The sequence below is a fragment of the Helianthus annuus genome, chromosome 12, assembly GCF_002127325.2.
Source record: "Helianthus annuus cultivar XRQ/B chromosome 12, HanXRQr2.0-SUNRISE, whole genome shotgun sequence".
NCBI lineage: Eukaryota > Viridiplantae > Streptophyta > Magnoliopsida > Asterales > Asteraceae > Helianthus > Helianthus annuus.
Window position 1 is genome coordinate 146,414,596 of NC_035444.2, and position 72,089 is coordinate 146,486,684.

Below are 72,089 nucleotides of genomic sequence, written 5' to 3' on the forward strand. Positions count from 1 at the left end.
GTACTGTACCAGGTATATTCGGTACCGGTACCCATTTTTCGGGATTTCGGTAACGGTATTTTCGGTACCGGTTGGTACCGAGCTCATCAAATCCTGTAGCAACGTACCAATGCAAGTAATTGCACATTTTAGATTACTTTTTATACACGGAGTAAGTAAACTGTATTTCGTTTGAATGAGCTTTTATATACACAACAGCTTATTTTGCTTTATTTTTTGTCTTTTTACGTAATGAATGAATTGTAGCATGTAAAATTAACTTGGATATTTCGATTATTGATGAGCAAATCGTATCAAATCCTGTAATCAAACCGGTATCGTATCGGTGCCAAATTTACTATACCAAATCATTTTCGGTACCAATTTGATACCCACCTTTTGGCTTTTTCAGAATTATTACTTTCGGTTCGACAACGGTCTAGCACTATACCTATATTTATTGATTTTTACCTTCAAATACCATACTGTATTGTACTGAGCATTTTCGGTGTCGGTACCTAATTTCGATGATTTTCCGGATCGGCACTTTCGGTGCCGTTACAGGTACCGAGCTCATCCATATTTTAACGTGTTAGCACCGTAATATCTGAACTGAAAACAACCGAATTTCCAACGTGTAGGACATGTGGGTCCTATTATTATATATTAGGTTATTTAAAATCGCTTTTTAGGACGGATTGGCTATCCTTTTCACGACATTTTTATTTATGTTTTGATAATCGGTATCTGCTTGCCGTTATTGACACGCTTTTGCAGTCATTGGGTCCCCGCCGCAACGCGCGGGCGAAAATTTAACTAGTTACATAAAAATTAGAATAGTAAGAAAATAATGTGTTTGGAAATCTCAACGGGTATTTTTTAAGAAACTAACGATTATACCCGATAGCCACGGGCAGTGGCGGACTCACCTTAAGCGGTGGGTGGGCGGCCGCACCCCTTGAAAAAAAATTAGTGGTATTTTTCGCGAAAAATCCCGACCGCACCCTTTGGAAATTTTCGTCCGCACCCCTTGAAAAATTCCAACCGCGCCCCTTGGAAAATTCCGACCGCACCCCTTGGAAATTTTCGTCCGCACCCCTTAGGAATTTACATAAAAAAAATTGTTAAAACTGATTGAAATCTGATCAAATTATGTAAACAACTTAGCCCAGTAACCCTTTAATAAAACTTAAATTCAATCCATCAAGCCCAATAACTAAATACCCGTTCAAGCCCAATCCAACTACTAGTTTTGTTAAACAAAATCAGTCCACATAATAAAAAAAAACCCAAATCGCTGCCACTTACCAGCGACTCCTGCCCTCCCTCTGCCTCACTTCAGCGCCCATCGACAGCATAATTCCGGCCGGTGACTATAAAATTCCAGCTGCAAACTGGTTAATTCAGGTTCCCCTGACAGGTACATGTTTTGTTTGTTTGTTTGTTTTTTTTTTTTTTTTTTTTTTTTTTTTTGATGTTTATGTGATTTTGTTCAAGAGTCATGAGATAATAGGATTTTAGGATGGGTTAAAATTCAAAATTTTAAATTGAAAATTAAGGAACATGGGCTATGGTTGAACACTTGAAGATCCTTGTTTATTTTGTATGTGATAGGATTAGGAAGGAACAATGAATATGGAAGTTCTGTCGCGATTTCTCAAGAGGAAAGGGGTTGAACCACTTTTTTTCGCCGGATTCTTCTAATTAAAGACCAATGTATGTTTTAGATAAGTTTTTTTGTTCTTTTATTTAATGATTAAGGGAAATAGAAGTATGGATGGTTTGAACTTTGATGCTTTTTTGTTTGTTAATGTGATAGAAAGTTAGGAACTAGGGTTTGATTGTTTGAAAATTGAAATGGACCCGACCCGATCTGATTCGACCCCCTATGAAACTTCGTTTGTTTGTGTTTACTTGTTTTACATGCTCCGACCTGATCCGACCCGCTATGAACCGATTTTTTGTATAGTTAGGCGTCTAAAATCTTTAAAAAAATTTCGCACCCCAAAAAAAAAATCCTGGGTCTGTCACTGGCCACAGGTATGTCCAATGCCCGACATATACCCAATGGGTATTGGACCAGGTATAAGACATGATTGTACAATCGCATATAGTACTGAGATTACAATACCCTCTCCATTTCCATTCCTAATTGCAAGTTAATCACTATAATTAAATTACTATTACAATATCATTTGTGTGTGTTTTAAATCTACATCATATTTTGATAGTTTTCCTAAATAAGTAAAATTATATTATTATTATTTTGGATAAAACAAATTTGTATGTATTATATTAAGATAGTTGACTTAGTCTACAAGCAAATTATTATGGATATAAAACAAATTTGTATGTATTATATTAAGATAGTTGACTTAGTCTACAAGCAATAATTCAATATGTATTACATAGCAAAAACGGTATGTATCGTATGGCATTTTCATTTTTTTATAGGGAAAATTACCAAAGTGGCCGTTTGACCAAGCCATTTTCCAAAATAGCCATTTGACCGGGCATAATGCACCCTTCCATCAAAGTGAACTCCCATATTTATGCACCTTCAATCCAACCACCAGCTAGCCGACACGTGTCCCTGAAGCCTGAACCGGCTTTATGCCGCGTCGCCTGGCAGCCGAGCCGCTTCCCCCCAAGCCAAGCCGCTTCACCGCCTGCCCACAAGTACAAGCCATGCCGCCTAATTTACAAGCCAAGCCGCGTAAAGTACAAGCCGAGCCGCGACAGTTGCATTTTTTAAAAAATATCAAAATATATAAAAAAAACATCAACAAAATATCAAAAAACATCAAAAAATATAAAAAAAAAATCCAAAAATATCAAAATACTCTTTCTCTCCATATATTTAATAACTCGGTTGAATATTGTGAATAATGGAATTCATTTTTTATCTCTTTTCTCTTTATTTTTTATCAATTATTAATTTAATAATTTAATATTTTATTAAATTAAATAAACTAATATTTTAATAAATTATTTTCCGCCGCTATGTTAGATCCTTTGATTTGAAACTTTTATTATTATTAATTTGCATGTATCATTATGTTTTTTTAATTAATTTTTTTAACAATTACTTAAAAAAAATGCACAAGAAACTAAGAAATATCGTTTACGCGGCATAAATACAGCGAAGCGGCTTGGGGGTAGCGGTGTACCGGCATATTTGTAGGTGAACCGGCATATTGGCAGGTGTACCGGCTTGGGCATAGCGGTAGCGGCATAATGGGCATAGCGGTAGCGGCATATTGGCAGGTGTTCTGCGAAGCGGCTTGGCTTGGGGGGGAAGCGGCTCGGCTGCCAGGCGACGCGGCATAAAGCCGGTTCAGGCTTCAGGGACACGTGTCGGCTAGCTGGTGGTTGGATTGAAGGTGCATAAATATGGGAGTTCACTTTGATAGGAGGGTGCATTATGCCCGGTCAAATAGCTATTTTGGAAAATGGCTTGGTCAAACGGCCACTTTGGTAATTTTCCCTTTTTTATAAGTAGAATTTATAGCATTCATCATTTAAAGAAATCAAAGTGCATGGTAAATATTATTTGTTTACATATGTAGGTGTATCATCATGAATCAAAGACTTTGTTCCTTGTGATGTGACTTTTGAAAAGTTACGAAAATAATATCAAAAGTCCAAACCAAGATTACTATGCCATCGATTATTCATCGGTTAAGTATCTTCTCACACGTTTTTTCCTTCTTCTTTTTTTTTTTTTTTTACAATTCCAATCTATAAAACTCATAAAGGCATGCATATTAATAAAGTCAAATTTGATATAAGTGTAATTAGGAGAGCGAATTTATATTACAACATAAAAGCACGGCATTATCTTACAATACAAAAACCAACTTGGGTTACATCCCTTTTTCGAAACATCACGTCGACTTAGTATATAGACACTTATTTACTTGCGTTGGTTGGTATGGCACGTTGTAATCATAAATAACATCTTTTCCACCACTTTGACCGACATGTCTTTTCTGTTGATCAGTTCTGTATAAACATAATGGAAATAATACCTGATACAGCAAACAGGCCAGCGGAGAATCCAGACAGAGAAACAACCATGGAGTTCGACATGATTGTCAGGATGATCTGGTTCCCCTTTAGATGTAAGTTATTGATGGTAGTACCAAGTTCATTAGGGTTGAAGAACTCGTAGTAATGGAGAGAGAGGAGAGGACGATTTTAGTGTTGATGATATAAGAGTCTAACCCTAATCCCTCTATAGTAATCTCCTTAGGCCATGGGGTGTACTCTAACATCTAGAGTGTTAACAATGACATGGCATGTTAACTAACATTACAAACCACTCCCTCATTGTGTTAAAGTGCATTAAATGAGTTATGTGTTAACATGTTAACCCAATGTTAAGAAATTAAATTAATTATTATTTTCTTTTTAGACAAAAACCCAATGTTAAAGTGCATTAAATGAGTTATGTGTTAACATGTTAAACCATTTCCTTAGAGTGAGACAAAGTGAAATGAGAAAAAAAAGTTGATGTATCACTTAGGTGGAGTTAAGTTAGGTTAAAGTATACCCAAAGGCCATATACACCCAAGGGAAACTCAATTAGTTAATAAGGGTAATTTGATCCATCAACTATTACCAACAAATTATATTATATGTTTTAATATATTTTTATCCATATTATATAAATGATAATGATGGCTACTAGATTAAATACATATAAATAAATATTTAATATTACATTCTCCCACTTAGCCGAATAATCATTTATCATGAGCATTAGATAAATCTGATCAGAAGTTAATACTCATTTTAGCTTTAAACCGAGAACCGTAGCAGAGAAATACAGCCGTTGAGTCATTATGCAACTCAGGACCCCCATTAGTCATACTACAACCTCAATTTAAAACCTAACAGTTATGATCAAAATACGCAAGTAAGCCCTTTGACGTTTGATTTGTATTTATATTTGTCTATATGTCATTATACCAGGAGAACATATGTTAGAGACATACAAAACCAAGCTGATGGAAAATTAATAGTTAATCATTCATAGTACGATATGCAGTTGTACATAGTCATCAATAAACCCATCATTATTATAAGCGCTTACATAATAGTTATGGGTGATAGACTTTTAGTTATAGGATTCTTAAGCCTATCATGAATGCATTCGATACAAAGATTTAGTTTCCTCAATTCGTTCATAAACGAATAGTTAATTTCCTATCGAAATTTAATGCAGCACCTCTTGAACTGTTACTGTTCAAGGAGACATGGTAGTTGACTTTTTTTTCATCCAAATGTCTCACAACCATCTCGGCGTCGTAGTCCCCTATAAACAAATTAATTTGCTTCTTGTAGTTCTTAAATTCAACTTTACTTGCACCAATGTCTTCAAAACTGTCAAAACAAGTCTTCATAACATTAAACGCCTTAACTGGACCCAAATTCAACTTAGACGTGCTGTGTATAACATGCTTCTGGAGCTGAGTGAGGTGTCGTTCAGTTGGAAGAAAATGCTTATCAGGATGTTCAACAAGATCATGGTTGTGCTCCTCGACAAACTTATAGACCTTCCATGATCCAGCCTAAAAAATTACACATAGCAGTGCACCACAATCAGACCTCTTTGAAAAGTTGGATCGCACTAAACGCTCCTTTTGATTGGGGTCCAACGTATCAACCTTCTTGTCCTTATATACCCCTGCTCTCATACACATGTGATACTTAATATGTAATACACCTTTGGCGTTTATCTTTTCAGTCCCTTTCCTGACTGAAAAACCACAAGCCTTAGCATACGTAACATACATTGAATAACAATCATCGAGGCTTGTGAATATCATGTCCATTCTAGGCTTTATTTCTTCACTAACGTCAGGAATGATAAATGGTAAACCAGTTTTGGGGCAGAACCTTTCACTCGAGGAAGTAACTTTGTTTGAGAAAACACACTGAGGAACAAAATTTCAGAAAATAAAAAGTAGAAATTGTCTCGTAATAACATTATAGATGAAAACGCCATTAATTGAATAATAAACAAGACATAATAAACACATAATTTGAAAACGCCATAATAAAAACGCCAAAATACACACACCATAACTTTATTGATTAACAAATATAATGAATTAACAATACTAATGCAACGTGATAATGAAAACGCCATGAGATGAATAATTAAAAACAGTTAACAACATGAATAATTAACAAATGTAACATGATAATGAAAACGCCATAGTTAACAAAACTGATGTTTACACAAATTAACAAATAGTAATAACTGATGTTTACAAATACTACTAGATAATATTCAAAACTAATCAGGTGTAAAACATCAATGATCGTAAAAACATAAGAAATACACTAGATCCCAAACGGCAATTAAAATTAATAATGAAAACTCCAATTATCAGTTCTTACTAATTGTTTAACTACCAACTAAAACGCGAATAAATTGGATACATGAACAGCGCCATTGAAAGCATACAACACATTATGAAATATTAATTTGAAAAAAAAAATAATGAAACAAGCATAAAAGAACAAAACACCATATCTGTTATATATGTGTTGCATGATTTGCTGAAACAAAAATATGAAACGTCATCGAATATTACTTTGTAGAACAGAATCCATATTAGCCGCCATAGATCTGAGAAAGCTTGGAAAGGAGGTAACAGCTAATAGGAAATCTTTGGAGTTTTAATTTGAAACATATTTATAACACGAATAAGGAGGGAGCGTACAAAAGGACAATCACACCCCTGCATATCATTTAGCGCCCCCTGCCATGTGTTGGGCCAGGATCCGTTCTCACCGTTTTCACACTTTAGGCCGTTTTTTTCTGATCCCGTGCCTATATTATATATATAATATTATAAAACTTGGTTATTATTTATAGGTATACAGATATAGTTGAAAATCTATGGTATATTTAGGGGTTAGTAGGATGCTACCAAACTTACTTTGTATTTGTTTGAATTTGGTTTTAGCTTGCAATGTATTAGGTTGAACATGTTTTACACTATTGAATTTTGAAAGTTATGTATTAATTTTTCTTTTCAAATCCTGGCCTAACCAAGTCGGGCCAAACCAGCTCGGTTAAAAACTAAGCTGGGCTCGAGTTGAGATTTTCAACTCAGTCTATAAGCAAGCCAAGCCCGAACTTACCCTGGCTCGGCACAGTTGGCTCGTGAATAAGGCTACATATAATGTCCTATGGAAAATTTTGTATATGCTTATTAAAACAAATGCAAGTAAATAAAAGTTCTTTTTAAAAGAAAAAAAAAATCGTTCACAATAGATAAGTGGGTAATGGGTTAGTAAAACGGCATTGGGCTATAACAACTTACTAAGAGTAGGCCCAATAGAATATATATTGGTTTGGTACTTTGGTGACATGTTGCAATGTGGTGAATCAATCTTTGGGTTTATTTACACAGAGCCATGGGCCAATGTCTTACAATTCTGATGTTTACAACAAATTTAGAATTAGGCTTTTCAAATTATAATGTTAATCTTTCAACATTTTTGTATAAGAATTATTTAAAAACTTTGTGATTAGTTTCTGGTCGTATATCTTATATTATTAATCATGGTTGTAAAACAAGGTCTCTAAGGCCGGGTACTCCTCGAGTAGTCGCTACAAGGTAGGCTGCCGAGACGACTTTCTTCAACTCCGACTAATTACTCGAAATCGATCAAATGCGGTCAACGTTGGCCAACATCGGATCTATTAGGTCAACTCAGGCCGAGTTTGACTTAAAATAAAATAAAACATAATTTCTATGCCTATCATATTAAAGAATGAATATCAATTTCACGTATTTTGTTATAAATATTAGTAAATTTATGTTATTTGACATATATTTAATTTCCGAAAACTAATTTCTTTATAATTTGGCATCTCCGAGTACTCTCCGCCTAGGCCGAGTAATCTCAACTCCCCGGTCGACCGACTAGGGAGCGCCTAGCGAATTTTACAACCATGTTATTAATATAGTGTAAAGATCAAATACAAATGAAATACTCTTCGGGGCCGACACTGACACTGAGAGACGAAAGCAAGGGGAGCGAATGTCTTAAAATGAGAAGTAAAGAAAGATTTTTTTTTCTTTTTTGATTTTTTTCCCATCTACTTAAACATGATGTTTAGTTGCAAAATGTTGAAAAAAAATTATGTGTTTACTCTAGTAGAGTAATTATAATTATTCTACTAGTGTATATGGACATTTTGTGATTAAAATACGTGTTTGACTAGATGGGAAAAAATTCAAAAAAAATCCCTCATTCACTTTTCACGTTTAGTATGTTAAGCCCATTTGTACAATAGCCTAACCATATTTTTTTAGGATCAAATACATAGTCTCCTAGATAATGAAGTCGCAAAATTGGTATCAAACATACTCCGGTTGAACCCATGCAAACGGCATTGAAACCGTCTCATCAAACTCTACAATATGAGATTTTAGGTTTTCAGCTTGTAGGTTTTAAAATTTTTGTTTAGATCATTTTCTTTTTTTTTTATTTAGCATTGTGTCTTTTCTATATTTGCGTCACTGTGTTTCCTCGACGTTGTGTTATATTTTGTTTGACATTGTATCATATTTTACAATCCATTGTGCTTTTACACTCTTCTCAGTCTTAGAAGACTTTATAGGATAACTACACTCAAAGATTAAAATAGTAATAAAAAATTAACAAGCGGCTTAAATTTTGTATCAAACAGAAAACAGAAATCATAACCAAATAGTTCACGAGTTAGCATGGGTCGATTTAATTCGGTTATTGTCTAAAATCGGATCATAACCAAATACTTCGGTTACCATAAAATCATAATCAACTGGTTTCGGTCTCGATTGTTCAGTTAGTTCTGTTAACTCAACTTTGAGAATGATGCCATTTTTTTGTCAATTTTTCAACCCATAAAATCACTGGTTTGATGCAATTTTTTTTTTAATTTTTCAACCCATAAAATAACTAGTTTGTCGTGCTACTTATTTTTGTCCATTATTAGATCGTCTGTAGTGGGCGTGTTTTTTTTCCAAAAAAAAGCCCCCAAACGCGCCCTAAAACGCCAATGCCCCACCCCCTTGGGCGTGTTTCGGCGTTATTTTCCAAAAAATCCCTCAAAGCGTGTTTTGAATCACGCCAAATTTGCACATTTTTTGAGTTTTGACCGTTGTAAAACGGTAACAAACATTAAATATTTTTTTTAATTCCCATTTAAATCTATATATACCCCACCTTTCATCCAACTTTTTATAAAAAAATCCCACTTTCTATCTACTTTTCTCTATACTTCTTCCAAGTTTTATAAACTTATTTACCATGCATCCATTCCGACCCTCGTTTGGTGTTCCGTCAAGACCCGGGAACCCAAATACCACCCAATCGCAACAAAACTTTAACTTTCATGACATGGACCCGAATGTGTTTTCGTACGCGACTTACTTGAGCGGCTCTAATCCCTTCATTCCAACCACTTACGGCTTTGCCCCACCGGGCGCTTCGCAACCATCCCAAGAACAAGCCGAACCCGAGGTGGATACCGTGCCGGAGACACAACCCGAACCCGATTGCGAGACATCCAAACGCGGTAGGTCACATAAAAAAAGGACGCGAACGCTCCTCGTCGTAAGCATAGTTACGTTGTTTGGACGAAGGACGAGGAATACGCGTGGGTCAATGTTTCGGAGAACACCGAAGTGGGTAAGTGTTATAAAACTACGGAGGACCGCTCAAATTTGCCAAAATTGGAGCAAACTATTAAATTTTAATCATGGTTATCATTTTAAATTAGAAAAATTTACTGTTGTAAACTTTGCAAACCCCAAGTGAATTTGATTTGAAGTTTCTAAAATGATTGGTATATCATTTCGGTCCGGTTAATTTGATGTTTAACCATACCATTAGGTTCCTGTTGGGTTCAACTTCTCGGTGATAGTTTGGTTATTCGGTTTTCACACTCACCCCTGATATTAACATGCAAACACCATCTAACATTTGCTTAATTGCTTACATTTAAATTTTCAATCTTACATTTGCATGCATAACCACCTTAACATAATCATTGAATTTCTTTTCATTGTATCAACTTCAGTCTGTAGTTCCAACATCATTACATACCATTGGTTGTTCTTCTACCAGCCTGGATCACCAAACAAACAAAAACTTCACTTACAACCTACAATCATCACTTTTTACCTATGTTGTAAACAATATTTAACATTATAAGTAACAAACTTTAACTCCTGCTTACTCGACTGATCCTCGGATAACGTCTCCTTTCCCATTTGACGGAGATATCACGCCAAATATAACAAAACCGCCCAATATAACAATCATGACACCCAAAATATTCACCAAGATTGCTTCTGCGGAATAGTGTGAGATTATGTTATGGGTTTGAAGAAATGTTACTTTCTCTAAAACACCAGTGATGCAAGAAGCCAAAGAAAGCGCGTATATGTAAACTCCAAACAAGACGTGCCATTGCATAAGTGAAGCTCGGTTTTTTGCTGAACCACCCGGGTACCAAAATGTTGCAAATCCCGCCCCCCACTACAGTTTAAAAGATTATGCGGAATTATCAAGTATCATTAAAAGATGAAGAACCGAATCATGAGAGCAAACAAGAACCTGAATTGCAAACAGAAATAAGCAGGCTAACCCGAGCCATGAGTGGAGGCTGTAAAAATTATCAATCCCTCTATCGTTGTGAAACTTCCAAGCAGCCCATAAACCGATTGCTCCCAATACTAATGCCGAGAACTGGAGGGTGAGATGAAGCAGCTTTTTAAAACCTTTTGTTCCTGATACAGTCTTGTATGCCAGCATTGCTGCATCCATGATCCACCCGAAACTACGGATTAGCAGTTTTATTTATAAAAGCGTGAGGCGCTCTAAAGTGTTTAGGTTCCAAATGGCAAGACACTCTATCACGTACGCCAGGCGTTGCTTTATACAACCAAATAAGTTATGTTTACAACTAGAGGAAGTGTCTCTCATATGTTAACATATCAACCTTTTTATCAAGCAAAGCTTTCATAATTTCTTTAATCCCTTTGGTTTTTACATATCGGTCTCCTACAAACCCTAACTTTGACCAACTTTGACCCTGTTAATAATAATTATTACGATTTAGTTGCGTTTAGCCCACGGGACCAAGATATTGAGGGCTCCCCTCCTTTCTAATTTTAGCATTCAGTTAAATATTAATTCCAGTCTCTTTTACAGACCAATTTTGACCCAGAGTACATGAAGCGCTGCCACAGGGCGTTGATGCGCTTTCCTGATCGCCTCGCGCATCAGTCACACTTTTTTAAACCAAGATTTGCCCAAAAACATCACCAGAGAGACATAACAGCATCTTTTGACATTATTATATGTAAATAACTGATGCAGAAATGAAATGAAATCAGTTATATATTCAGTCAGTTTACCTTCACCATTTAGCAGTAGAAGACCAAATACCATCAAAACAGGATGAACCTGCAGAAACACACATCATTATCAAACATTAATACTTACAAACTTCAGTAAACATAAACTATAATCTAATTAACATAACATATTCTAGGTTTAACAATAACTCCACTAATAATAAACTAAACACCTGCTGCATAACTTATTACCATAACACAAATCCAATTATAATAACAATAATAAATAAATAAACGGTTAATCTAGGTTAACCTAATCCATATAACCAACTACTAGATTGAAATTATTGTAAATGAACATGCTAAGAACATATTAATTCAACAGAACAGTAAAGAGAAAATGAAATTGAAGAATTACATTGAAGAGTAGACTTTTGTTTTGGGAGAATAGAGCTAATCCTCCTCTGTAATGAACGTTCCAGATGAGAACGAAGATCGCCACTAATAGTCCTAAGCTCCGGACGCATAAGAATATAGGGATTTTGACCGCCGGAACCATCATCTTCCGGCTAGATGAACAAACTCCGGCGAGATTACGGAGGTTTTGTATGGTTAGGGTTACGGTGGGTTATCGGAGTTAATTGATCGGAGATCGGAAGGGTGGATCGCTTTTAATGAAATGATTTATTTCTAATTTTTTTCTTTACTTTCACTTCCCTTTAAAAAAATCTCAAAAAGTTTTTATTTAAGAAAAAAGTAAATTACAAAAATCGTCTATATATCTCACTTATTACAAACTGTGTCCTTTGTCTTCAATAATTACAGAAAACGTACTCGATATTTGCAAACTCTTGCAAGTTATGTCCTTTAGCCCTAACTCAGTTAATTTTTATGGTTAATCTGACCAAATGGACTCCACATGAGAGAATTTTTGTGGTTAAATACAAGGTTGGAGAACTCGCTAGTCGCTAGCCGGTCGGTGAGGTAGGGACTAGCGACTACTCGGGATTACTCGGGATTAATCGGGATTAATCGGATCGGACTTTTTATGTATAATTTTAAGTTTTTATACATATATACATATATTTTTATACGTAATTTTTTTAAGTGGACAAGTTTTGACCGGAATCTGGGAGGTTTTGGCCGGAATATGTGTTTTTTTTTCGGTTTTTTCTGATTTTTTCCGATTTTTTCTGATTTTTTCCGTTTTTTTTGTTTTTCCCGATTTTTTCCGATTTTTCCCGACCGACTAGTCGCGATTAGGGCCGACTAGGGCCGATTAGGGCCAACTAGGCCGACTAGCGATTTTTTTACTGATTAGCTGAAAATTACTCAGTTGATGGGCGACTAGCGACTAGTCAGCGATTAATCGCCGACTAGTCGCGATTTTTGCAACCATGGTTAAATATGACTAAATGGACCCACATGAGAGTAAAATGACCAAAATACCATCATGTGGGGTCCATTTGGTCAGATTTAACCACAAAAAAATAACTGAGTTAGGGCTAAAGAACATAACTTGCAAGAGTTTGCAAACATCGAGTACGTTTTCACGTTTTCTGTAATTATTGAAGACAAAGGACACAGTTTGCAATAAGTGACATACATAAAGGATGATTTTTGTAATTTACTCTATGAAAAATCACAAAACTAACCATTAACTCAACCAAAAAGCAAAACTAACTGTTTGAGGTGTTTGAGCTTAGACGCTAAATGAAAACTTGTCACACCCCGATTTTCACACGTTTCACCGGTGGGCCCGGTGGGGGATTACCGTGACGTAGTTGGCAACAATATAGTCAAACAACACAATATTTAAATGCACAACGGAAGCAAAAGATAGATATATTTCAACTGAATGTTAATGTAATATCATGTATCACAAATAGTTGAAATAATCCACAGGGGATCAAAATAAAATAGGAATAATGTTCAACAGCTTGACGTCCAAGCTTGCGAGACTTATTGTGGACGCTAGGAGGAAGCCAGCCTAGTTCGTTTAGTACCTTCAGTTAACCTTTTTGGGAAAATACGTCAGTTTACACTGGTAAATACATTCAACCGACACTTTTGTAAAAGGTTTAATAAAATTGATTTGAATGCACGTGGCACAAACTTTTATAACTTGGGATAATTATCTTAATATAATACTTGTAAACGAATTGCATGTTTCTTTGCGTTCAGTAGCCCGTTCCGTAGACCGGGTTAAAGACTAATAGACACACCACATGTATAATACCCACAAAGTTAATTCTTAAGTGAGATACCATTTTTCATATGCAGCTGTCAGGTGTACGCCTACACCCCGTGCTTAGGTCGTGGCCATCTCGTAAGATGATGCCAGGGATATCCGGGACATGGTCATTAACCCCCAAAAGTCTTTAAGCAAACAAATCAAATTTTTAACAGGGTCATCTTGACAATACTTAACCACTAATCGATTAAGGTCAAATGCCCGACCAAGCGGTATTCTATATACCGTACCCCAAGCCCGTATAGGGAAATAAGTTAAAAGTATTTACCTTTGCAAGTATAATTCACAAACAGCTAATGCAAGTAGCTTTTACCGGGTCTCCTATTTTGGAACGAAGGTTTATAATAACCTATTAGAATCCAAACGGGTCTTTGATTAAGCTTTAACTTAGACCGGTTAGTTTTAACGAAAGATACGGTTCGAACGCACGATTAAGCGAAGACCGGAATAAAATGTGATTTAGATCCCACAAGTTTGAAGACTTGTTTAATATGGGTAATCCAATCACATTCTGGATTTTGAGATAAAAACGACAAGGTTTGACCCGTTTCGGCTAATTTATGTAAACTAGTTACATAAACCGTACCGAACGCGTAAATAGCGTAACGGGTAACCGTAAGAGTCTTACACAGGTTTCCTAAGTCAATATGCTCTAAAGAGGTTGTGATATCAGTAGGATACCTTCCATTATGCCCATAACGAGTTTAATCTCAATATACGCCCCGTAGGGGTATTTTGGTCATTTTAAAGATTATAAAAGAGATTTCCGGGTTATACAGGAAATCTGAGTTTTCTGACCAGGTTATAAAGTTCAAAATACTTTATTTATTATATGAAATTAGTAGAAATTGGATTCGGGTCAAAATACCATGTAGAACTCATTTTAGGTCCGGAAAGGGTATATTCGGTATTTACCGAATCAACGCCATAACCGCAGGTTATGAGCAGGTTAAAAATAATTAAAAATCTTTAAAAATCCCAAAATATTATTTAACATCAGTGTGTTAAGGTTTGGTGTCGAAATTTGGGTTTAGATAGGCTTTATGCTAATTGCGCTGTTTAATTACAAAAGTTTTCTTAATTGCGCTATTTAGCATAACTCCTATTCTAGACCTCGGATTGACATGAAATTTTAGGGACATGTTTAGAAATCAGTAACTAAGGTTACTGTCCTTTCACATATCCTAAATTCTCGTTTTAAGATCAAAAGGGCATTATGGTTAACTTTTAAGCATATAACGGAAATGTGCAAACGACTCGGACAAACAACGAACCAGCCACAGAGGGTTATACCATCATGTAACCTGGTCCTAAGAGAGTCCTAAGGCATATCTAAATCATACAAAAACGGGTCAGAACTGAAGTCAAAGCAAAAGTCAAAGTTTTGCGACTTTCGGTTCCGAACCGGGTCAAAACAGTAAATGGTGGATCAAACAATCTTAGACCAGTTATAATACTTATTATAAAGTTATATGAGTGATAAAACAGGTTACATGCCATCTACATTGTTAATTATGCGTTAAATCGAAAATTAGCAGTCTGTTGACTTTTTCTAAGCAACTTTGACCCGACATTTGGACTAGTTAGAGTGGGAATCAGAGGGTGCCCTTTTATGGGTTTAATGCCCACATAATTACCAACATATAACTATCTTTGATTCGACTAATCACTGGACCATTTGTGATTAATCGTTAAATCAATCGTTAATTACGACGGATTGACTTTTAAGCTAAAACTAAGCAAAAACTTAACTAAGAAGGGTTAAGGGACACTTACAGAAGTCCTATGCACGACCAGAGATGCTTAGTGAAGACACTTGAGCTCCAGAAATGATCAGAAGTGTTGAATGAAGGTGTGGTTACAATGGTTGTATCTCATGGCCTTTTATAGTAACTTAGACACCTTAGATCATTGCCACACAAGTCTATAATGGATCCCAGATCATCAACACTTGTCCCTAGAGCCTAGGGGTCGTTTAGGGGGCGCCCATGCTGCTTAATAATGGCTCTAAGTCGGTTAAAACACCAAACAGTGCTTCTGTCCGCATTTTCTGTCTCTGGCCATCTCACGCGGCCTGCGTCAAAGGTCCTTCAATCTTTACGTGGCCCGCCTGAATCTCTCTGACAGAACTGTTGGTGCACTACATCTGTTGAATACCAGTAAATCGAGAGGGGGAGTCTGAAGATAGAGAGAGAGAAAAGCCCAGAGACTGATCAAGACTGAAGATGTGAAGACACAACATAGTCGTGACTCAATGAACGACTCCATCAACGTCTGAGGGGGAGTCTGTTGGTGCACTCATCTGTTGATTTCGTCTTGGATCATGTTATACATTGTGTTGTATAGATTAGGGCGCATTTTACGAGAAAACTAGAAAGTATATGTGTTTTAGAGAGTAGGTCCGCTTATGTGTCATGTCCGTATATGGGAACTTATCAGGTTAGGTTCGCTTATTCTTACATATCCGTATGTGGGAACCTACCAACACTATAAATACCACATGAGCGGATCTCATTTGTAACTTGGTCAAATTCCATACCGAAGTGTTGCCGGTGTGAAGATCGAGCTGTAATCATTGTCAAATAAATAAAACAGTAGATTAAGTGAAGAACAAGCTATTTCTATCTACGTTTCTTGTTATTCCGCACCTGAAACATAGAAGAACGACTCATTCGGGTCGAATCACGATCCTACAAGTGGTATCAGAGCTTGGGAGGAGGTTTTCTACAGAGAATAGCTGGAATTCATCATCATTTCTTACTTCTACATCTTCTTTCTTCATCAGAACGAGATTTAACGGTCGGAATCCGCTCAAAATTTTACAGGTTGTAGGTAATTGTTCATAGATAAACCCTTGAAAGTTTGAGTTTGAAATTCGGACTAAAAATGGGTGAAATCATCTTCGGACTTAGGTCCGCTTTTTCGAACATGTAGTAGGTTCGCTCCAAATTGTAGTAGGTTCGCTCCAAATTGTATCAGGTTCGCTCCAAATTGTAGTAGGTCCGCTCCAAATTGCATCACAGGTCCGCTTCAAAGTCTGGTCCGCTCCAAAGACACGTTATCAATAGGTTCGCTTATAAGATCAATCAAGTCCGCTTTTAAGAACATTGAAGTTCGCTTATTTGTCTAAACATCAAGTCCGCTTATAAGAACATTCTGGTCCGCTCATCTGATCAACATGATTCGCTTTTAGTGACAAAGCTCATTAGGTCCGCTTATCTATCATCACTGTGGTTTCGCTTCAACGGTTCATTAATATCATCTTGATACTAAATTTGTCTGACACATTAAAATCAAATAAAATCAAATTGTCGGCCACCACTAAAGATTGAACGTGAATTTGTCTGACCGTGCATGTGATTTTTATACATTTAAGAACAATCAAAAGTCGGCCTAATCATTGCTTCTAGATCATAATATTTGCGGCCCAATTATAAATTTTAGAAGAAAGTCATTGAGTGTTGACCTGTTCACGTGATCAAGATTATTCGGCCCAATCAAGGATTATTTTAAAAAAAAGTTGTTGGCCACAATCAAGTGTGGGCCCAATTAAAATTAGTGCAATTGACATATTAGCGGTCCAATAAGAATATTAGTGTATAAATTGTAGGCCCAATCAGTTGTCAGATTGGTGGGGTGCATATAAGTTTGTCAGCTCAACAGGATTTGTGTGTTCAATGTATGTTTTCTTAGCGGCCCAATAAAAAATATTAAATCAATGTCGGTATTAGTGGACTTTTTGGTCCAATCAGATTTGCATGTGAAATAAATATTATCGATATGTCATATCATTTGTCGTTTTAGTGGAATTTTTGGTTCAATCAAATTTGCATGTAAATTGGTCTGTTACATTCATCGGACAAAGGAAACATTGTGTCTTGTGTCTAATTGCATGTGATAAGATTTGAAGTATTAAGCCCAAGACACTTGAAACATCTCTTGTTTCTACGGCCCAATATGATTTAAGTGGATCAAATTAAATCTGAACTAAACAAGTTGCTATTTGTGTTGATATATAAAAGTGTCGGCCTAAAAAGATTGGGCTTATTGTTCATTTGTTTGAAAGGTCAATTAGTAATTACATATATCAGTTGAGATTATTGTTGTGAAGATTGTTTGAAGTGTGAATTCAGGTCGGGTGAGTTTTCAGTTCATTTAAAGAGTCATCAATTCGCTTGAAAGTTAGTTCCAGTTCGTACAGTTTGGAGTTCAAAATTGTTAAAAGTCCATCAGGTCGTTTGAAAGTCCATCAGTTCGTACGTAGTAAGTCTGGTCGTTTGAATTTGATGCGGGTCATAGCAGTCCGCACAGTGTGTCAAACTTCAATCCGCACAGAATATTCATCAGTTCAAGTGATTCAGTTCGCACGGAGTATCAGTTTGATTCAGTTGGTTTGATAAGTTTTTTTTTAAACTGATTGTGTTTTGTTTATTTGTGTACATCAGGTGATACATGTGTGAAACATGGATACCGAGTTCTACAACGCATTTGCAACACCGTCTACTCCAGCTGCGATTGCTCAGGCCATGAATTTAGAGAACGAGACGGGAACCACCCAGAAACCCCCGAAATTGATGAGTATCGAAGAATACTACGGGTGGAAAGATCGATTCGAGAACTGGGTTCAGGCAAACCATATTAGATCATGGGAATGCATCTTGAAGAAATATGTGTTGCCTCGAACAGATCTACAAGTTCTTAAAGAGTTATCTGAGTTCACGGATCAGGAAAGGGTTATGTACAAAGCGGAGAAAATGATGATCAGTCTGCTGTAACAAGCAATCAAAGAAGATATATTCATTCTGCTACAGCACGACAAAACTGCAAAGTCAATTTGGGATGCTCTTAAAGTCAAATTTGAAGGAAGCGAGAACATGATAAAGAGCAAGAAAGCGTTGCTTAAGAAAGAATTTGATCTTTTCATTTGTCTACCGGGTGAAGATACAAAGAAGTTGATCGAGAGATATTGTCACTTAGTGCGATCGATGTCGATGTTAAGTATTACAAAAGATCGTGAAGAGTGGGTGGACAAGCTAGCCGGTGCACTACCACAGAAAGAGTGGGGAACATATCTGATGATTCTGAAAAACACGGGTGTTTATGATGGGTTAACGATTTCTCAGTTTATCGAAAAGATCGAAAGTCAGGATCTGGAACAGCAGAAGATCGCTAGGATGAATAGTCCGAGTGGTCAACAGGATGTGAAGATGTACTATAAAGGTAGTATTCCAGTTCCTGAAGCTGAGAGAAGTCCAAAAATTCAAATTGCATTCAGTGCTGGAGATTCATCAGAAAAGGCTGATCAGGGTTCTGGCAAAAGCAGCAGTGGATTCTCATCATTTCCTAGTGTTAATCCTAAAGAGTCAAATTCAAGTTTTCAGTCACAAAGCACAAAAATGGGAAATGGATATGTGATTCAGTGTAACATCGCGCTAAATCTTCCAGAAGGCCAAAGCTTTTCAGAAGACACTGCTAAAGACCACATGGCTCTACTTGGTTCTGTATTGTTATCTTATGAGGGTCTAATAGCTGGTCGGATCGGAAATCCAATGCTCACCAAAGAGGACTACGACCAAATAGACGCCGAAGAGATGGAATTAATGGATATCAAATGATGTCTTGCAAGTGTTCTTCGACGTGCTGAAAAGTTCAAGACAATTACCGGGAGAAATGACTTTCTTGATGCTCATGTATCTACTTTAGGTTTTGATAAATCTAAAGTTACTTGTTTTCGATGCAGGGAGAAAGGCCGTTTCAAACGAGAATGCAAGAACAGAGAAGCTAATGGTGCTCAGAATCCGTTTGGAAAAGACGATTACTACAAGAAAGCCATTTATCAGCAAGTTGGTCAATCACAAGACTCACAGACGGCTCATGGTAGAAAGATTGAAGATTCTAAGAGAGCGTGTTTGGTGAACTTCAACTGGAGCAACTACATATCTCCTGATAGCAAAGCCTGTTTAGTTGATCAAGATGATGAACAACTACCTGAAGGTTTCAGTTAGAATATGTTCGTTGATGAAAAGGGAGAGTATAAAGCCTTCATTGCCAAGATTGTCAGAGAGCCAGACATGTTTGCTACCTGGATGAAGTCTATTGGAGTGAATGTGAAGAGTGAGGATGAAAAGTCCGTTACATCTGATGAAAATTCAGAAAGTGCTGATGAGAGTTTACAGAGTTCAGATGAAAGTGTACAAAATGACGTTAGTTCAGAAAAAGAAGTTGTTTTTGATCAAACACCATCAGATTCTGGATTATCAGATGCTGATTCTGAAAAATCTGTACAGTTTGATCAGTCACCAGTTGATAGTAGCAGTGATGATGAGGAAGAAAAACATATCAATATTGCAAAATCTCATCTTTCTCCTGAAAGTTTTCAATTCTATTTTGCAGAACGCTTGGAAAAACTGAAGGAGAAAAGAGCTGCTAAAGAACAACAAAAGTAATCTGAAGATGATGTTCAAAATGTTGAAAGTATTGCTGAGAAGATTACTGAAGTTGAGAAAGTAATTGAAGCTGAGAAAGTGAAAGAAGAAGAAAAGATGATTGAAGTTGTGAAAACAATCGAGGTTGAGAAGATTGTTGAAGTTGTCAAGCCTTGCACAAAGTGTTTGGAAGCTTGCAAGGAATGTGCAGCAAAATATGATATAATAGCTAAGTACGAGAAGAAGAATGAGCAGTTACTGTTCAACCTCAACTATGTGAAAGAATCTTATGATGTCTTGAATAAAACAGTAACTGGTCTCCAAAAGACAAACTCAAAGAGAGAACAAGCACTTACAATGATGAATGCTGTGATGATGACAAAGCAGAAAGCCATCAACTTCTACATCGAAGAAAGTGCTAAATGGAAGCAAGAGTTGGAAACAGAAAATATTGAGAATGAGAGGATTAGACGTATACTACAAAGTAATTCTAGTTCTGATTATCTCATTGATCGTATTTACCCAACTGTTGCAGGAATGGAAGCTTTTCAAGACGAGAAGCAAAAGAAGAAGAAAGATTGTGGTAAGAAACCGACTGTTAGCTATAACAAGTGTCCGCCTCCAATTTGGGAAGGGTATTCTCCTAGAAAACCAAACGAGGAGCAACTTGAGAAAGCAGTCAATATAAAGCTAAAAACCGACACAACTGACGTTTTACCAGATAACATTGATGTCACGTTTACCTCGTCCGATACCGATCATGAGTCTGAGTTAATTAAAAAGGTGGTCGATCAGGTGTTGGATACTGATGAGGAGTCCGAGTCAAAATCTGAGTCTGGAGGGTCAAATTCGTCAGTCAACGGTCAAAATTCGTCGGTCAAACGGTTTTACAGTAAAGAATTTTTATTATCGAAAGCAAATTTGGATGATGAAACATTTGAAGTTGTATACACTTTAAATGATTCTGACAAATTATATTACAACAAAAAGTTTCCAATAAGAAGTGTTCGCTTTGACATGATCAAAAAGGTTTTCAAAATGACAGAAATAAATATTTCTGAAATAAAAGATTTAAATCTTACTGAAAAACTTAAAAAGTACACTTCAAGAGTTCAACAACGTCTAAACAAGAAAAAGGGTTACAATTCTGGTTTAGGTTTTCAAAAGAAACCTAACCAAAATCGTAGCTACAAAAAGAAAGGATTAGGCTTTGTTCCACCAGAAAACTATAAAAATGATAAAAATTCTAAAACAAAAACAGAATTTGTGTCAGGTGGAAGCTCAGAAGATGAACAGAAGAAACCATTCTGGAGACAGTCAAATCAAGAGTTTCTTGCTGAAATAAAGAAGAATGGAACTGAAGTGTTTTATCAAAGAGAGACTCGAACCTGTTACAAGTGCAATGAAGCTGGTCACATTGCATGGAACTGTTCGACAAATGCAAAAACAAAACAGGGAGTTTCTCAGAAATTAAAAGACAAAGTTGTAGATGTTGAACCACCAACCAATAGACTTAAAATTTTTGAAAATTCAAAATATGAGGTTGGTGAGTGTTCGAAGAAGAATTTTTACAAGAAGAAAGAAAAAGACAACCAAGTATGGGTTGTTAAAAAGAATGATGAAAATGTCGGCGATGAATCTGGTTCCACAAAGCCAGAAAAGCCACAGGTTGAGGAGAAAATTTCAGTGAATGATGATGAATTTCCATCACTGAAATTTGAAGAAGTTAAAAAGAAAATTGGAAAAGTTGATATTTCAAAACAGTTTTACACTGAGAAAAAAGAATTTGATGTCGAGAAAACATTTAATGGAAGTGTAAAGAAAATTTTTGGGAAAATGTTGAATGGGAAAGCAAAGGGGGTTAAAGATTTTTATGCGACTAAAAAGGCAACATACAACCCCACTGCGCAAGAGTTGAAAGCCATCAAGTCTGAAAAGACTTGGATGGAAGTTTGTTTCCCATAGAAGTCTTAGGACTATGCCGGAGATTCCAAGTTTATATCGTGGATCAGGAATCGGCATCATTCTAGTTTTTGAAAAGTTTGTTTGAAAAATTTTGAATAGTGTTTGAATTTTACAGGTTGAAGGACTATGCCGGAGCTTCCAGGTTGGTAATTGAGAAGCAGGAATCAGCATCTTTCTGACTAATTTGACAAGTGGTAAAGAGGTTTCTGTAGATGTCTCATTCCTACAGGAAAACCTACAAGTGGTATTATTTGGTTTACTTACAAGTGGTATTTCTTGGTTATACTTTGAAGAGATTATGTTTACAAGTGATACAGAGGTTTCTGAACTGCAAATAGTAAATCAGGGACATTAAGTTGTACTTGATTTACTATACATATGAGATTGATAAACAAGATGATGAACCGTATCCCCATGCTTCACAAGTGGTAAAATTAAAAAGTGGTAAAAACAAACTCATTTTCCGGAAAAATCATTTCGATTAAAACAAACTTAAGTGTTTTGAGATCTAAATGAGAAAATGGTTTGTTGATAGGGGGAGTTCAGATTGTTTATGCCGAGTGAATGGCGATTTGATGTGATTCGATGTGATTCGATGTCAGTTGTCAAGTTTCTGTATAGTTTGTTTTACTTTTTAGTTTTCAAGTGAGTCAAGAGTCTAGTAGTTTTCAAATTTCCTTTGTAATGTTTTTGCATTTTCGAGGGAGTAGGGAGATTTCAGAAAATCCAAAAACATTTGAAAATTTGAAAAAGCCAAAAACATGATAAAATTCGAAAATGAGTTTCGTTGTGAAAAGAGGAAATGATAGTACATCAGTAGGCTGTCACAACATGCTAAAGAAATGTAAAGATAAAATGTGATAAACAATCTCACTACGGATAATGTCAGTAGGTTTTTACACATTTAATAGATTGTGACGAGATATAAATCTAAAAATTTCAAACTTGCTTGTTCTGTGGGTTAACACAAACTTGGATATATAGGTAACCCCTGAAATCTTGTTTGAAAGATCCCTTATTATGAGATACTAGGTCTTTATGCTCAGTGATATCTGGGGTATTATCCCGGGACTTCTGCTGTATGGAAGTACTGACCTAGTCCCCGGATAATGCTTTCCGCAAAAGCTTGTAACATAGCTTCGCCCTCAGCATGCTGATGAAACAATAAAATTGATAGTCGCTGCTGTTGAAATAAAAAGATCCTCTAAAGGGGACACACCAAAAGTCGAAGCCGTCATCTCTCTGCGTATACGGAAGTATCGACCTGAGCTCTCACGGCCCTCGCATCTAACCCCTATACAGATATCAGCTGTGGTATACTCACCTGTAAGACTGAATATTGGGATCTGGATACGGGAGTATATTCAAGTAGTGAGACACACGAATAAGTCAGTATCTAAGACATTAACATCGTATCTCGGATCAATTGAACTTTGTGTGAGAATTTCAGTGGACCGATATACTGACAATCTAGGTGAATTGTTTTAAATTGAAAATGTAATCAAGCTTAACGGTGTTAGTGACTTGTCTCATAAACTGATATGATCCTCTTACACGAACTCACAAAAATATGTTTGTAAATATTTCATTTCTACATTCTCGTGTTTTTACAAATGGTGTCAGTTACTTTCTTTTAGAAAATCCAAAAAGATTTTGTGTGTGTTTTAGCATAAACTTTTGAAAAAGTCAAAAAGATTTTCGACAACTGATGTAGGAAAGCTGATTTTCAAAATTCCGAGTGCTAAACATGATGACATTGTTGTGAGGGGAAGTATGCTTTAAATGTCAAATTTTTTTTAATCAACAAGTGGTTCATCATAGAGAAAGTAATTTGAGGGAGAGTTGTAGTTGGTGAACTTATTTCTGAGGAAGAGTTAGTGTTGATGTTTTCAAATTGATATTTTTAGAAAATTTATTTCTGGGTTAAGAATGTGCAGGAATAGCCAGGTTTCGATCTTGGATCTGAAGATAGAGTGCCAGGTCTCGATTCCTGAAGAACTCTGATTGAAGAAAGCCAAGTTTCGATCCTGGAAATTGATCTTGATACTGTGAAGGCCAGATAACGATCCTGAAGATGTTACTGAAGAACAAAGGAATACCAGTAAATCGAGAGGGGGAGACTGAAGATAGAGAGAGAGAAAAGCCCAGAGACTGATTAAGACTGAAGATGTGAAGACACAACATAGTCGTGACTCAATGAACGAATCCATCAACATCTAAGGGGGAGTCTGTTGGTGCAGTACATCTGTTTATTTCGTCTTGGATCATGTTATACATTGTGTTGTATAGATCAGGGCGCCTTTTACGAGAAAACTGGAGAGTATATGTGTTTTAGAGAGTAGGTCCGCTTATGTGTCATGTCCGTATATGGGAACCTATCAGGTTAGGTCCGCTTATACGTACATGTCCGTATATGGGAACCTATCAGGTTAGGTCCGCTTATTCGTACATGTCCGTATGTGGGAACCTACCAACACTATAAATACCACATGAGCGGATATCATTTGTAACTTGGTCAAATTCCATACCGAAGTGCTGCCGGTGTGAAGATCGAGCTGTAATCATTGTCAAATCAATAAAACAGTAGATTAAGTGAAGAACAAGCTATTTCTATCTACGTTTCTTGTTATTCTGCACCTGAAACATAGAAGAACGCCTCTGAACGACTCATTCGGGTCGAATCACGATCCTACAAGAACCAAATCTTTCTACTGTCCACGCGGCCCGCATAAGCTCAATGCAACTCTTACGCGGCCCGCCTGAGACCTGCTGTAAGATTTTTCAAATCTTTTTACATTATTGCAGCTGGCTCTTGGCGTTTCGAAGGGGTAACTTTGCACTTTGGGCCTTTTTTATTTACGTATAAGGGCCTCGTGACTTTTACCCAACTTATAAATCCTCGGTTAGTTTATTACTACCCGAAAAGTCATAACTTTCAATGTTGACGCTTTTAACCTCTCATGTACGAATTCGATCATAAATTTCTCATTTTATAACGGATCTTGATGAAATTTATATCGTGCATTCTAGTGAGCATATTTTACCGTCACAAAGCCTCGGGTTTGTTAAGGGTTACTCAGAGGTACAACTTAAACATGTTGACACATTTAACCCCTGTAGCTTGTAATCTCTCACTTTCTTCCACATTTCATTCCGTATGATCCATGATTCATTCGTTTGAAGATACGAGCATCATGTAGGGTTACTATAAAGTATATTTATCCCTTGTTGACATTTTGAACCCTTGAATTCACATACTTTCTATGTTTGTCAACTTTAGTCCCTCTGTAGTATTTATTACCACGTGCAAACTTATGACACGTGTCATTACTTTATAGGACGCAAATTTTCGAGGTGTTACATTCTCACCCCCTTAGAAGAAATCTCGACCTCGAGATTTACTGAAACAAATGAGGGTACTTTTCTTTCATCGTGGACTCTACCTCCCACGTGTACTCGGGACCTTTACGGGCATCCCATTTTACCTTTACAATCGGTATATACTTCCTTCGAAGCTTCTTAACCTGTCGATCCTCGATCGACACAGGTTTTTCAACAAACTTCAAGCTTTCATCGATGTGTACATCTGTATGCGGTATAACTAGCGATTCATCAGCGAAACACTTCTTTAGATTGCAGATGTGGAAAACATTATGAATACTACTGAGCTCTTCCGGTAAGTTTAATTTATAGGCAACCGATCCGACACGTTCGATTATCTCGAAGGGTCCAATGTATCTCGGGCTTAACTTGCCTTTCTTTCCGAATCGCATCACTCCCTTCCAGGGTGATACTTTAAGCAATACCTTGTCACCTACTTCGAAGTTAAAAGGTTTACGCTTCAAATCTGCATAGCTTTTCTGCCTATCTCGGGCAGCTTTCAAATGGTCACGAATTTGGACAATCTTGTCCGTCGTTTCAAATATTATTTCAGGTCCTGTCATCTGGACATCTCCAACTTCCGCCCAACAAACGGGCGTTCTACACTTTCTACCATACAAGGCTTCGAAAGGAGCAGCTTTAATGCTCGTATGGTAGCTATTGTTATATGAGAACTCGACTAATGGTAGGTGGTTATCCCAACTGCCACCTAAGTCAATCACACATGCACGAAGCATGTCTTCCAAAGTTTGGATTGTACGCTCACTCTGTCCCTCCGTTTGAGGGTGGTAAGCCGTACTGAAGTTTAAGCGCGTGCCCAAAGATTGTTGGAAACTTTTCCAAAAATGTGACGTGTATCTGGTATCTCTGTCAGAGATAATAGACACAGGCACACCATGTAGAGATACAATCTTATCTACGTACAATTGGGCTAACATGTCAGAGCTATAAGTCTCCTTAATGGGTAGGAAATGTGCTGACTTAGTCAACCTATCAACTATCACCCATATCGTATCATTTCCTTTCCTTGTCTTCGGCAACTTGGTGATGAAATCCATCGTCACCATTTCCCACTTCCACTCGGGAAGTTCAGGCTGTTGCAGCAAACCTGACGGCTTTTAATGTTCAGCTTTGACTTGCGCACAAGTCAAACATTTAGCTACATAGGTAGCTATGGACTTCTTCAAGCCTATCCACCAAAAGTTTGCTTTCAAATCCTGGTACATCTTGTCATCTCCAGGATGAACGGAGTATTTGGAACTGTGGGCTTCCTGGAGGATAACATCTCGTAGTCCCCCATAAACTGGAACCCATATTCGTCCATTTAACCTCAGAATTCCGTCCTTTCCACAGGATAACTGTTCTTCAGTCACTCCTAGCTTTTCATTAGGATAGTTAGCTTCCAGCACAGCTTCCTTCTGTGCAGCTAACAACCTTTCATTTAAGCTATTCTTTATCTCAATGCTCTTGGCATTGATTCTAATAGGCTTTACTCTTTCCTTCCGACTCAAGGCATCGGCGACTACATTCGCCTTGCCAGGATGGTATCTTATCTCACAATCATAATCATTCAAAGTCTCCATCCATCGTCGTTGCCTCATATTCAAATCCTTTTGGTTGAACAGGTGCTGGAGGCTCTTGTGATCAGAATAGATCACACACTTGATGCCATATAAATAGTGCCTCTAGAGCTTCAATGCAAATACAACGGCACCCAACTCCAAGTCATGCGTGGTGTAATTCTTTTCATGCACCTTTAACTGACGTGAAGCATAGGCAATAACCTTGCCTTTCTGCATAAGCACACAACCCATCCCGATGTGTGATGCATCACAGTATACTATAAACTCTTCTATTCCGTCCGGCAATGTCAACACAGGTGCATTGCTTAGCTTCTGCTTAAGGATATCGAAGGAGTCTTGTTGCTTAGGACCCCAGTTAAACTTGACATTCTTTCTAGTTAAAGAAGTTAGGGGTGCAACAATCCTTGAAAAATTCTCAATAAAGCGTCTGTAATAACCTGCTAATCCTAAGAAGCTGCGAATTTCTGTGGGCGTCTTCGGCTCTTGCCAATTCATGACAGCTTCCACCTTGGCGGGATCCACTTGAATACCACGCTCACTAACCATATGTCCAAGGAATTGGACTTCTCGAAGCCAGAATTCACATTTAGAGAATTTGGCGTAAAGCTTCTCTTGTTGAAGTAGTGAGAGAATACATCGAAGATGCTTTCCATGATCAGCTTGGTTCTTCGAATAGATGAGAATGTCGTCTATGAATACAATGACAAATTTGTCCAAGTATGGCTTGCAGACACGGTTCATGAGATCCATGAATGCTGCTGGTGCATTAGTGAGCCCGAAAGGCATCACTAGGAACTCGTAATGACCATAATGAGTCCTAAATGCAGTCTTGTGTACGTCTTTATCTCTAACCTTCAGTTGGTGATAACCTGATCTCAGATCAATCTTAGAGAAGTAGCTTGCCCCTGGAAGTTGGTCGAACAGATCGTTGATCCTGGGTAATGGATATCTATTCTTGATAGTGACCTTGTTAAGCTCACGGTAGTCGATGCACAGACGCATCTATCCATCCTTCTTCTTGACAAATAAGATTGGTGCTCCCCAAGGAGACGAACTAGGTCTAATAAAACCTTTGGCTAGCAATTCATCCAGTTGTGTTCTCAATTCCTTCATCTCTGTTGGTGCCAATCTGTAGGGAGCTCTAGCAACAGGTGCTGCCCCTGGAATAATGTCAATCCTGAACTCCACTTGCCTATCTGGGGGTAAACCAGGTAGTTCCTCCGGAAAGACTTCAGGGTATTCCGAAATAACAGGGATATCTTCGATCTTGGGTTTCGGCTCATCGATAGTTACTTGTGCTATATAGATGACACAACCCTTTTTCAAACATCTAGAAGCCTTGAGCATAGTCACTTGCTCAGGCAGTCCATACTGGGTGTCTCCCTGAATGGTAAGTGGTTCACCAGATGGAGTCTTGATCACCACTTGCTTCTTATTACAGATAATCTGGGCCTGGTTATGAGATAACCAGTCCATACCCAAAACTATGTCAAAACCGGCTAACTTCAAAGGAAGTAGGGTCAGGGGAAAAGCGTGGTTCCTAATGGATATGGAACATCCCTCTAAAATGGTTGAGGCGGTTTCTAAGGTGCCATCAGCTAGTTCCACCTCATACCTCACACTTAAAGTCTTAACAGGTAAATTCAACAATTTGCAAAACTTATTGTCTACAAAAGATTTATCAGCTCCTGAATTAAATAGTACTCTTGCATAGACATCATTTACAAGGAAGGTACCTGTGATCACATTGTCGTCCTGCACAGCTTCCTTTGCATCCATTCTGAAGACTCTCGCATTGGTCTTCTTCCCTTCGTCAGCTTTCTTTGCATTCTTTGGGCAATTCGTCTTAATGTGCCCCTTCTCATTGCAACTGTAACACATTGCGTTCTTCAGCTTCTTGCATTCCAGGGTCTTATGTTCCGTGGATTTGCAAATCCCACAACGTATCGACTGAGATTGGGATTTGGAGTCAAGTCTGCATTTCCCAAAATGGTATTTCTGGCAAGTCTTACACTTGGGCTTATCCCCAGACTGATGCCCATCTTTCCTTGAACCAGATCCTTTCTTGTGGTCATTGCTTCCACGGTGCTTCTTATTCGATTGACGCGAGTTGTCATCATCATCATGTTTTCTCTTCTCGGCATCCTTGTTCCTCAGCGATCTCAGCCTGACCGCATCTAGCGTGAGGGATAAGGATATATCAGCTACTAACCTGAATGTAGCTGGCCGAGAGGCTTTCACACTAGCCTTGATCTCCGGAGTCAAGCCCCCTATGAAACGAGCTATTATTTTAGGTTCTGGGGTCACCAGATAAGGAACCAACCTTGACATCGTGTTAAAGCTCGTAAGGTAAGCTTGGCAATCCAAGTTCTTCATAGTTAATGATAGAAAATCCGACTCGATCTTTTCTACCTCATGCTGAGGGCAGTAGTTCTCTCGAATGAGGGCAACAAATTGTTCCCATGACATACTATACAGTGGAACTTTCCCAATAGCCTGAATCAATGATCTCCACCAGGCCAAGGCCTTACCCTTGAATGATTGCGACACAAACTTCACTACATCCTTTTCAGCGCACCCGCTGATATCAACCACCGTGTCCATCTCATCCAACCAGGTCATGCAGTCTATCGCTCCTTTTCCCCCGTAAAATCCTGGGGCTTGCATGAAACAAAGTATTTGTAGGAGCAACCCTTATCACGGGGTCCTTGGTTCAGCACAACTTTTTGAGACGGGACGCTATTATGGTTCGAAGAGCGACGATCATCATCTTTCTTCGGTTCTTCCTTCTTGGAGGGTGGTGGCTTGCTATGTGCCTCGGAATGAGTCTTGGGCTTAGAATGTGGTGCGGATAGCGTCCTACTTCGAGACCCGCTATATTCCTCATACTGCCGTTCTAAGGCCGTTGTAACAGCGTTGTCTACTAACGCTTTCAGTTCAGCACCCGTTATATTAATTCGGGCGTTATCATTCTCATTCTCCTTTGGATGATTATTAATTTCGTCCGAGTCAGCCATTTGTATCTTGAACTGCTACATAAAATAATGGAAATAATTTATTTGGGAGTTTATTGTGGAATTGCCCTTTCTGGCAATTCATTAACCATGGTAAACATAGACCATATTTGGTTAATTTGTTACTCACATTTATGTATAACTTATCCTAATTACAAACAATATTGTTAGTGGCACAAAAGCCTAGTCACAGGGACATTTTAATTTATAAGCCAGGATTTCAGAGAATCAAGGCATAAAGGTTTGAACATAGTTCTTTACCCTTTTCTGACAGGGAGTCATAGACTACAACTGTCTTATGTCTTATATGACAATGAGTATGGCCTGTAAGCACTACATCACTAATGGATGCTTGATATGTGATCATCATAATCGATGATTTAAACCCATGATTTATAAATCATTAAATTAGGTTTGGAATCCCTTGAATGATCCTTGTGTAAAAATGACACGTGTGATTTTAATGAATCACGTCTGCCAGGAGTGTTAACATGTTACAGAGGTTAACAGGGATTTGAATCTTTTAATCAGGTCTTACCATCTTGGCCGGGTCTTATAATGACACGAAGGCTAGGTTATACCGTTAAGATTCTTTATTTAATAATTGGTAGGCAGATTAATTTAAAAGGAATGATTTTTGATTTATTTACTTCATATATTTATGCATATAATGACAAAATGAAATTTATAAACTTAACATTCCAATACATATAAAAAGGTTACACACTGCCCTAAACGGGACTTTTTAAAAGACGAAATACCTACGCAGAGGTTACACAGAAAACAAGTCCACGCAGGGACCAAATACTAGGATAGATGTCCACACAGGGACTGAAAGATAAGTCCACGCAGGGACTGAAAGGCAAGCCCACGCAGGGACTAAACACACAATAAATGTCCACGCAGGGACTAAAACAAGTCCACGCAGGGACTAAATACTAAGACAAATGTCCACGCAGGGACTTGATTGAAATAGGAATTACAATAGTACATATAGAGACTAATGATCTCGCTTCTTCTTTCCTTTTAACAGGTTTGCTAGGCCTTTGAGGAATCCACGATTGTTCTTACGTTCTTGCTCAAAGTCTCGTTCCACCCTGTTTAAACGGTGGAGGATTTCTTCCTGCTCCGGTGGGGAAAAACGTGGCTGCTGCAACGGCTGCTGAACCGGAGGTCTAGCAGGTGCTGGATACCCATGAGCTGAGTATCCCATTCCCCAAGGATTTCCATAAGGTCCTTCTGGATGGAGGGCGTTGTAATTGGCCGCTACCAAGTATGGGTCGGCGTCAGCATAATTATAGTGGGTGTGAGTCGGCAGCTCAAACGGGTTATATGTTGTGGAACCGGCGTATGTAGGTATCGGGTTATCATAACCGAATGGTGGCGGAGGTGGTGCAACTGGTGCAGAATTCACCTCTGCAGGTGGATTAGAAGGTCCACCCCTTTGTGGGTCTTCAGACAGTGGCGGAAAATGACTTCCACTTGAGTGGCGCGGGGTGCTAAAGTGAAAATCCCCTCATCGTGTGGACATCCGCGCGCCTGTTCTCCTACGCCTTAGTGGATCCGGAGGTGCTTGATGAACTGGTGGCGGTGGAGGCGGTGGTGTAACTGCCACGAAACGTGAATCCTCGGAGGGATCCTGCTGCTGCTGTTGTTGTTGCTCATGAGGCGATAAATGGTGAGAGGGTGTAAAGTACCACTCACACTGGTTGAACCTCGCCTGATAACTGTCTGGACCCTGATAGGGTGTTCCGTGGAAGGATGACCCATCAGAGATCTCGAAAGGGTTGAACCGGCCCTGAAAGACAGGAGTAGGGTCGCCAAAAGAGTGGTGCGAAAGGGATCGCTGGAGAGGTATATATGAAGGCTGAGGGTTATCGGGCTCGTTTTCTGAGTTCGGCCCAAAAGAGTGATGGTATGAAGGTGTCGAACTGTGTGAGGTAGACCGTCTAGCGGGCTCAAAGAGGTTCCTCCTGTTCCTCTGAGGTTCGGCACTCCTTGTGCTGGAAGGAGCTCGCATGTGTGAAGGTCCGGCCTCGTGATCATTGTGGGTAGTGATTGGCCCTTTGCCTCTTCCTCCTCTTCTGATTGTTGGTGGCATATTTCCTGCTTTCACAATTTTAAATAAATAACAAACAATAAAGGACAAACTAAAGCAACAATTCGGGATCGTCCTATGTTCTTGTCTAGACTCGATTACGTGCAATTGTGTCATTGAGATTAAACACAAAAGGCTAGTGTTTAATTCACTCAACGTTGGCTCTGATACCAACCTGTCACACCCCGATTTTCACACGTTTCACCGGTGGGCCCGGTGGAGGATTACCGTGACGTAGTTAGCAACAATACAGTCAAACAACACAATATTTAAATGCACAGCGGAAGCAAAAGATAGATATATTTCAACTTAATGTTAATGTAATATCATGTATCACAAATAGTTGAAATAATCCACAGGGGATCAAAATAAAATAGGAATAATGTTCAACAGCTTGACGTCCAAGCTTGTGAGACTTATTGTGGACGTTAGGAGGAAGCCAGCCTAGTTCGTTTAGTACCTGCAGTTAACCTTTTTGGGAAAATACGTCAGTTTACACTGGTAAATACATTCAACCGACACTTTTGTAAAAGGTTTAATAAAATTGATTTGAATGCACGTGGCACAAACTTTTATAATTTGGGATAATTATTTTAATATAATACTAGTAAACGAATTACATGTTTCTTTGCGTTCAGTAGCCCGTTCCGTAGACCGGGTTAAAGACTAATAGACACACCACAGGTATAATACCCACAAGGTTAATCCTTAAGTGAGATACCATTTTTCCTATGCAGCTGTCAGGTGTACGCCTACACCCCGTGCTTAGGTCGTGGCCATCTCGTAAGATGATGCCAGAGATATCGGGGACATGGTCATTAACCCCCCAAAGGCTTTAAGCAAACAAATCAAATTTTTAACGGGTCATCTTTACAATACTTAACCACTAATCGATTAAGGTCAAATGCCCGACCAAGCGGTATTCTATATACCGTACCCCAAGCCCGTATAGGGAAATAAGTTAAAAGTATTTACCTTTGCAAGTATAATTCACAAACAGCTAATGCAAGTAGCTTTTACCGGGTCTCCTATTCTGGAACGAAGGTTTATAATAACCTATTAGAATCCTAACGGGTCTTTGATTAAGCTTTAACTTAGACCGGTTAGTTTTAACGAAAGATACGGTTCGAACGCACGATTAAGCGAAGACCGGAATAAAATGTGATTTAGATCCGACAAGTTTGAAGACTTTTTTAATATGGGTAATCCAATCACATTCTGGATTTTGAGATAAAAACGACAAGGTTTGACCCGTTTCGGCTAATTTATGTAACCTAGTTACATAAACCGTACCGAACGCGTAAATAGCGTAACGGGTAACCGTAAGAGTCTTACACAGGTTTCCTAAGTCAATATGCTCTAAAGAGGTTGTGATGTCAGTAGGATACCTTCCATTATGTCCATAACGAGTTTAATCTCAATATACGCCCCGTAGGGGTATTTTGGTCATTTTAAAGATTATAAAAGAGATTTCCGGGTTATACAGGAAATCTGAGTTTTCTGACCAGGTTATAAAGTTCAAAATACTTTATTTATTATATGGAATTAGTAGAAATTGGATTCGGGTCAAAATACCATGTAGAACTCATTTTAGGTCCGGAAAGGGTATATTCGGTATTTACCGAATCAACGCCATAACCGCAGGTTATGAGCAGGTTAAAAATAATTAAAAATCTTTAAAAATCCCAAAATATTATTTTACATCAGTGTGTAAAAGGTTTGGTGTCGAAATTTGGGTTTAGATATGCTTTATGCTAATTGCACTGTTTAATTACAAAAGTTTTCTTAATTGCACTATTTAGCATAACTCCTATTCTAGACCTCGGATTGACATGAAATTTTAGGGACATGTTTAGAAATCAGTAACTAAGGTTACTGTCCTTTCACATATCCAAAATTCTCGTTTTAAGATCAAAAGGGCATTATGGTCAACTTTTAAGCATATAACGGAAATGTGCAAACGACTCGGACAAACAACGAACCAGCCACAGAGGGTTATACCATCATGTAACCTGGTCCTAAGAGAGTCCTAAGGCATATCTAAATCATACCAAAACGGGTTAGAACTGAAGTCAAAGCAAAAGTCAAAGTTTTGCGACTTTCGGTTCCGAACCGGGTCAAAACAGTAAATGGTCGGATCAAACAAGCTTAGACCAGTTATAATACTTATTATCAAGTTATATGAGTGATAAAACAGGTTACATGCCATCTACATTGTTAATTATGCGTTAAATCGAAAATTAGCATTCTGTTGACTTTTTCTAAGCAACTTTGACCCGACATTTGGACTAGTTAGAGTGGGAATCAGAGGGTGCCCTTTTATGGGTTTAATGCCCACATAATTACCAACATATAACTATCTTTGATTCGACTAATCACTGGACCATTTGTGATTAATCGTCAAGTCAATCGTTAATTACGACGGATTGACTTTTAAGCTAAAACTAAGCAAAAACTTAACTAAGAAGGGTTAAGCACACTTACTGAAGTCCTATGCACGACCATAGATGCTTAGTGAAGACACTTGAGCTCCAGAAATGATCAGAAGTGTTGAATGAAGGTGTGGTTACAATGGTTGCATCTCATGGCCTTTTATAGTAACTTAGACACCTTAGATCATTGCCACACAAGTCTATAATGGATCCCAGATCATCAACACTTGTCCCTAGAGCCTAGGGGTCGTTTAGGGGGCACCCATGCTGCTTAATAATGGCTCTAAGTCGGTTAAAACACCAAACAGTGCTTCTGTCCGCATTTTCTGTATCTGGCCATCTCACGGGCCCGCGTCAAAGGTCCTTCAACCTTTACGCGGCCCGCCTGAATCTCTCTGACAGAACCAAATCTTTCTACTTTCCACGCGGCCCGCATAAGCTCAATGCAACTCTTACGCGGCCCGCCTGAGACCTGCTGTAAGATTTTTCAAATCTTTTTACATTATTGCAGCTGGCTCTTGGCGTTTCGAAGGGGTAACTTTGAACTTTGGGCCTTTCTTATTTACGTATAAGGGCCTCGTGACTTTTACACAACTTATAAATCCTCGGTTAGTTTATTACTTCCCGAAAAGTCATAACTTTCAATGTTGACGCTTTTAACCCCTCATGTACGAATTCGATCATAACTTTCTCATTTTATAACGGATCTTGATGAAATTTATATCGTGCATTCTAGTGAGCATATTTTACCGTTACAAAGCCTCGGGTTTGTTAAGGGTCACTCAGAGGTACAACTTAAACATGTTGACACATTTAACCCCTGTAGCTTGTAATCTCTCACTTTCTTCCATATTTCGTTCCGTGTGATTCATGATTCATTCGTTTGAAGGTACGAGCATCATGTAGGGTTACTGTAAAGTATATTTATCCCTTGTTGACATTTTGAACCCTTGAATTCACATACTTTCTACGTTTGTCAACTTTAGTCACTCTGTAGTATTTATTACCACGTGCAAACTTATGACACGTGTCATTACTTTATAGGACGCAAATTTTCGAGGTGTTACAAAACCCGTCGTACTTGTAGCGTCTAAGCTTAGACGCTACACTTTTAAACCAAAGAACCAACTAAATTGCAATACGTGTCATGAAAGTTGGAGGTATCGCCCAAAGAGTACCGGAGGCTTCTAAACCTAGACATTTTCCCTGAAAAAATGTTACATTCGCCTCTAAATTGGAGAAGAGTCTAGGCCTAGACTTTTTCTTTTTTCTTTTTTTTTTCTTTTCCATCACGATTTTAAATGAGCATAATATTTTTATATGATAGTATGTTTTAAAAAAAATATACAAATTAAAGATTATAAAATTGTCTTTAATTCGGTGTAAACTTTTTTTATTATATAATTATAGATATAGATTAAAAAGATTAATAATTAATTTCATATTAAATTCATTTGGTTAATAATCTATACTATATAATAAAAGAAATCAATTTTGGGACACTTGTCATCATATTAGGCCATATCTTATGGATAATTACTATTTAGTTTAATTAATCTCTTCTAATTAATTATAGATAACCCTCCTATTAAATATTATTTAGTTTAATCTCTTATAGATGATTATTATTTAGTTTAATTTTAATTTAATCTCTTCTAGAAAAAAATTCATAATAACGAAACATATTTTTTAATAAATTATCTAACCATAAATTTTAAAATTCGTTTGACGAAAAGGGAACACACTCAAATATCTTATTTATTTATTATGGGGATTTTAATTATTGTCTATTAGTCTATTTTAAGAAATTTATACATAGTTAGGTTCAATATTTGTTGTCATATTATTATTATTAAATTAAATATATAACTTGATTGTTCGTACTTAGGTCTTAATTTGTTTGTCATATTATTATATCTAAATATATAACTTGATTGTTATTACTAACCACCTATAGTGTTCGTTTATTTTTGAAAAATTAGAGATTAAATTCAAAATTTTGATAAATCACAGGGATCATCCATATACTTTACTCAACATATTATTTTCATAATTTATTACTATCTAACTTTAAATATATATATATATATATATATATATATATATATATAACAAAATGTTGCAATACGTCGCTAAAATCAAGCTAAAAATCTAATAATTATGTAAATATTTTTTGGATTCAAATTATTTTCGGTAATGTGCGAATTATAATTGTAACTTTTTATTTCTCATTAATATAATGTAATACGTAAATACAATAATAAGTATTATATAATATAATATATTTATTTTTGTATCATTTTCAAAGATTACATGTTTCTTTGATGAATTTTATAATAGTAACATACATCATCTTTATATTAACTCATTTATGTCAATTTGGTATATATAAACGTCTCTATGTTTGGTTTGCATTTACAAGAAATATTTATTATATAGTTTAGATTGTTCAACCCGTGTAACACACGGGGAACTAACCTAGTATAATATAATAACTACCTTTAATTAAAAAAAATTAAGTATACATAATTAAATAAGTGAGAAAGGGACAAAACAAAAAAAATAGTTTCAATGGTTAATACGTGTCCCCCTAATTTCATTTATTATGTTGTATAATGGATAGACATAGATATAGTATTATACATCTAGATTATCAAATTGTTGATAATTATAATTATAATGTTAAATTAATCGATTATATAATAATGAAGATAAGTATAGAATTTAAATTAAATTATGATTTTATAAGATAACTATCGAGTTTGAATTCAAAACACTAACTTGTCTCCTAAGGTATTGAGGTTATAAATAAAGGTTTAGATAGGTTAAAAGTTGCACCAAACTTACAACCCTCCTCCCTCTTTCTCTCCTATGTCGTTGGCACTAGGGGTGTTTAAAACCGGATATATTAAAATTCGGATATTCGAAATTTTCGGATACTAGATTTTACTATCCGAATCCGTATCCGAAATTTCGGATACGGACTCCGATACTGAATCGGATATACGAAAATCCAACTTTTTATTTAATTTTTATTTTTTTATTATTTTTTCATATTCGGAAACGGATATTTTGGATAGTTTCGAATATCCGAATATAAGTTTTCGGATATTTTTTTGGATATTTCGGATATTTTCGGATACTTCGGATACTTCGGATATTTTCGGATATTCAGATATCTGAAAAAAAAATGAAAATTAAATTTTTGGATATTTTGGATATCCGAAAATTTTGAAAATCACTCCGAATCCGAACTGAAAAAATCGGATATTTCGGATATCGGATATTTCGGATCGGATTTTCGGATATGGATAGTTTTGAACACCCCTAGTTGGCACCCTTCAACGTCGTCGGCACCAACACCAACCACCGCGTGCCATCGCACACGATTACCGTAGGCCGAAGCAGATGGTTTTGGGTTGCCACAAGCAAGACTAAACCGAAAGATGTTTAGGTTTTCTGGTTGTTTGTGTTAACAGATCTAGGCATCTAGCGAGCGGCTCGTTGAACTCAAGGTGTTACCGACTTGGTTAGTTGTTTCTTCGAAAACGTATGTTTCGATGAACACCTTATGGATGGTTTTATTCCTTCTATTTGGTTTTGCATCTAAAGTCCCTGTGAGCAATCCAAAGTCTAGTTTGGATTGGTTTGTATACATGCTTCCGCTAAATCAAAATATAAAACACGTGTTATAAATGTCAATATAGTATAATAGAGGGTGAAGATTTGTAACAAAATAATATAAAAATAAGGATAAAGGACAAAAACAGAAATAAAATAAATATTATAAAAGTATAAACGGTTCAACTTAAATAAATTAAAAAAAACTAAAAATTAAATTAATTAAATAAATAACAAAAGGGAAAAAAACAACAAAAGTACAACAGTAACACTATGTCACAACTATAATAAATCATACAGATAATTACCACATCAAATACTTAGTTATTTCATTATATTAGCTCTGAAAAACTAATAATCATGAATTGTTGAACTTAAAACTTAAAAGCAACCTACTTGCCATCATATAACAACGAATACTAGAAAAATCCTTATTATTACAACTAAACATATCATGTCATAACTGTAACATCCGATAACAGATAAACTTATTCGTTATATTTGCATTTTATCGGTCTTTAGATAAGACCCATAAAACGAAAATATACGAATTACATAAACCAAACAAACAAACAAACAAAATCTTCATATATACGCGAGTTAGCCCTTTTCCTATACATATAAACTGCGCCAAAAAGAATCCAATCTTGTCCAGTCAACTAACTGGTTACTTTGTTGAACTCTGATCTCTGGCAAGTGTTAGCTCTCTCCTCCCTTATGTACCTAGTGAATAACAAAAACCGCAATGTTAATGTTATAACAAATATGTGATGTTACAGGCGATCATGACACGTCGAATGGTGGACTCACTTGCAATAAGGTATAGTACAGTCAAGCTTTGTACAGGTGTTTATGTGTTTCTCTAATACCCACCATGCTCCTTGACAATTTTGGCAACCGTTATGCTTCCTCGTAGTGCATATAGAAACATGTTGGAGAAGGATTTTGATCGTTCGACAATCCGGGTTGCAGCCCTCAACGCTTTTACATAGAGACGCATGATTTAAAGCATCTAGCGCCCTGGTTACCTGCCCATCACAGACAATACCGTTTAGCATAGTTATTTTTAATTTTTTATATGAAAAATTTACCGTTTCTTACCGTCTCTTGATTTTGATCCTGAGGTTGTTCTTCTGTTCTGGTTACGGGGGTAACGTCTGTTGGAGGGTGAATTAAGTTACCGGTATGACAGGTGTCACCTTTTGGTTGGACAACAAGATTGTGATTATAATGATATAGGATCATCATAGTGGAATATTTGGCATGCCCGAGTGTATCGAATTGGTATAGAGAATTCTGGCACTTGTTCAAAAAATCATCGCGCGTCTCGAACAATTTATTCACAAGAACGTCATCTTTATCCTTGGTATCAACGGGTATATAGCTCAGCACATCCTGGATAACAAAAATGATTAAAAAATCGGAAATATATGATAACATAGGCGTTGTTGTTGTTGTATGATGGAACGCACCTCAGAGAGTGGTTTATCTTTACAAGAACCGCATTTGTGCATTCTACTTGGGGAAACACATCTGCAATGAAGGGTTTGTGAGAATGAATGAATAATTTAGGATGCGAAAAAACAAAAATGAATATCGTTTCACCTTGGACATAACTGAATCTTGTTGCATTGGTTGCAACACCATCTACTTCCGGATAATATTACTTGGTTGCAAGATGTGCACGTGTGTTGTAACCGGACAATCATATAGTTTTCCTTGTCGTGCATAATTATTTCGCCGAGCTTTAACATCAAACTCAAGTTAAAACAAAAGAAATATTATATAAAATAATAATAAAGAAATTAGAAAGACCTTGTTCATCACTAAAGCATCCTTTGTGAGGCTTTCGTCTCCGTTGACCATCGAGATTCGCTTAGCACGTGACTTAACACACAATTTTCCTCCGGAGCTTTCTTCATCGTCAAGTTTCTTGCTAATATTTATGGCAGCATCCGACCAACAATCACCATCAAAATACGGCAAACGCGCTGCGCTTACGTTAACGTTTGACGTAGCGAAAAATTCATTGTATAAATTCGTCTGGTCAACCACAATTCCGTCTTTCACAGCTTTCCTGATCATTAACTTGTACCTTCATAAAACATAATAAAACCATCAAACAAATGGTTTTCTCAAACGCCGAAAAATAATAATGTTACATACCACTGCCGTAGCTTCGTTTTCTCCGGTGTCTTCTGAGTCTTCGGATGACAATAAAAAATATAATCTTCGCCTTTTATAACCGGACATGACCATATATAACAAGACGCAAAACCTCGTTTCTTGCAATGCTCGAGGTATCCAATCTGAATATCGCAAAACATAAGTCGTTATTGCAGAGGATGATAATTATTATTAAACGGATTAAAAGCAAAGGGAAAATACCAGTATTTCATGATAAACGAAGGTGCGCAGAGGCTCTCCGCTTGCGGTTTTTCTTTCGGGCTGAAAGTACTTGACGGAATCAATGTACGAGATATAAACGCATCGGTTGTTAGGCCCGTTACACTCTGATCCAAACTCTTGAACGTACATTCCGAAGAGGCATACATCAACACCTCCTATTTTCTGGAACAATAGAATTAACTATTTGCAAAAAAAAAAAAAAAAAAAAAAAAAAAAAAAAAAACGTTAGATGTCTAGTTTAAAATACTTAATATATCTCTAAATTAACACATTAAGTATAAAATTGCACTTACTTTCGATCTGTATTCAATTTTTTCTGGATAATCTTGTCCGTTAAATATATCTCTAAATTGCTTCTTCACTTCCAACTCTTTGTCCACAGATACCACTACTCGAACAACAAGACCTTCTGCTACAGGTACCTATCGCGATCAAAAAAATAAAATATCAGTAACGATAATTTTCATAAATATAAAAAAAAAAACACAGAAGAAACAGTTTACTTACTTCTTCCGACGCGATTCCAAGAACCTTTGCGGTTTCTTCTCGCTCTTGCTTCATTCGGGTAAAAAGTCGTTGCTCGATGTGATCACTGAGATCAGTGAGCAGTAATTCTTTTGCTCCCAAGACAGTTTTCAGTAACGAGATTCTTGTTCCGTTTTCTGTTTCTTTTAAGCAACATTTTGGACAAACGTATTCGGCTTTCCCTTCTAAATCTGTTTCGTTGTTGTATAGGCCGCAAATCCTATGTTGCCATTGTTGACATGTGTCACATTGTACCCACTGCAATAAACCAATAGTCAACAGTCAAGTAAGGTTGTAAAATAAATAAATAAATAAACTTATTTATTTATTATTTACCGAGTCCTCTATTTCCTCATCGTTCATTGCCATGTGAAGTACAGTTTTCGAAACAGAACCTCCTCCACGCGTTATAACAGATGACCCACGAGATCCTTTAAAGCATCCGATACAAATGCAGTGCTGTGTTTTGGTGTTCTCGTCGGTTGACCGATAGTATTTAACGTTTTGCTTGATCCGCACGTCACACGATGAGCAATACACGGGTGTGGGGGCCAGCAAAAGCTTATTCTTCGAGCATAACTGGCATAAGTTTTGACTTTCTGAAGGTTCTGTGCCTCCTGATACGTCCTGCATAATAAAACATATATATATGTTAGAATTCTCATATGTGATGAAATGGTTTATAATTTATCTAATGTATAATGTAAGAACCTTTTGCGGTTGGATAAAACTTGACAAATGTTCTTTGATTTGAGCAGCAGTCAACGAATCGGTCAACGAGGCACTGAGTTTCTTAACATTCCCGGATCCCAACCCTGACCCGTTATCTTCAAAAGATGTAATCGGTGTGCTTGTCTTCTCGGATTCCAAAACACACGGTTCAATAGATCGCATAGACTCCAAAACGGACTCGTAATCATCTAAAGCTGAGTTAAGCCTACATATTACTTTTTCTTCACGCAGGACCTCGTTAACGTTTGGGCCCAACGCATCTTCACTGTCGGGCTTGGCATCCTTTGTAGAAGCAGAAGATTTAATAAAGCTAGTGTACACATCCATAAGAGTACCGGAGGATTCATTACGGGCCGGTTGAGTTAACACAGGCCCAATTTCCATGAAATCCGGCCCATCTTCACTACTATTGGGCCATTCTTCCAAAGGTGGCAAGTCAACAGGCATATAACTGGAAGCTAGAACATCGAATAGAGTACCACTGTCAACCCAAGATTCATAATTATTTCGCGATCTAGATTCGATAAGATCATTCCCGGGGCCCGCGAAATCAAATTTTCTTTTTCTAGACGGCATGCCGAAAGTAACCGGACCTGGACCACAGATATTGCAATTGAAACCGATACAGTTGTGACTCGAACTTTCTACAGCAACAAGCGGTTGACCCTCCCACGGATTACAATGTGGAATCTGAAACCCGTTTGATTGATTCATCACCGGAAAACGTTGGGGGACCGACGTATAACCTTGCGGTTGCAGGAATGTCCCGCAACTTGACGTATGTGGGTTGTTGTATTGGGTACCCAAAAGGTGAGTAGCCTCTGGATTGTTCTGGAAATTTGGCTGCACACCATTTGCTGATATCGGAAAGCCCGTATTACATAAAACACTGCCAGGTGTCACCGTTCTACTTCTACCATCAAAAGCTTGGGCAGCAGGCATCCCGTAATTAAACATGCTTGTGCTAGCAGCATTCTTGATTGGAGATCCTGTAGAAACCGATAATGTATTTTGTTAAAATGCGTACAAACAACCGAATTTACATCCAACTTCGCGTAACATACCTCCAAAACATTGGGGATTCGACATGTTGATAGACGCAGTGTGTCCGATATTCATTGATGAATCAGAGTTTTGGAACCTTGAAGACGGAATGGGAACAACTCCACCGAATAGCATTTGATTATGATTTACATCCATTGTCCCCTCGTGATTTAACTTTACAACACCATATCCCTATAAAATTTCAACAAATGTATGTAGGGGTAAGTGGCGTGTTCATTTCAAAATCAACACATAAATCACTTGTACGTACGTAGTACATTGATGATTTAATGAGTTAGTGAAGTAAACCTTATGTATTACATTACACTTAAAACAAAACATACAACTATTTATCATAGTTCTCAACATAATATCGGTTCTAAAAACAACATCCCTATATACATATACACATATATATATATATAGAGAGAGAGAGATGTGTTCATTTCAGAACAAAAAAAAAAAAAAATCGTTGAGAAATACGAGAACCGCATAATGTACTCGTATGTTTTGCTTTAAGTGTGATACAGAAGCCGGTTACATAACTCCCTCCCTACAATCTCATTAAATCATCAATAAATTTATGTGTTACTCGCAAGTCTCAACATAAATTTGGTTATGAAATAAACGTGTCTCTACACACACGCACATATATATACACGTGTGTGTATATATGTATACGTTATTTCAAAGTGTTTCAAGTCAAAATTTATACAAAAGATAAGGCGATCATTCTCACCATCCGATTCTCAATCGAATTCGAGAACTGGTTGTTCGGGTCCTTCAAAAAATTTGAAAGACCAATCCACGTATCCTTCTCGTTCGTGTCCGTACAATTACCGATACTACAAAAAAAATCACAACGAGTTCATCAAAACCTAAGAAAACCCACAAAAAACAAAGACGAAACAAGATAAAAGAACTAACAAGTTAGAGAAAAAGCCATCGGCATTATTGTTGACGATGAAATCCGGTTGTTTCCGAAGATAATTGACGGGAACTGATCCGTAGATCATGTTGCGTGATCAAGAAGATCAAGAAGGGAGAGGGGGTTTTGGGAACAACATGAGAAACCCTAGATTGTGAGTTGAAGAAACAAAGGAAAGTATAGTATAGAGCTCAGGCTTAGCCCCCAAGGCGAACGGTCGGGTCGTTTTGCGATTTTATAGGTTTTGATTTCTTTGTAGGGGCCACAACTCTAACAAACACCATTGAATTTTTATGACTTTGGTTCAAATAATAAGGTTAAGTACAAATAAAAACTTATGATATAATAACCTATAAAAAAACTTATGATAAAATAACAAGTATTAAGTTGGTGATAAGGCATTATTTCTAAAATATTCGTGGATGATCATCTAGTAACAATAATATTGGGTATTGTACTTTTAACTAGAACTAGTGATTTGTACTCGGACTCCAAAGCGTGGCATGCTGATTTTTAACAAAATTTTAATCGTAACATAGACGTGATAGTATCTAAAACTAAATTATTAAAAATTTAAACACAAAAAACATATTGGTACGATATGAAACTTGATATAGCAAGTGAAAGAGAAAAAAAACAAAGTCATGATGTGTCCAAAAAGATATCTAAACGTGTGTTTATATCAATTGAAAATCATAAAGAAAAATATATAAATGTTTGCGATAGTACCGTTACCGGTTTTGTTCCGTCGGAATTGGCGTCGTATAGATATTGTTAGAATGGTATCAATAAGGTTCGTCATGGTTTCGACACCCTCTATAGCTTACTATATAAAAAGGATGCTCGGTTGTGAATACAACAAGTTTTTCAACGAAATTTATAACGGAAACCGTAAAAACGAATTTTGCCACGTTACTTAAATTGTTCGAACGATATGGGTTTGGTTCATCATGATAAAGAACAAAAAACAGTTATATTTGACTCGTTTGATCTTGAAGAAAACTTGTATCGAAACGTGGATAAAACTAAGTACGTCAAGATAGCTTTGATAACGTATACGATTGTGCATCGGTTACTTTTACATTACTGTCCACAATTCGGTTTCAAAAATTTTTTATATCAGAATATAGATACAAATAGGCACGCCACAAAAAACATACTTAGAATTTTATAAAATAGAAGTTATAACTACAAAACAAAAGTTACTTAAAATTAATTATAATTAAATAAAAAAGGATATTAACAATAAAATAAAATAAAACAAAATATTAAAAGACTTCAAAGTAGAAAAAAAAAACTAAAAAAAACTTAAAAGACTATATCCTTTAAATAGTTTGATAATGTGAAAGTATCACCTTTACAATGGATGAAGTTAACAGAATTGCCCTTCTCGTTAACAGAAAAAATGGATGAAGTTAATCCAGTGGAATAAAATGGGAACGATGAAACTTTTTTGAATCCGCAGGCGAAAAATGAAACATTTGAACTAAACTGATAAAATGACACAAACCAGACGAACTAAAATGACATTTAACTCTAAAATAAATAAATCTGATCTTTATTTGATAATATCTTATTTGACTATACAAAAATAAATGAGAATCTATACACACTCCAACACTAAACAACCCCTTATGGATGGACTGATATGATGATACCTTTTACAATGAAATGCCATGGGCAAAACATACGTTCATATAATATGTAATTGTCCATGCTATACGCCCGTTACATGTTATGATGCCGTTTACATACGTTTACATAGAAAAATGCATCGTGAGATATACTATAACAACCCTAAAAAATACTCCCGACAACAACCCGTAATCAAAACCTCAAGTGCGCGCGACGAAACTTGTAATACTCAATCAGAAAACTTAGCGGTTAAGAAAACTTGACGGTTGATAAACCAACCCGCACAAAATTACCCTTACTAAACTCGCAATTATAAACCGAACCATTTAGAAACAAGACCCGAGCATACGCGATAAGAACCGACACGAAAAACGAGACAAACGCGCGATTGGACAAAAAAGGCAGCGGGGACACGTGTCACATCAAGGCGCCACGTGTCAGACCTACGCTGGTGAGGTGGCAGGCCTAGGCCAGGCCGACCGCCCAGGCGCCACGCGGGAGATACCCTGTCTCCTCCCGCGACACGCGGGAGAGGTCAGCATGGCTATATAAAGGGCAGGTCCTGGACTGCTCAAACTCGCTCATTTCAATTCAAATCTATTTGTGTAACCTCCCGTATCTCTGTTTCTCTGTATTTGCGTGTAAGAAACCCTGATCCTGAAACGATACCCTGTCCGATTGATATGAAACCAACCAACGGATGCCAGAGTGTTGCCTGAATAAGGCTATACTTTGTTAACTACGTTGAGGTTTTGATCTCGTGATTATCGTTAAAGTTTAAGTTGGGTTTATACACTAATACGAATTACATTCTGTGAAATTAGGGATTAGAATCAGAAGGCTTAAATTCACTGATAAAGTAGATGCTTAATTATTAGAAGACTTGGAGCTATAAACTTACTGTTAATCAAGAGCTTAGAATCAGGAGGCCTGTTAAATCGAAACCCTAATTCTGCAAAATGAGTCATTCTCTTTTACTCAAATGATTTGCAAAACCCTAAATGTTTTTCAAGTTGTATTTATAGTGATTAAGTTTTTGTATTCTTAAATTGTTGCCGGTATGTGGGGTTTTGTATACACTACTTGATAAGCTTTGTTATTGGACATTGAGGGCCAATAGTGATATGACCACAGTCACAGGAACTGCCACCGAGTGACAAATACTGATTTGAGTAATTGAAAGATATAAATAAATGTAAAAACCCTTAATCCTGTAATTATAACACTGTGTCTTTTTATACAAATTGAATGATCTCACCAGTATTTCCTACTGATAAAATGTTTTTAAACATGTTTCAGGTGATTATAATAGATCCGAATAAGAGTTGTGATATGGCACCAAAAGGGCTTAAAGAAGTGGCTTATTTTATAAATTAAATTAAGAAACGTCGTTTCATGTATTTGGGTTTATCCCCTATTAAAGCCACCTTTGTAAAACATGGGTTTTATCCCCATCTGTTTAATAAATAAAAGGGTTATTGGATTTTATCACCCCTAACTATTGGCTATTAGCTGCTGCCACCCCCAACTATCACTTTGACGCCCGCCCCCCAACTTAACACTTACTTTGTTCTGTCACCACGTCGTTAACCGATCACTAACTTTTGAGCTTGTTACTACACTTTTGGGGTGTCCAAAGATCCCTAAAACCTTACTAAGATCCCTATGATACCCCCAAAAGTATAAAAACAACATCAAAAGTTAGTGATCAGTTAACGACATGGTGACAGAACACACCAAGTGTTAAGTTGGGGGTGACAAGCGTCAAAGTGATAGTTGAGGGTGGCAGCGGCCAATAGTCAATAGTTGAGCGTGATTAAATCCAATAACCCTAAATAAAATCCGGTGTTTCTAAACTTTGATATTTTTCCTAACTCTCGATTCTGGTGAAATTTCTGCTGCAATATTCTCAAATAAACCACCGGTGCCACTTGATTGTTCACGGCTCCCATCCAGGGTGTGGTCAGGGGTTGTGACATACTTTTTTCTATTACATAGAAAAGTGCATCATTCTTCATATGCACAAATTACTTTTTGAATCCCTATTTTTTAGTGGTTTTAATCATTTGATTCTAAAATAAAAATGTTTAACTATCTGAGTACCTAAATTCTCATTTTGTAACCTTTTGAGTCCAAATTTTAACGTTGCTAGGATCACTATATTACCTATTGTTAAATGACCAAATTACCCCGATTATTATTATTATTATCCTCACACACACAACATTGATTACCCTCTCTCTTCCTTATCCCTCTCTCTTACACACATAACCACACCACCACCAATGCATTTCCACCATCATACCGCTACCATCACCATCACCATTGCACCTCCACCACCATAAACACCTCCCCAACCGCTACACCTCCACCATCATAAACATCTCCACCACTACACTTACACCCCCATCGCACAACCCCCACCACCGTAAACACCTCCACCCCCTCTGCACAACCCTCCACCACCGCACCTCCACTACCACCGCACAACCACCGCCATCACCAACCCACATATTCAGATCTGAATATCACCGCAAAACCTGAACCCTAGCTCTGAGCGAATGATGGGTGTATTGTGACCTGGTTACAATAAGGATCAAGTTTGGTTACCGTTGCACGTGTTTGTATAGGTTTGTATGGGGAGGTTTGTCATACCCCAACCAATGGCGGAAACATCGGAGTGAGATGAAAACGAGATTGTTCCAGACTTCATAACACTATTTGCGACAATATTTAAATAAAACTGATTTCATTTCATTTTTAGATAATTCAGGTACAACATGGAAGGAAATACAACATTGTTTGTTACAAAATATATCAAGTTACAACAATCAGAAAATACAACAACATAATCTAGATTTAAAGTGGGTATCTAAAGCATCCCCACTAAGCCCATTTTAATACCATCATCAACCTGCAAATATGTTTAAAATACATGGTTCAATACAAAAGTATTGGCAAGTATACAAGTTTAATACATAGCATAAGTATAAAAAGATTTAAACGAATCCACATGGCAAACTTAGTTATCATAGTTAACGTATAAACCGACATGCGAATATTCAAGTCAATCTTCTAATTACCGCAAGTATTAAATTTAACATGACCATAAGACTACGGGCGGTGCGTTACTCCTATAGTGTTATACATGTTAAAGGGAGGCTCGTACGAAGTTAATGACAAGTTTATCACACAAAAGAATCATCCAGAATAACGAACCAAGTATAACGAATTTAGCATGCATGTATTGGATTGTTTGTGCATTTTGTATAAAAGTCTAAGTGTAACTGTGTAGGTTTAATAGTAAACATATTGCACCCAAAGTGTAAAAGGGAAAAAGGGTGTTCGAGTATACTCACGGTTTTGCTAAGTCTTTTTAGTTAATCCCACGAGCGAAGTGTGGTTGACGTAGTACTAGAACGCCAAGGTTACCCTATCACGTGAGCGAAAAGTTGTCGACGTAGTACAGGAACGCCAATGTTACTCTACAGGGGTAAATGAAGGCGTGAGTTTGTTGGAGTTTAAACGGAGGATTTTGATGCGGAATTAAAGTACGTAGTATAGTGTGAAAGTATAAGTAAACAGAAAGTATATTCTGTCCAAGCACTTGTCAAGACACCGAGTTTCTGTGATTTTACGGGTCCTGGTTTGCCCGATAGAATCAGTAATAAGGAACACGGAAATAGAATAAGTGAAAAACCGAAACACAAAATGTTCGGACGAAATAACAGTTCGGACGCCAGAAGCCTTTCGCGCGAGTGGGACCAGCCTTTCGCGCGAGAGGGACTGTTTGGTGAACTGATCCTCGTTTGAACATTTTAACTATCAATCAGTTATGGTCGTGAGTTCAGTTAAGTTATTTAGTTATAGTTTAGCATAATATTAGTCTAGAATGTTCATAAAGTTCATAGAAGTCATGCATGGAGGTAATAACCTAGTTATAGTTCACCAAAGCACAAATTAGTTAACTTAGTTAACTAACCGGTTGGTCATGAATACAGAAATGGAAATAACGGAATGAAAATATTAGCCAAACAACCGAACAAAGACAACCCAGGTGTGCCAACTCGACATAGAAAGAATGAACTAAGTGTCGGAGGCTGGACGAGGTTAACTTGTTCTAGGTCTAGGAGATTGTTTGGGTTTTCGTTTACAAGTCCAAGTGAGGTGGTGGAACTAGATTAGGAGCCAAGGCTTCCACAGATCACACACTTATATTACAGAGTCGTCTATATTGAGAATAAGGATCTGAAATATCATACAAAACTTAGAAAATGTCAGAACGTAGTGAAACAGTCCCTTTCGAACGATAGGAGCTTCTTTTCACGCGAAAGGGTTAACCTTTCGTGCGAGAGGGCTACCTTTTCGGGCGACTGGTACTATTCGGACGTGAAATCAGTTTGGTTTTGGTTGAACTGTTCATCCTTTTCAGTTGGAATCGACCCTACTGTTAACCTACAACTATGAACTTAGCTTATGAGCTCAATGGGTCTGTGATTCTGCCAAAGTATGAAATCAGAATGTTTGTTTTGAAAAAGTTGAATGATTACTTCACCTAATCAGCTTGGTCCTCACTGTGGAGAGTTCTGTGGATTCGTTTGTTGCATCGACTCCCTGACCATTGTATGCGATGAACATGTATCTTGTACGGAATCCAAGTACGTGTGTGGATCAGACACAAAGAAGTAATTATAATAGGTTTTCTATTGCTGATTTAACAGTTTACAACCACGAAAACAAACTGACAGAGTTTCCCCTCTCAAGTCAGCAAAGTTGCAAATGAACAAGACCTACACACATATATATAGGGGTGATGGTTCGTACGAAGGTGCCTATAACTCCCTTCGTACGAAGCGGCTTATGTCTCCCTTCGTACGAACCAGCTACAACATATACAAACTTTTCAAACTTGGTGTGCGTTAAGCGTGATATGATTTTATTAATATTTTAAGTTTGTTTTACGCATTAGTCAAGTTTTAAATTTATAAAACACGATATTGTACTAACACTAAACACACACTAGGGCAAGTGCACCCATCACGAGCGTAGTATAGTGTTGATAAGATACCGAGATCGTCCAAGGAAACAAGAGCTTTTAATACCGGTTTATCATCAACGTCTCATCGATCTAAAATTTTGAAAAGAGTTTTTAAACATGAAAATAAATCTAAAAATTAAAAGATAAATAAAATGAAAAACATATAGACAAGATAGAATCACTTGGATCCAACTCATCTTTAATGCACCCTTTGATCATTTTCGCACTTTTGGACTTTTTAAGAGATTATCTTAGTTATAGTAGTAGGCCCCTATTTTTAAGGTGACGTTACCCTCAACCCAGTGGTTTGAGTCGGTAAGGATACAATCCCAAAGGGTTGGAATATTGAAAGACAATTAAGTAAATTATTAATGTGAAAAGTGGTAGGCCCCTGTTTTGAAGGTGACGTTACCCTTGGCTAAGTGGTTTGAGTCAGCAATGATACAATCCCAAGAAGGCGGTTTAATGTTTTAATAGTAGTTTACATATGAGGGGTTCAAGCTTTTCGCACCCCCGCCATCCAATACCTTTGGGGCATTGAAGGAGGTCCTAGTAAGCTTGGACCAAATCCTCGCAGGATCTATACACTGAACGAGACAAGAACTTTACCAAACCACCCTTCTAACCCCCTTCCAAGTAGTTAACGTGCTTTATATAGACCGTAAAGACACGAATGAGCAAATCAATGACATCAGGATGAAATGGTAAAGAAAATTCACTTTCAACATAAGAAACTAGTTATTAAAGTCATTAATACATACCCAATTAAAAAGTGCCGAAAGATTAAAAATCAAAGTAATACATTAAAGACTTGTCTTCACCAAGTGATATAAGAGATTAGCCAAGCATGGCCTTTGATTGACAAGAATTCTTACAATCAATCTTGGATTCCGAGACTACTACACACTCTAAAGATGAAAGATGGATGATGGTGGTGGGTGTTGGTGTTGTAGTGGTGGTGGAGTGGTGGCAAAGTGGGAGAGAAGTGGTTTGCCAAGGGATGCCTTTGAATTGAACCAAGCACCCCTATTTATAGTTAGAACAGTGCCCCGGCCACGGCCCCGTGTCCACTGAGCACGGCCCGTGGCCAACTTATTCTCTTCCTTTAATTATTGCATCTATCAGCAGAGGGCCCCACACGACCCCATGGCATCTGGACACGGCCCCGTGGTCAACTCTTTGTTATACTATCAAGATTCTGCAAATTTAAGAGTTGACCACGCCCCATGGTGAGCTGGGCACGGCCCCGTGGTGGGTGTAGGAGCGTCTGCAGTCTTTGTTTTTTTTTGTGTGAGGTCTGACCATGGCCCATGCCTGGCTGGGCACGGCCACGTGGTCAGCTTCTGTTTTCTTGTTTTTGTCTTGGGAGATGCTGCCGAGGGTCGGGCATGTCACGTTATTCCTTCTTCTTGTATTTATGTTGGTTATTGGCTGCTTATTTGTTCATTTTATTCTTTTAAGGTCATTTGGTCCTGTAAATTCAAAAGGAAGAAATAAACGCGTTTTTTTCCAACATTAGTACTAAAAAAGGGTTGGTTTTATGCCTCTATTGATGTAATTTATATGTTGCATTTTGTACACATCAAATACCCCCCACACTTGAATCTTTTCTTTTCCTTAAGCAAAACTCTTTAAATGTGGCTTACACACCCAAATGGAATAGGTAGAGAAAAAGTTTTGTGGCTTATCGTCAGTGTCGGGAATCCAAGATCTTTATTTAATTTTGTTTTTATTTATTTACAATCCTATTCGTCATGATTTATTTAGAACAACTTGTTAAGAAAAATTATTTATTTGGGCATAACATGCATCTTTAAAATTCTATTTATATACAAGTTCACATACCTCACGGGAGATCACTCAACACTCGGCTGAAGGTGTATCTTTGTGAAAACATTCGATTCCGGCATGGAACTTACTTCTACCATATTCTTGCCAAGCGATCAAACCTCCTCCTTTTTAACTATAAACCTTCGTAAATATCAAGAGGACTTTGGAAAGGGTTAGGCTTGGGCTAAGGGTAGGTGGTTTTGGGGTTAGTAGTTAGCGAAAACCGTAAAAAGCGTCGGTTATCGTAAAACTTTTTTGTTTTTGTGACATTTATTCAAACTAAGCATATTCAAACAAGATTTTGAGGAACTTGTTTGGTTATTGCAAAACTCTCTATTTTTTTATTTTTTTTCATGTCACAAAATGACCGAGCTTTTTACTAAAACAAATGGGTTTGAAAGGAAAAAGGTTTTGGTGGTTAATGGGTGTTTGTTTTACGGGTTTTGGAAACGAAAAGGTTTAGGCTCAAAGGGGTTAACTACGGGGATTTTTAGTAGGGGGATAAAAAGAAGAAAAACAATGGTTTTGAAAGAAAAATGTTAGTCCTAATGCCTCCATCATTTACTTACTTGGGTTTAAGTTGGTAAGGACCGGGAATGTATCGTCTTGGCAAGTTCTAGAGTCGTAAGAACCAAGCGGCTATTCACACAAGAAACGAAAATGAGCATTTATTTTAAAGATGTATGCATGTATGCTCAATAAAGGCTCAAAACTCACTTATTGTGGGAATGGGTTTATAGTGTGAACAAGTATATATAATCAAATTTTAAAAAAATTTGTCATGCCTTTTTATAATTATCTTATTTGGTTCTTTTTATGATGGCGCTATCGGTTGTAGATTTGTAAAAACATAATCTTTTTAGAACTTGTTTGTAACACCCAAACCCGGATGGGTTGACGTGTCACTATAACAGTGGATGAGAACAAAAGTCATAATTCCATTAATTAAAGTTAGGCTTACATTTCAAAATATGGTTCATAGCCCTAAGACCCAAAATACATATTTATTTTATAAAAGTGACAAACATCTTCGGTTAGCATCCTAGGGTTTATTCTTCACTCTTCACCCCGCCCAAAGTAACCTGTGAACCTGTAGTGAAATAAAATATACGGAATGAGCCAAATGCCCAGTACGGAATAATAGGCTCAAATAGCAAACAAATAAACGACCAAAATGATATAACTGACAAGAAGCACAACACAGCAAAACATAACATATAACTGAACTGAATCATATCATACGGATGTACCCAAAAGCTAAACAGAGGTGACAGCCACAAAGCCTGTCACATGAGACGGAGCGGGTTGGCCTACCCAACATCCATCTCTAGAAACATACCTAGGATATATCCATATGCCACCTAGTCGCTATGTACCACATTTGTACCTAGGGACGCCGTGAATTGATAACTCCATCAAGGGAGGAGCCGGAGAGCTTAGGGTAGCAGATGTCAGATAATCAGAAATAATTATAACACTAACAATAACAGATATATAAGTATCGGAACATGCGATAATGAGCACAATATAATCATAAACTTATCGCATGTTGTCAAGTTAAATAATAATTTTAATCGGATAAGAAATGAACGGACGGTCAATTGTATCGAGGCTTAAAGACGTTGGAGTTTTCGAGATTTATATATATATATATATATATATATATATATATATATATATATATATATATATATATATACATACATATATTATAAATAAGGGTTTATAGCAAATGGACCAGATAACAAAGGGAGAGGGTTAAGGATCCGTACCTTGTTTCTTGATTGTTGTCTTAAAAAATATATAAACTTGTCAAGCGTGTTCGTATAAACCTACTTCGTGTCCATATATTTTTTAAGGTTATGCCCGTACATAAAAAGTATATATGTAATTCGTTTGTTTAATTCATGTCTAGTTTAAAACCTCAAGTTTGTCTTAAGTAATCATGAATTAGTTTTGCTTGGATTAAAGAATAATGTTTAAATAAAATAGAAGTTAATTAAAAATCAATGTTAGTTGCAAGATCTGAACTTGTGACTTAAAGGTTGTATGAAAAAGGTTTTAACCAGTGAGCCACTTAATCCCTTATATTTGTCTTGTAAATCTGATTATTTAAATAAGAAATCTGATGTTGATGATTATAAAATCTTATAAAAATATTGTCATCAACAAGGTTTGAACTCCAGACCTCTAGTTTCTATGTCCTAAGGCTTAACCAGTTGGATTACACCACTTTCTAATGAATATTTTGAAATCTGATGGGTTTAACTAGAATTCTGATGGGTTTAAATATAATTCTGGTGTATGTCACTTGCAAGATTCAAACTCAAGACCTCTAGGTTATAAGTTAGAGCCTTAACCAGTGGACCACTTAGTTATTTATGCTTGATTTACAATTTCTGATGAGGTTTTTTTATAAAATTCTGATGTTTTATCAGAAATTCTGATGTTTCATCAGAAAATCGGATATTGCATTAGATCTCATCAGAAAATCTGATATTGCATCAGATCTGGTGCATTATATCAGGATCTGGTAAAAATATATGTCTCCAGCAGGATTCGAACTTGAGACCTCTGGGTTGTAAACCAGCTGCTGAACCAACTGGGCTACAGGAGCCCTTGTAAACAAATAGCTTCATTATTTATTTATTTACTCAGTTCACTTGTTTATCTTTTTCTTCATCATCTTTTATAGAAACTAACATTTACATAATAAATTTCTAGATTCCATTTTCATTATAGATTAACCTTAAAGTATCAAAAATAAGGATTTAGTTTTTGGTCAAAAACACGTTTCGGTTACGAGAGACGTTGTCAGAAAATACGTAAGTATCGTCGGAATTGGTGTTTCTTCACCGGAAATGGTTTCGGGCGGTACATTTTTCATGGTTAAAGCTTCAAGTGGTTTAGTAGAGATAGTTAAGTGATTTAGTAGGCATGGTGGTGAATGAAAAGTGGTGTCGGTATGGTGTTCGGTTTCGGTTACGGTTACCGAAACCGGGTTTTCTTTTTCTTAGTTAGAGTTGATGGGAAAATGTGTAGTGTTTGAAGGATGTTGGGGATGCTTGGCAAGAGGATCTAACTTGTTGGTGCACTGATGTCTGTTAACTTCGTCTTTATTGAGTCTTGTATTGTACTAGATAGATTAGGGCACGGAAATCGAGAAAACTGTGTAAAAGGTAATTCCGCATGAAATATGCTTTATGTGGTTTCAAACGAAATTAATGTTTCACACGAGATTAGGTAATTCCGCACGGAATTAACTAATTCCGCATGAACATGTAATTTCGTGTGAACTGGTTTCAAGCGGAATTACACGCCTATATATATCCTGTCCTGTAGAGTCATTCCATACGGAATTAGTGTGTGTGAGAGCTTAGGTGCTGCCGGATTTTTGTCAGAATTGTTTGTAAAAGCTTAGGAAATCAGTAATAGAAGAAAATTAAAGGAAAACAAGCTGTTTGACATCATTTACATTGATTCCGCCTTTGTTTTTGATGATGAACTACTCAGATTGACTCATTAGGGTCACACGGTCGATCCAACAAGTGGTATCAGAGCTCAGGACGAGGAGTTCATACCAATTCAGCTTGATTTCATCAAATTCTCTCACTTCTACTCCTTCTTTTCTGATTTGAACTAGATTTAACGGTTGAAATGGCCTGATTTTCACATATATCAAGCGAAACATACTTTTAACTAATCCTTGAAAGTATTGGACCTTAATTCGAACAAAATTTGATAAAAACTTGTAATTCCGCTTGAAAACAGATTCGAAAAAGCTGACGTCATCATAATCTCGTTTGAAACAGATCGTAATTCCACACGAAATAACCTAATTTCGTTTGAAAACATTTAATCTCGCTTGAAAGTTCAAACGGAATTACTAATTCCGCTTCAGAGTACCTAATTCCGTTTCTGTTGGTTTAATTTCGTTTGAGATTAGACTAATTCCGCACGGAATTAGATATTGTTGGGTAATTTCGTTTGAAACTCGTAATCTCGTGTGAAAGTAATATCGTGTAAGGGTAATTTCGTTTGAAGTTCACAATTCCGTGTGAACTAATTCCGTTTGAAAGCTATTTCTAAAAAAAATCCAAAAAATTTTTCTAAGTGTTTGTTGACTGTTTCAGGTACTTAAAATGGATGATCTGTTCACGAATCCATTCAGTGATGTGTTTGCACTCACCAATGGTTCGGGAGATGGCACATCAAGTAACACGAATGAAACAACACCAACACCGAGTGCAAAGAAGCTTTTGTCTGATGCAATGAGTGTAGACATCGCATACGGAACATATAACAAGCCGCCCAAGTTGATGGCTATTGAAGATTACAACAGGTGGGCAGCGAGATTTGAAGAATGGCTTAAAGCATTTGCATATACAAGCTGGAAGAGCTTAAGGAATGGTTTCAAATTAGATAGACAAGATTGTGAAAATATGACAGAAACTGATGATATAGAGAATTTTGTAGCTGAGCAAAAATGTATTGCTTTGATTCATCAGTCCGTAAGAGATGATATAATTTCATTAATCGAGTATGTAGATTCGAAAGATCTTTGAGAAAAATTGAAGGTAAAGTGTGTAGGCAGTGCTGAAATAGTGAAGAACAAAAAGAAGCTGCTACGAAAAGAGTTTGATCTGTTCGGATGCTTGAAAGGTGAATCTGTTTCCAAGATGATTGAAAGATTCGGACATCTGAAATTGGAACTGGCAAGACATGGAATCATTTATTCTCAAGAAGAGCTGGTTGACAAGTTATTTGATTCACTTCCTAATGATCAAGATTGGCAATACTTTGCCCTGATGCTGAAAAACACGATCAAATCAGAAGACTTGACAGTGGATCTACTCATTGAAAGACTGGAAAGCTGTGAGTTAGAGATCAAGAAATCCAGCAAAGTCAACAACTCATCCTATCAGCAGAATGTGGAGCTGTATTACAGAGGTAGCATGATTCCTAAGAGTGGGTCTCCAAAAACAGCATTTTTCGCAGAGAGCTCAAACACTGTGAATCAAGAAACCCCAAGCAGTGGTTATCATGGTGGTTTTTCTTCAACCACTGCAAATCAATCTACTCAAAAGAATGTGTTTCACTGTAACATCGCTGTGGATTTAAAGAATGGTCAAAATTTCAGCGAAGAATCCGCAAAGCAGCAGACGGTTTTCTTAGCTTCGATGCTTGAATCGTATGAGAGTCTCGTGGCGGGCAAGATTGGAAACACTAACCTGACTAAAGAGGATTATGACCAGATCGATCCGGAAGAGATGGAACTGATCGACATTAGGTGGTGTATGGCCAGCGTAGTGCGGAGAGCTCAACGTTTCATGGAGATTACGGGAAGACATTCAATTGGAGGGCCGTCTACAAAACTTGGCTTTGACAAGTCAAAGGTGACATGTTTCAGATGTAAACAGAAAGGTCACTTCAAGCGTGAATGCAGAAACGCTCCTGCTGATGATACTGCAAATCCGTTTCGTGAAGATTACTACAAGAGAGCAATTTATCATCAGAACAAGTCCGGACCGCCTAGAATGAAGCAGATTGAAGACAAAGAAAAATCTAGAGCTCTTGTTGTCATTCATGACGATGAAGGTTTTGACTGGAGTGAACTGTTACCTGAGGAAGACGCAGTAGGTTATGCGTTTGCAGCAACAAAGATTGTTCCTTTTAAGGATAGTAGAACAGAAGAAGAAAAGTATGCCTGCAGAAAGTTGAAAGCTCAAAATAGGTTGATCAGAATATCTAAGACATTCAGTGAAGCCAAGAAGGCAAAGAGATGGGATGCGGACAGAGAGTGTTATCTTGATCCGGAAACATTGCTGTTAATTCAAAAACGATTAGTCTTGATGCTGTTATTCAGCAAATTGCTGAAGAAGAAGAAGGATGGCAAAGACTATGGTGGGGAGGAGGAGAAGTTGAAGAGAAAGAGAAAGAGAAAGAGAAAGAAAAGGAGCAGCAGACAAAGAAGATTGATGACGGGATCATTGATACATCACAAGAGCTGACTGCTGAGAATTTGAAGAAGATGGCTGATAAGGTTCTGGCTGCAAAAGAACTAGAGGTAGTTTCTGGTTCCGGTTCTGAGTCAAAAAACAAGGTCAGTCAGAATGATGAGTCCAAAGAGACAGGTAAGAAAGTCATAGTAGAAAGTGACTGCAAAAACTGCAGGAAAGACTGCAAGATTTGTGGTACATTTTCTTATCTCAACATTAAAAAGGTTGAAGAGCTGACCAAAAGGGTTAGAGATGTTGAGGATCAGATCTTAAACCGGGATAAACTAGTAAAAGCTTCGAATGAACGAATTAAAGAACTAAACGGTAAGATTGAAAATGATAAAAGTGACTTAGAAAATGTTAGGAAATAAAACGAAAAGTTAATTCTTGAAAATCACAAAATTTTTGAAAATTTTGAAAAGCTTAAGCGATCGGTTAAAGATTCTGATGAGAGAAACAATAAAACATACACAGAAAATGTGCAGTTGTCAGGAGTTCTTCGTGTGAAAGAAAACTTAATCAACCATCATCTGGATGAAATTGCGAAGTTAAAACTTCAATTTCAAGAGGCTAAAATTGAGAATGAACGCATCCAGTTGAAACTGAGCAGTTACAACTCCGCAAGCTTTGTTCTTCAACACATAGTTCCTAAACGAATTGGGAAGAACAAAGCAGGCGAAGAAGTCTATTCAGATGGAACAGGGATTTGGTTTCATCAGGTTCCACCACATGTTCTAAACAATTTTTCAAAGAAAAAGTCAGGGTTGGTAAATGACGATGAAGATGAAAATGAATTAAAACTTCCTGAATCAATTGATGTCACATTCAATTCGTCATCTGATGAAGATAGTGTGCAATCTGAAATGGTTAAAAGTGTGGTTGAAAATGTTTTGAAAACCAAAAGTGACACTACTGAGGATGATGAATGTTTTCTTGATAAATACATTCCAAAGTCTGAATCCATAAACAACTTAAATGACGAACCGAATCTTGTGATGTACAAGATGGCTGGATCTGATAAGTTGTATTCGTATTATGATTTTCCAATTGAGAATGTGAATGTAGGGAAGCTGAGAAAAGTTTTCAAGTTAATTGAAATTGATGTTTTGGAACTTGAAGGGTTAAAACATGCCAAGAAAGAAGTAAACTTTCAAAAAGATAAATCTTACTATAAGAAACCTGTTGTTCCACCACGGTTTTATAGCAACAAACAAAATAAATGGTCGTGTGGTTACCAGGGTGGTAAGAATTATCAGAAAAAGAATGTTCAAAACAAAAGGTTTGTTGAGAAGAAAGTGTTTGTGAAAAGTTCGAGTTCTCTTTCCGAACAAGAGTCTGAAATCTTTTAAAAGACAAATCAAGAATTTTTTCAGGAAAAGGCCTCACAGCCTCAGACTGAAGGTACAAGTCGGGTAGTTGATACTCGAACATGCTTCAAATGTAACCAAGTTGGACATATTGCACGAAAGTGTACCAACTTGGAGCCTAAGTCTGAAACTGTTGAGAGTCAGAAAAGGAAAGTTGCTGAAAAAGGAAAAGCTCCATTGGTTGTTGAGAAAAAGGTTTTGAAAAATGACAACAAAAAGATCAAAACTGAACCCGTAAAGAATGTGGTAACTAAAAAAAACAAGTTTTACAAACGGGTTGCATCACCTCAACAAACATGGAAGCCTAAAGTGGTTGACAAGAAAGCAAGTTCTCCAAAACCAAAGGTTTCAGAGTTAGAAAAACAATCGTCTTCTACCACATCGGTAAAGATGAATGTTCCTTTGGATTATTATGAGAAGCTTGAAAAACAAAATTCCAAGGTTTCTGAAAAGAAGATGGTTTCAAAGACAGACCAATCATCTGATCAACCTCAGAAAAATGATTTCTTTTTATACAAGAAGGTTGAGATTGGATCTGAGGAAAGTTTGAAAATGAATGATAAAAATTTTCCGCCATTATTCACTACAAAAACTCACATTAACATCAAGTTGCCTGAGTGAAAGGAGGCTTGGGTGACTTCCAAATCTAACTAAGTGTTCTTGATTTGTGCAGGAGCTTCCAAGATCCGTTTCACGTTGGATTATGGATAGTAGAGCTTGTCGGCACATGACGGGGAAGAAGACCCTGCTGTACGACGTTAGAGGGTTTAATAGAGGTTATGTAGGATTCGCAGGAAATCAAGGTGTAGGATTATCGGTGAAGGAACTTTATCGAATGGGATTGTAACGTTTGAAAGAGTTAACTACATCGCTGAGCTGGAGAATAATCTTCTGAGCATTTCGCAAATCTGTGAAAAATGTACACAACACACTTCACAGACAAAGAATGCTTGATCTTGAAACCATGATTTGTTATCCCCGAAGAATGGATTATCATGAGAGCACCTAGAGTGAATGATCTGTACGTGTTGGACATGAGCGTAGCTACTACTACCACGGGTCAGGCACACTGTTTTATGTCAAGAGCAACAGAAAAAGAATTGCAGTTATGGCATCAAAAGATGGGCCACATTCACCTACGAAAAATGAATCACCTGGTGCATAACGATTTAGTTACTGGTGTTCATGTAAAAGGTTTTCATCTTGAAGGAGAGTGCATTAGCTGTGTTAAAGGAAAGCAAAAGAAGAAGTCACACCCGAAAAAGAAAGTCAATTCAGTCTCAAGACCCCTGGAAAGGCTTCACATGGATTTGTTTGGTCATGTGAATGTCAAAAGTATTACAGGAGATCTTTATTGTCTTGTGGTTACTGATGACTATTCAAGATTTTCGTGGGTATCATTCTTGAAGTCGAAAGATGAGACGTTTGATAGCTTGATGGCGTTGTTCAGGAAAACTGAAAATCTGTACCAGACACGAATAAGAAGAATCAGGAGTGATAATGGTACTGAATTCAAGAACAACAAGATGGAAGAATTTTGTGAAGAAAGAGGTATATTGCAAGAGTTTAGTGCTCTGTACACACTAATGTGGGATAAAATACACATATTTGTCCCGTGTAAATTGTATAATTTTTGTATATTTTTTATTTGTTCTTTTTAGCTTTTAGTATTATATTATACTGTTTTGTGTTTTGCTAGGTCCTGGTGCAAATGGAGCAAAAACGACTAATATGAAAATAACCAGCCAGTTGGACAGAGTGGGGCGCCAGTGACTGAATTAAAATTACCGTTATTTTTCTTGAGTGAGCCGAGCCCGTTATCTCTATATTTATTATTAAAGGCATAGGCAACACAAGGAAAAAAAAGGATCAAATATGTTATTCTTTTAGAAGTGTTGAACGAATAGAAAGGATTTGCAAATTATTTGTTTTTTGTGGGGCAGCCATAAGGGTGAATTCATAAATTTCGTGAAGTATTGGGCCCGTTGACAAAATTTTATATCCGAGGAGGATTTATTCTACGAAATTGGGCCGTGAAAGTATATGGGCCAGCGAACTTAATTCCATACATGGTTTGGTGCGTGAAAGTTGATAGGTCCAGACTTGGACATAGAGAACAAGGAGAAAAGATATATACATCGATATTTGGGGGGCCTGAGAGGTAGAAAAAAAGTCGCCATTCATATATATATTTTCAATATTCTGGACGGCTAAAGATTACGATCAGATATACGAAGACAGTTGGAGACGCAATATACATCGGACGCAGAAAAGATCAGACGCACGAAATCAAGCTCGGGAATCATTGGGGTCAAGTGAGAAGCTTAGAGATTAAGGAATTTACGGGTTCTACCTTACGATTTCTTTTGTTTTCTGTTTTTCTTATTTTACTTCAATGAATTCTTGTTCTATACTTTGTTGTGTTTTTACTTTTAAGACTATGTTTCTTGGCTAAACTTTTAAGCCACCTAGACTTGATGAATGGATTAATATGAAGTTTTTACCGTTTTCGTTAATTGCATGAATTTTATGGATTGATTGTGATTTGTAAGAAGTTTGGTTTAATGATTTGATGTATATGCATGCTTTGATTTGGTTTATTGTTATCAGTTGCTTCGTATGATTCTTAGTGACGGTCTTTATCACAACATAGATTCATGCTAGGGTTTAGATCTTGGTGAGTGTCTATATCACGTAATAGATCTTAATTCTTTAGGGTGTAATTGGCCAATAAACCCTAGAAGTAATTGATAATAATTTGCTAAGTCTTAGTGTTCTACTAGTCCTAATATCTGGGAAGTGAAGGGCTATTGGTAGGTCTTACCCGGTGAATTGCTTTAGATAATCCTTGGGAAAGGTCATGTCTTGGTTTACCTGTCAGTTTTATTAGTCTATCAAGTCAAATTAATTATTCCAAACTACCCTAGATCTATGATTGGGAAAGAGTAGGTCAACATTAGGGTACTTACACAATAATTAGACAACTGGGAAGAAGTCTAATAACCGGTAGGATTAACGGCCTAGGTAGTTCCACAGGTTTCTCCTTGAGAAGGGTCGAGGGGCTTAGTTGGTTCTTAATAGGTTTAGTATCATACGATCCTGGTTCCATAATTCATGCAGTTAATTTAATTGGTAATCTCTTAAAAATGATCCAGGATTCTTGTCTAGGTGGTCTCGTTCTCACATAAGAAAAGTCCTCAGTCTTATTTCGTATTAGTTTAATTCTAGTTTAATCTAGTAGTTTAATTTAGATTTCCGTAGTTTTCCGTAACCCCCCCACCCCCACCAAAACAATTAAACAAGTTAAGTCGTGTCTGTCAGTGTCTATTAGAGTCTAGTTTACGTGATACATAGAGTCTCGTGGTTCGATATCCAGACTTCCTAGGTTATACTACATTGATCGGTACACTTGCTGATTGTGTGGTTTAGGTCGAGTCTAGAATTTAAAGCTTTGTCGTGTCCAGCTTAGAGAGTCTAATTTAGTTAGTTTTTATAGTCTGTTTAGCACACATCAAGTTTTTGGCGCCGTTGCTGGGGACTCTTGACAATCGCGTTTATTAGCTTTGATAGACTTAAATGACATTATACGTGCTACTTGTTTTTGTATATTGAGTCGTAGGTGTCTAATTGTCCGTGTCTTTTATTTTTCTTGAGTCTTGTGAATTTGTGTGAAATTTGTGGAGGACCTCATTTTACTGTTAAGTGCCCACAATATGAGGGGTCCTCTGCACATTATTATGCTAACCCCTTTGTGCAACCGCAGCCATATTTTTCACAGGGGTATTCCTCGTACTAGTATGAGGAACCGTATCACGAGCCCCAACAGCAAAATTCTGAAGTCTGTGTGCAGGACCAGCTGGATAGGATAATGGGGATGTTAGTACAACTAGTAGCTACGGATGAGACTACTCAGAAAATGATTCAAGAACATGAAGTCCTGTTTCAAAATAACCAGTCTATACTCTCAGATAGGGGTGTTCAAAAGTATCCGTATCCGAAAATCCGATCCGAAATATCCGATATCCGGATCCGAAATATCCGAAAAATCGGATATCCGAAATTTCGGATATCCGAAATTCGGATATCCGAATTTTTCGGATTCGGATTCGGATAGTGATTTTCAAAATTTTCGGATATTTCGGATATCCGAAATATCCGAAAATTTAATTTTCATTTTTTTCGGATATCCGAATATCCGAAGTATCCGAACATATCCGAAATATCCGAAAATATCCGAAAAATATCCGAAATATCCGAAAAATATCCGAAATATCCGAAAAATATCCGAAAACTTATATTCGGATATCCGAAAATATCCAAAATATCCGTTTCCGAATATGAAAAAAATAATAAAAAAATAAAAATTAAATAAAAAGTTGGATTTTCGGATATCCGATTCACTATCCGAATCCGTATCCGAAATTTCGGATATCCGAAATTCGGATATCCGAAATTTCGGATACGGATTCGGATAGTGAAATCTGGTATCCGAAAATTTCGGATATCCGAAATTCGGATATCCGAATTTTCGGATATCCGGTTTTGAACACCCCTACTCTCAGACATTTGATGTTCAGTAGAAGAGATGTCTAGGAAATTAGAAGAAGTAATAGAAACTGAGAATAAGGGCATCATTGATTTTGGTTGTGAAGAAGAGGAGATTATGACGCAAATGGCTAATTGCGGGATAGTGAGAGAGAGTGTGGAAGAAGTAGACGAGTGGCAAGTCTACCAGGAATCATTGGTTAAGGGGGTAGATGTTGATGAGGAATTAAATTTAGGAGATTCTTTAGGTAGTCTGTTTGATGATGAGGTAGAAGATGAGGTAGAGAAAAAAGTGTTAAGTTGGCAAGATGAGTTTTTAGGGGAGTTAGAAGGTTTATCAGAATCTGAACAAGTAGGGGAATTTGATCCATTTGGTGATTTAGCAAATTTAGAAGCCCTACAAGAAGGTAAACCCGAGAAAATAAGTGAACCCACACCGTACGTAGAAATTAAGTATGGGGATCTTCCCAAGGAAGTGGAGGGAATGGTGGAAGATGAAGAACATCATAGCTGGCCCGTGGTAGGGGTAACTGAAGATTCAAGGCCACGGGAGAGGGCGAGAAAGAAAGAACCTGGAAACCGGAGATGGTTCTGGGTCGGAAGATGGGCGAAACAAAAAATGGAGCAATTAAAGTGCAACCACGACCGCTCTTATCGCTACATGCCGCGCATCCGGTTTCTTCTAGGTAAGTATAAATTCTGGTGGTCTGACCCGTTTCAAAATTTTAAATTATTTTATAATCCCGCCATTAAATTTTTAACTATTTTTGTGGACCGAGTGGAATTGAATGGGTTAGACCGGGTCCAGATCAAAGAAAAACCTCCTGATTAAAATTAAGTATGGGGAGGTTTTGTAGAGTTTGTTCAATTTATTTGTTAAGTGGATTTTCGGTAGTTTGTACAGTTTGTATTTTGAGTTGTATTTTGTTAGAGTCGGTACTGCTTTGGTTTTTGTTTGTTTTTGATTATGCAGGTTTGAATCGTACCACCCGTACGCAATCTCCATTCGGGTGATTTTGGAGCTGCGTATCAAATTTCAGGCATTTACCAAGTATACTAGTCAGTGTCAAAAGCCGATCACGAACGAAATGCTATACGATCGAGCTGGATTGGACAAGAGTTTTGGAGCTTATGCGATAATTAACCAGCTAAGTCATTTCCAATTATGCCCTTTGTCTTTTATTTCTTGTTTATTTTTAGTCTTTTGAGTCAGTTTCCATCCTACATTGAGGGCAATGTAGAGTTTAAGTGTGGGGATGGGAAACTGTCGTTTAGATCTTAGTAGTGAGTCTTGAGTCATAAAAATTTAAAAATAAAAAAAAAATTAAAAATCCAAAAAAATTGAAAAATTAGAAAATGTCTTTCAAATAAAAGAGAAGTTTGCAATTAAAACGGAAAATGATAGAAAAGATGAATTTTTGCTTGGGTTCAAATAATAATAATAAGAGATAAAATAAATCGAGCGTGCGTCTAGTTAGGGATATGTGGATAGGCCCGGGTTTGGTTTTAAGTCCCTTTGAGCTAATATACCTTAATTGTCGGTCTACTAGTGGATTTTCGCCTAGGAAATATGGGAAATTAAAACTGCCAATAAGAGTATAAGGGGCACCGTTATAAGTTAAAACCATTAGAGTTTGTGATCATGAAAAAAAAATACCAAAAATAAAAAATAAAAAGTGAGCTAGAAACTAAATGAAAGTAGTACATTCCTATGTAGTCTGGGCTGGGGATAGCGACTCTACAGCCGGATCACCGCTAGGGTGTGTGAAATCGACCGTGCAAAGAAAAGGAAAAAAAGTACCAAAACCTAAGTAATCTGTGGTTGGGGATAGCGACTCTACAGCCGGATTGCCTCTTGGTTAGGGAAAGAAAAAAAGGAAAAAAGAAAAAAATTTGATTGTAAACTCTCGTGGTTTTGATATAAGACGGTTGGGAATTGGTCCAGTGATCGTTCCTTTAGTCCTATAAGCTTGAGGTGGAAGTAGGTAGACTGTAAATTCTAGTGTGAGACCCTAGGTAGATTGACCGCACTTAAATTAAATTTACATGATAAGGGCTTGAGATTGAATTCGGGTTTAAAGTGGATAAGTATATTCGCAATCGCGGCTAACGCAAGTTTTGGTTTTAATAGAATATACATATGCTTTTGACCCAAGTGATTATTCATCTATGATTCCGTTGCATAATTCTTTTTCGAGGATGAAAAAAGGTTAAGTGTGGGGATATTTGATGTGGGATAAAATACACATATTTGTCCCGTGTAAATTGTATAATTTTTGTATAGTTTTTATTTGTTCTTTTTAGCTTTTAGTATTATATTATATTGTTTTGTGTTTTGCTAGGTCCTGGTGCAAATGGAACAAAAACGACTAATATGAAAATAACCAGCCAGTTGGACAGAGTGGGGCGCCAGTGACTGAATTAAAATTACCGTTATTTTTCTTGAGTGAGCCGAGCCCGCTATCTCTATATTTATTATTAAAGGCATAGGCAACACAAGAAAAAAAAGGATCAAATATGTTATTCTTTTAGAAGTGTTGAACGAATAGAAAGGATTTGCAAATTATTTGTTTTTTGTGGGGCAGCCATAAGGGTGAATTCATAAATTTCGTGAAGTATTGGGCCCGTTGACAAAATTTTATATCCGAGGAGGATTTATTCTACGAAATTGGGCCATGAAAGTATATGGGCCAGCGAACTTAATTCCATACATGGTTTGGTGCGTGAAAGTTGATAGGTCTAGACTTGGACGTAGAGAACAAGGAGAAAAGATATATACATCGATATTTGGGGGCCTGAGAAAAAAAAGTCGCCATTCATATATATATTTTGAATATTCTGGACGGCTGAAGATTACGATCAGATATACGAAGACAGTTGGAGACGCAATATACATCGGACGCAGAAAAGACCAGACGCACGAAATCAAGCTCGGGAATCATTGGGGTCAAGTGAGAAGCTTAGAGATTAAGGAATTTACGGGTTCTACCTTACGATTTCTTTTATTTTGTATTTTTCTTATTTTACTTCAATGAATTCTTGTTCTATACTTCGTTGTGTTTTTACTTTTAAGACTATGTTTCTTGGCTAAACTTTTAAGCCACCTAGACTTGATGAATGGATTAATATGAAGTTTTTACCGTTTTCGTTAATTGCATGAATTTTATAGATTGATTGTGATTTGTAAGAAGTTTGGTTTAATGATTTGATGTATATGCATGCTTTGATTTGGTTTATTGTTATCAGTTGCTTCGTATGATTCTTAGTGACGGTCTTTATCACAACATAGAGTCATGCTAGGGTTTAGATCTTGGTGAGTGTCTATATCACGTAATAGATCTTAATTCTTTAGGGTGTAATTGGCCAATAAACCCTAGAAGTAATTGATAATAATTTGCTAAGTTTTAGTGTTCTACTAGTCCTAATATCTGGGAAGTGAAGGGCTATTGGTAGGTCTTACCCGGTGAATTGCTTTAGATAGTCCTTGGGAAATGTCATGTCTTGGTTTACCTGTCGGTTTTATTAGTCTATCAAGTCAAATTAATTATTCCAAACTACCCTAGATCTATGATTGGGAAAGAGTAGGTCAACATTAGGGTACTTACACAATAATTAGACAACTGGGAAGAAGTATAATAACCGGTAGGATTAACGGCCTAGGTAGTTCCACAGGTTTCTCCTTGAGAAGGGTCGAGGGGCTTAGTTGGTTCTTAATAGGTTTAGTATCATACGATCCCGGTTCCATAATTCATGCAGTTAATTTAATTGGTAATCTCTTAAAAATGATCCAGGATTCTTGTCTAGGTGGTCTCGTTCTCACATAAGAAAAGTCCTCAGTCTTATTTCGTATTAGTTTAATTCTAGTTTAATCTAGTAGTTTAATTTAGATTTCCGTAGTTTTCCGTAACCCCCCCCCCCACCAAAACAATTAAACAAGTTAAGTCGCGTCTGTCAGTGTCTATTAGAGTCTAGTTTACGTGATACATAGAGTCTCGTGGTTCGATATCTGGACTTCCTAGGTTATACTACATTGATCGGTACACTTGCCGATTGTGTGGTTTAGGTCGAGTCTAGAATTTAAAGCTTTGTCGTGTCCAGCTTAGAGAGTCTAATTAAGTTAGTTTTTATAGTCTGTTTAGCACAAATGACACACCCCAGCAGAATGGAGTTGCAGAACGTAAAAACCGGACACTAATCGAAACGGCTAGAACAATGCTTGCAGATTCAAAGTTACCGATAAATTTTTGGGCTGAAGCTGTTGCGGCCGCTTGCTATACTCTAAACAGAGTTCTCAATGTGAAGAAATTCAACAAAACGTGCTTTGAGTTAATTAATAACCGCAAACCAAATCTGAAGTATCTTGAACCGTTTGGGTCACCCTGTACTATTCTAGAGCCTTTTGGAAAGTTTGGTCCGAAAAGTATTAAGGGAATATTCGTTGGGTATTCAAGTCCATTACGACGAGTGTTCGTTCCTAGTCTGAAGCGGATTATTGAAGCTCACAATGTTGAATGTCAAAGTCATACAATGCCACCACAGAATCCTGGAGATTCATGGCGTTTTAACTACGACACTTTGTGGGATTCGTTTGACATGATGGAAGAATCAGAAGAAGAAACAGAGTTCTTTGATGAATTGGATATTCTGAGAGAATATGAGTCATCACAGGAAAGGTTTCCAGCTGAATATTCTAGGCGACCACGACAAACTTCGAATGATGATCAAGCCGGTCCAAGCAATGCTGGGGAACATGATGATACTCCATAGTCTTCAGAACAACAAATTGCTCCTGATAATCAGACGGCTGTCAATGACAATCAAGAATCTGATGGCAGACCAATATTTGATCGTGGTGATTCAGATTCTGAGGGGGAGCAAGTCCAGATTTCGAGTCAAACAAACCCAGTCAGTGAACATGAAGCAAATCAAAATGTTACAAATTTGGAAGGTGAAGTAGATGTTCCAGGCGAAGTGATGCCAAGAACTCTTTCATACCATCCAGAGGAGTTGATCATTGGAGAGTTACAATCAGGCGTTTGCACTAGACGTCAAATTGACCAAGGGCTTACTTGTTTTTATTCTACAGTTGCTCCTTTACAAACTGAGTTTTCACTAAGTTGTTTTATTTCGCAGATTGAACCGCGAACTTACAAAGAGGCTCTAACTGAAGATTCTTGGGTCAATGCTATGCAAGAAGAGTTAAGTCAATTTGAGAAGTTAGGAGTGTGGAAGTTGGTAGACTTACCAGATGGTCATAGGAAGATCAACACAAAATGGGTTTTTAAATGCAAGAGAGTCGATCGAGGGTTTGTTGTTCAAAACAAAGCTCGACTCCTTGTCTAGGGCTTTAGTCAGCAGGAGGGGATAGATTTTACTGAAGTGTATGCTCCTGTAGCTAGACTTGAAGCAATTAGGATCTTCTTAGCATTTGCTTCGTGGAAGGATTTTAAAGTTTATCAGTTAGATGTTAAATCGGCTTTTCTATATGGAAAGGTAAAAGAGGAGGTATATGTTGGACAGCCACCGGGCTTTACTGACCCAATCCACAAAGACAAGGTTTATTTGCTGGATAAAGCGCTGTATGGTTTACACCAGGCCCCGAAAGCTTGGTACGAGACATTGTCTCAACACCTACTAGCCAACAGCTTCATCCGTGGAAAAGTGGATGCCATTCTCTTCACCAAATTAGTCGATGGTCATCTTCTGATAGTTCAGATATACGTGGACGACCTCATATTTGGGTCAACAAATGAGAATCTGTGCAAAGATTTTGAAAGAGTTATGAAGCAAAAGTTTGAAATGTCATCGATGGGTGAGATGAAATTCTTTTTAGGACTTCAGGTTGAACAACTTCCTAAAGAAATCTTCATACATCAGACGAAGTACGTTCATGATATCTTAGAGAAATTTGGGATGTCAAGTTCTACTCCAGCCTCCACCCCGTTAGCAACGAACCATGGGATAAACCCTGATCTCACTGGAGAGAAGGCAGACGAAACAATGTATCGTTCCATGATCGGTTCGCTAATGTATTTGACTGCTTCAACACCCGATATCATGTATCCAACGTGCCTCACAGCAAGATATCAATCTAACCCGAGAGCTTCGCATAATTGTGAAGAGGATATTACGCTACCTGAAAGGATCTCCATCATTGGGGTTGTGGTATCCTAAAGAAGGCGACTTCAGGCTCAAAGGGTATTCCGATTCAGATTTCGGATGCCGTAAAGTAAACGCAAAATCAACAACGTCGGGTTGTCAGTTTTTCGGACCTCGGTTGGTCACCTGGCAGTGTAAGAAGCAAACTTCTGTAGCTTTGTCCACTTGTGAAACGGAATACGTATCTGCTAGCAGTTGCTGTTCTCAGATCTTGTGGATCCAACAACAGATGCGCGACTACGGTTTGCAATTTCTTACTACCCCTATCTTTGTTGATAATGAAACAGCGATTAATATTACGAAAAAATCCTGTTCATCACGCTAAAACGAAACATATAGAGATTCGTCATCACTTCATCCGAGATTGCTTCGAGAAGAAGTTGATACGAATTGAGAAAATCCACACTGACGAGCAAAAGGCTGATTTACATACCAAAGCTTTTGATAAAACACGTTTTAAATATCTTTTAAAACTGAATGGTATGAAGCTTTTTCGATGTCGGAGGAAATTCTTGGCGTTGATGAGGGAGATACTGTTAAAGATGCCGAAAAGCAATCTGCAATGGTTTGTCGATTTTTTACTTGTTTTGGTATTTAGGGGGAGTTAGTATATTTTTCAGAAAATACAAAAACAGTAAAAAATTCAAAAATCCAAAAACAATAGAAAACTGAAAAAGAGTTTGTGTAAAAAGGGAAAATGATAGTTCATCGGCTAGACAGTTACAGTATGCTAAAGATTTGTAATGATTAAAAGTTTTAAACAGTCTCGCTGATGATATGCCGATAGGTTTTTACACATTTAGTAAATCTTGTTTGGGATATAAACCTAAATTTCAAACTTGCTTATTTTGTGGGTAACAAATCTTGAATATATAGGTAACCCCTGAAATCTTGTTTGAAAGGTCCCTCTTTCTGAGATACTAGGTCTTTATACTCTGTGATATCTGGGGTATTATCCATGGACTTCTGATTTTGCGGAAGCAATGGCCTAGTCCCCGTATAATACTTTACGCTTGCTTGAAATATAGCTCACCCTCAACATAAAAAATGATGAAACATTGCAAAATACTAATCATGTGCTGTTGAAGAAAAGATTCTCTAAAGGGAACACACCAAAAGTCGAACCGTCATCTCTCTGCTGAACGGAAATTCTGACCTGAGCTCTCACGGTTTCGCATTTAACCCTTTAACAGATATCATCTAGGTATACTCACCTGTAAGACTGAATATTGGGATCTGGATACGGGATTATATTCAAGAGGTAGGACACGGAAATAAGGTTAAGTCTCTAAAACACTAAATTCGTATCCTGAACAGATTGAAATTTGTGTGAAAATTTAAAGTGGATCAGTATATCGACAATCTAAGTGAATTGTTTAAATCCTGAGTATGTAATTAAAGCTTACCGGTACTTGTGATTTGTCTGATAGCTGATATGATTCCCTAACATGTTCAACCTAAAATATGTTTGCAAATAGTTTACTTTTACTGCATTTTATTTCTATTTCTCAAGTTCAAAAAGCTCAAAAAGATTTTATTGCTTTTCTAGTTTAGAATCTTTATTGAAAATCCAAAAAGATTTTTCATTTCTGCTTTATTTTCCGACAAACCAAAGTGGAAAGCTGATCTACGGATTCGCAGTCAGGAGCAGATGCAGGAAGATTCTAGCTGGATGATGAGTTTGGAGCTATCTTTGTTTGTACTGTAAAACTAAAGTTAAAGCAAGTTCATTAATTGGAAACTTGTAATTT

At 37.2% G+C, this 72,089-nt stretch overlaps 3 protein-coding genes across 3 annotated transcripts; all 3 read right to left on the reverse strand.

Moving 5' to 3' along the window:
• Positions 1 to 9,950: 9,950 nt before the first annotated feature.
• Positions 9,951 to 12,076, reverse strand: LOC110884199 (probable transmembrane ascorbate ferrireductase 2). The gene is made up of 5 exons (XM_022131883.2): positions 11,773 to 12,076; positions 11,415 to 11,463; positions 10,612 to 10,811; positions 10,232 to 10,533; positions 9,951 to 10,120 (listed from the first exon to the last, which is right to left on the reverse strand). The coding sequence occupies exons 1-5, from the start codon at positions 11,914 to 11,916 to the stop codon at positions 10,069 to 10,071; spliced, it is 747 nt and encodes a 248-aa protein (XP_021987575.1). The 5' UTR covers positions 11,917 to 12,076; the 3' UTR covers positions 9,951 to 10,068.
• A 26,468-nt stretch (positions 12,077 to 38,544) lies between these two features.
• LOC118484922 (probable histone acetyltransferase HAC-like 1) lies at positions 38,545 to 39,387 on the reverse strand. The gene is made up of 3 exons (XM_035981036.1): positions 39,229 to 39,387; positions 38,938 to 39,155; positions 38,545 to 38,850 (listed from the first exon to the last, which is right to left on the reverse strand). The coding sequence occupies exons 1-3, from the start codon at positions 39,373 to 39,375 to the stop codon at positions 38,787 to 38,789; spliced, it is 429 nt and encodes a 142-aa protein (XP_035836929.1). The 5' UTR covers positions 39,376 to 39,387; the 3' UTR covers positions 38,545 to 38,786.
• LOC110884198 (histone acetyltransferase HAC12) lies at positions 39,376 to 43,962 on the reverse strand (the record flags this gene model as incomplete). Its single annotated transcript, XM_022131882.2, has 13 exons — positions 43,765 to 43,962; positions 43,577 to 43,682; positions 42,858 to 43,029; positions 41,773 to 42,782; positions 41,398 to 41,688; positions 41,044 to 41,319; positions 40,830 to 40,958; positions 40,516 to 40,716; positions 40,294 to 40,436; positions 39,943 to 40,222; positions 39,733 to 39,872; positions 39,600 to 39,660; positions 39,376 to 39,522 (listed from the first exon to the last, which is right to left on the reverse strand). Coding segments are annotated over exons 1-13 (3,045 nt in total), but the record flags the coding sequence as incomplete, so codon positions are not given.
• Between the last annotated feature and the right edge of the window lie 28,127 nt (positions 43,963 to 72,089).

Excerpts from the sequence above, each read along its gene's own strand:
- LOC110884199 (XM_022131883.2), bottom strand. The coding sequence starts at position 11,916 with ATGATGGTTCCGGCGGTCAAAATCCCTATATTCTTATGCGTCCGGAGC. Across the intron at positions 11,464-11,772 it reads ACAAAAGTCTACTCTTCAAT|GTTCATCCTGTTTTGATGGT; the intron begins GTAATTCTTCAA and ends GTGTTTCTGCAG. Across the intron at positions 10,812-11,414 it reads TCTACTGCTAAATGGTGAAG|CAATGCTGGCATACAAGACT; the intron begins GTAAACTGACTG and ends TCATGGATGCAG.
- LOC118484922 (XM_035981036.1), bottom strand. The coding sequence starts at position 39,375 with ATGATGATCCTATATCATTATAATCACAATCTTGTTGTCCAACCAAAA. Across the intron at positions 39,156-39,228 it reads AGGATCAAAATCAAGAGACG|GTAACCAGGGCGCTAGATGC; the intron begins GTAAGAAACGGT and ends TGTGATGGGCAG. Across the intron at positions 38,851-38,937 it reads TGTACTATACCTTATTGCAA|GTACATAAGGGAGGAGAGAG; the intron begins GTGAGTCCACCA and ends GTTATTCACTAG.